The sequence below is a fragment of the Lytechinus pictus genome, chromosome 6 (assembly GCF_037042905.1).
Source record: "Lytechinus pictus isolate F3 Inbred chromosome 6, Lp3.0, whole genome shotgun sequence".
Classification (NCBI taxonomy): Eukaryota; Metazoa; Echinodermata; class Echinoidea; order Temnopleuroida; family Toxopneustidae; genus Lytechinus; species Lytechinus pictus.
In genome coordinates, this window is record NC_087250.1 from 24,892,469 (window position 1) to 24,964,557 (window position 72,089).

Consider the following 72,089-nt stretch of genomic DNA (forward strand, 5'->3'; position numbering starts at 1 on the left):
GCCATCCTTTTTATCGTTTTCGTCTGTTACAAGTTCTTTTCTGTCTCTTCTTTTTATTTCCCCAATCTATCATCCCCTATCCCCCTGTCACTTCTTCCTACCTTTTAGCTCGAATCAGTTCGAAATAATGGGTAAATACTAAACTGAAAATAATTTCCTTTTGTGGGCCATATATGGGCCTGCCGCACCGGAAGGGTTGGTCACATTTTCTTTCGTCACGCCAAAGAGCAGTCCCAGCTTTCATAAATGGGGGGGGGGGGCGAAAATATTTTCATCTGCATTTCCACGTCGCGGCCGCCTTTTTTCAAGGGTTAGTCCTGACTAAATGTTCATTCTTAGAAGCAAGATAAGGTATTTTATGTGACCTGGATATAAGTTGCCATTTGCGCGAGCTAAAATTTTTGGACATTTTATATATTTAGACATTAAAATTAAACATTGTGACCACTTTTGTTATCTTAAATTGGAGGGGTATCTAGCTAAACGATCCATGTGAGCGCAAATTGCGAGCTGAAATTTTTAATAAAATTACATTGGCCAGCAAAAGATTAGTTGAAGACTGTTCTCAGTGAACCGTGAAATAATAAAATTTTCACCAATCCAAAAATGCAAGCGCGAAGTGCTAGCTGAAAATGTCATATTTTTACCTGAAAACTCGATTGTAACCATGAAGAGGATAGATACATTAACCGAACAATCATTCCGAGCGCGAAGCGCGAGCTGAAAATTGTGATTCCAACCAGAAAACCGTACATTCTAAGCACTTTTTGTAAGAGTAGGCTAATGTGTATATAATTAGACAATTCATGCTAGCGCGAGCTAAAACTTTTAATTAAGCGTTCTGAAAAGGACATGTTGATTAACTGTTTGCATTGACTCATTAATTGAATACTTTTCTTACTAATCAAATAGAGCGAGCGAAAAGTGCGAGCTGAAAATTTTGATTTCCGACCAAAAAACTTGACATTCTAAGCACTTTTTGCATGAACGGTATGTGTATTATTACAATCCATGTGATCGTTATCCGATACCCTTAAATAACTGTTCTGGAAAAAGACATATTAATTAACCGAAATTGCAGTGACCGTAATAGAATACATATCTCACCAATCAAATAGAGCGAGGGCGAACTAAAAAATTTGGATATTATAAATTGAAAACTAAATATTTTCCCACGTTTTTACATTAAAACAAAACTTAGTTTCTGCATCTGTGATTGAACAAGCTGTGTAAAAAAAACATATAATGCGAGCGCAAAGCGCAAGCTGAAATTTTTGATTTCCGACCAGAAAATTGGACATTCTAAGTACTTTTGCACGAATAATATGTGTACAACAATTTATGCAAGCGCGAGCTGATATTTTTAATTAACTGTTCTGAAAAAGGACATGTTTATTAAATGTTTGCAGCCATGATACATTTTTCACTAATCAAAAGGAGCGAGCGCGAAGCGCGAGCTGAAAATTTTGGATATTTTAACTTGACTGAAAACGAATTTTTTTTACACGTTTTCACATTTCAACAAACATAGTATCTGCATCTGTAATTGAACAACCCGTGTACCTTAAAAAAACATAATGCAAGTGTAAAGCGCGAGTTGAAATTATCGGTATAGTACTGACCCGAAAGTGAAATTTTGAGCACTGTCCAACATGAACGAAAATTGTGGGGAAAATATTGATCTCACTGAATATATGATAAGAGCGCGAAGTGCAAGCTGACAATTTTTGAGACTTAGACTTTAAACCGGGCCATTTTTATCACTGTCGGTGAAGCGCGAGCTGACATCTTTTGACATTTTGACTTTGAAAAATTAACATTTTGACTTAAAACTCAATGGTTTTACACCTTTTTTTACAAAAAGAACAAGCTGAAGAGCGGCATTTGCAATTTAACTATCTGTGTATCTTAATGCGAAGCGCGAGCGGAAATTTTCGATATTCTGAGGGAGAATTTAAGCTCTGTCGAACATGAAGGAAAAATGTGGAGAGGAAATTTAGATCTCACTTTGCGAGCGCGAAGCGCCAGCTTAGCTTTCAATGTAGATTTAGACCTAAAAAACGAGACGTATGAAGCGATACCGCAATGAAAAAGGGATTAGTAAGCCAAATAAAAGACGTTGAATATCCAATGAAACAATGCGAGCTGAATTTTTTTTACATTAAGACCTGATAATTGGACATTCTGAGAAGGATGTTTTTTCAATGAAGATCAAGATATAGCTATATGTAGGCATATTTAAAATGATAAACAGTTATTACGAGCGCACAGCGCAAGCTGATTTTTTTTTCTAGACTTTAAAAAGGCAACACTCTTTTTGCACTTCTTGAAAAATTATGAAAACGAAGGGCATCATGCTCAACAAATTTTGATATTCAGACTTGATCAAAACTGGACGTTTGAAACATTTTTTAATATGTCTAAAGAACAAACTTTTATCTCAATAGATAATGTGAGCGCATAGCGCGAGCTGATGTTCATACTGACCCTCTAGGGGACCTTTTAAGTGTTGTCCAAGACGTAAGAATATTGTGAAGATGATATGGATCTCAATAAAATGAATGATGCGAAGTGCGAGCCGAATTTCTTTTTTTGCGGTTTAGAACTACAACCGGGCCATTTTAATCACTGTCGGTAAAAGCACGCGTGACTTTCAGGCGATGTATACTATAAATTCTGGAATCCAATCACTGTCGGTAGATGAAGCCCCTGTGTGTTAACAGCCCTGGATGAACCGACATTTACATTCTAATCACTGTCGGTACATGAGGCAGTTGGAAAATTCCAGCTTGAATCGACAGTTTATCATTTTTCTGACAGGCTTCGATCTCACTAAATGAATAATGCAAGCGCGAAGCGCGAGCTGAAAATTTTGGGTGATTTAGACCTAATAGTAAGATCGGGACATTCTAATCACTGTCGGTAGATGAAGCCATAAGAACAGCCCTGGGTGACCCGACATTTACGTTTTAATCACTGTCTGTACATGAGGCAGTTGGAAAATTCCAGTGTGACCCGACAGTTTATCATTTTTTCTGACGAGCGCGAAGCGCGAGCAGAACTTTTTTGGCGATCTAGACCTACAACTGGGCCATTTTGATTACTGTCGTTACCTAGTGCGTGTTCACTTTTTAGGCGATTAAGACTGAAAATCGGTAAATTTTAATCACTGTAGGTAGATGAAGCCGCTGGAACAGCCATAGGTGATCTGACAGTGTATCATTTTTCGACAGGCGACGGTCCAACAGCCCCTGCTTTTTTCTCTCTATCCTTCTTTCTCTTTCCCTTTTTTTCTTTTTTTTTCTCTCCTTTCTTTTTTTCGTTCTTTTTCCCTTCCTCCTTTTTTACCCTCTCTCCTTTCATTTTTTCCCGACGGGCGTGGAGATTTCCCGACGATATCCATAGTAGGGGGGGGGGGGTCGGGTATGGGGGTGCGACATCTGCTCATGTATGTATCAGTGAATTTGAAAACCACCTTGATTGTTGCATTCTTATCTTATTTTATTATTTTACTGTTCATGCGCATGAGCTAACTGTGAACTGGTTTATTACATCTAATTATATAATAAAAATAAAAAACCTTTCTTACATTAATATTAAAAATGTTTGAAATCTTACCTAGATCATCGTGTGTATCATCATTGTCAGCATCAACTAGTCTCAAATCGATCATCAATGGTGCGACGATGAGAAACAGAAATATTACAAAGCGATGCATTGTGGAAAATCTACAAGGCATGAGAAAGGGGAAAATAATGGTTAAAGGAAATCTAGGTACCTGGTGTCAGGCTCTCACAGTGTGTGGACTGGTTACACTTCGTAATTCCGAAGGTTCTTTATTCCGAAGGTTCGTAATTCCGAAACACGCAAATTGCCTATACCTCGATGTTCGTTAATCCGAAAACGTAAAAGGGTTCGTTAATCCGAACATTTGTGGCGTTATTCCGAAGGTTCGTTATTCCGAAGGTTCGATTATCCGAAAACGAAATAAGGTTCGATGTTCCGAAGGTTCGATAATCCGAAAACGAAATAAGGTTCGATGTTCTGAAGGTTCGTTGATCCGAAAACGAAATAAGGTTCATTGTTCCGAAGGTTCGTTAGTCCGAAAACGAAATAAGGTTAGTTAATCATTTAGTTTTCGGACAAACGAACCTTCGGAATTACGAACCTCATTTCTTTTTCGGATTAACGAACCTTCGGAATTACGAACCTCACTTTGTTTTCGGACTAACGAACCTTCGGAATTACGAACCTCATTTCGTTTTCGGACTAACGAACCTTCGGGATTACGAACCTTCGGAAATATGAACCTTCGGAATAACGAACCTTCGGAATATCCGAACCTTCGGAATTACGAATGTATGCGGTGTGGACTTGGGGTGGTTTCCTGAATGGCCCCAGAATGCTGTTCTGGAATGGTTGGCCTATCTCATTCTTTGTCATGATTGATTCTTTAAAGGAGTCATGTAAATCAGGTTGATTCAAGACTCTAAGTGCTGAATTTGTAATTGAATTTATTATCAAATACTCGCTGATCTTGACTTGCCTTATAGTGTAAGACCAACAGGTCTAAAAAAATAATAGTTTCATACACCTTACGACTGTTCGCGATCCGATTTTGGAAGAAATCGCATTTTGCTCATTTTCTAAAAATGTGAATGGAACATATCATTTTATTTGAGGTTAAAATTAATTGAAAGAATGCTAACATAATCATTTCGAAAGATTGCAAGCATTTATTTTGGAGTAAAGGCCTAATTATTCTCAAATCGTAGCCAATCGTATGACTGCTATGACGTCATTACGACTAGATATTAAATTTGCTTTTATTCTAAGAAGTATGATAGCATAGTCACAGATTTGAATATAGGTATTCGTACGATGATTTTGAACATTACACAGTAAGATATTCCAAGTCTCAATACTAGCATCAAATTTTACTACGTTTTATTCCAAAATTGAGTCGCAGACCAATCTTAAGGTGTGCGGTCGCCTTAACTTGCAATAGCGATTTGAGAGTATATACTATTATGTAATTATTTCCAGTATGATGGCTCGGGGGTCTTGTGTAATGGATAGTGTTATATCCATTTGGCGAGTCGAGCACAGAGTTCATTATTTAGGTCCTCTATGCAAGTCAAGATCAGTGAGTATTTGATAATAATTTCAATTACAAATTCAGCACTTAGAAAAAAGTACACACGGACACAAATATCATGTGATCATTGTGATAATCCCATATTGCAATCTGGTTACAACAAATATTTTAATTTTATATGGCACCTAGATAGATCCTTGTGATTTGATTGGTTGTTTGATATCGTTTATTCAGCCCATTTTGCAATGACGTCATTAACCGCGTGCAATTTTGGATCCATTCATCGTGCAACTTTGGATCCATACGATTTTGTTCGTTATGAACTTCGATGTATCCACCAATATGGCTTGTTTGTCTTGGTCTTCATAACCAAGCAAGAAATAGGATGGGATTGAGGACTAGGGTGATGGGGGGGGGGGTAAACACTGCTGCATGCTCTTCGAACCCCCAAAGTAATCAAGTAGAAATCAAAATGAATGTATCAATACAAGAAAACTAAGTCCAACAATAAGGCTGCCAAAAACACAGGGAACTCTCCGTGACACCTCATTGAGACACACACTATGCGCATATTTTTTTTTTTGGGGGGGGGGGGTTGAGGCACGGTACCTGGGTAGTCGAAAAAGGAGGCAATATATGAAAATAAAAGGGAGAGAAAAAAACGTAGGAAGAGATCGCAAAAAATGGGGAAAGTATATAAGAAAAAAGGAAGAGGGAATAAAGGGGGTGGGGGAATGAAGGGGGAAAAGAGGGGGAGATGAAATAAGAATAATAATAAAAGAGCGTGCATGGGCGCGTGCGCCCGCAATTTGACCTAATAGCGAGGAGCAGAAATGATGCTCGACCTTTGGGGTGCTAATTTGATGTTTGACCGGGAGCGCATGTGTCACATGGGGGAGGGGTTGGGCAAATTGAACTTAAACTTAGGGGGCATGAACTTGACCCGTTATGAGGGGGCACCAAACTGACCTTAAGCTCGAGGGAGGGGGTGCTTTGGTGCGGATCCGGGGGGGGGGGGCACACCGGCTCATGCCTCCCCCCTTTTGAGAGCCACAAAAAAGTGGTCGAAAGTACCGTATATGTGCAAGTGCTAACCCTTTTTTAAATTTTTGCCTGTCAAATTTTTCTGGACAAAAGTGCCCCCCCCCCCTGGAAATTCCTGGATCCGCTCCTGGCTGGCATTTAATAACACACATATAGGCCCTATATTTTTTTTTTTTTATTTAGAAGTGAATGAATGACTCAAAATTGGTCGTATAGCTTCTCATTGGCGGCGGAAGCCAAAAAAATAGGGGGGGGGGTCGACCTGGAATTTATGGTTGGACACAGGAAAAAATTTGACAAGCAAAAAAAAAAGGTGAACAAACAAAATTTTAGGGGGGACCATAACGATTAAATTAAACAATTTTTAGGGCGGCCCACCTGAATTTAGGGGGGACGCAGGAAACAAAATTGACAAGCAAAAAAAAAAAAAAAAAAAAAAACCCTCAAATTTAGGGGGACAGGACCCGCGCCCCCCTCCCCCTGCTTCCGTCGCCTATCATAAGCGGCCTATGTAGCTTCTTAATATCATCTTAATTGCACCAAGCTTTCGATCAAAGCTTGGCACAAGAAAGAAGCTACAATATTTGTATTGTCATTTATAGAATATATTTACTACATTCGAACCTTCTGACAAAGACGGAACCAAACGACGGCTCTCCTATCGTTTCGGCAAAATTTTGAACCAGTCATTTGGATCCGGGGGGCCCGATCGACTAGCCGTTTTGTACTGGCGGTATTAATCAACTAGCCGTTTTGGACCGCCGGTACCCGGGCCAAATATTCTATGACACCGGCTGCATGCAGCTCATGCACCAGCAGCAGTGCGCATGTTGTAACGACGAAACAATCAACAGACCGAACTCGCACTGCATCGGAGCATGTTTTGCATCGAAATTCATATGAAAAAAAAATTAGGTGTCATATAAACCAAATAATGAATTTTCGTGCAATGGACAGAATACTTCATGAGGTGAAAGATGAAATGATCCATTCAACGAGGATGGATCATTATTGCATCTTTCACCGAATGAATTATTTGTATATTCATCGTAATTATCATCGTAATTATTATTTTTTTTACTTTGTGACTTCTTAGACGAGAGTCTCCTACATGTAAATTCCACGAATTTTTTTTTTTTTTTTAAATTGAAAGTGATTTTATTCGTGTCATTATTATATGTTTGATCGACGCCTTCAAATAATCAGTAAAAACGCTGTTTAAGATTTTATACAACGTTGTTTACTATATGAACCTTACAGTATTTGTTTAACCGTTTAAACAATCATGTTTAATTTGTTGAAAATTAGATATTGAAAATTAAACTTTGTTGCTTAAGATTTAAACAGTTGTTTAAACTATTAAATAAATTAAATAATATTGTGATTTGCCATTAGCATGGTTTGATTCATATTTAAATATAAGAGAAGCTAATTTGTTGCAATATAGAAAAGTACTTGCTGGATTTACCACGCTCAGAAATACCTAACCATCATTGATGAAGCATAAATGAGGTTAATCAAACATAAATTGAATACTGTCGTGAAATTAAGGGGGGTAAAATGTTTGTCAAATCGAAAAGTTGACTATTAATATTGCAAAAGAGGACAGAAAGACCTATTTAAACTGTAATATATAAATTCTGTACAGTATATATCTTATCTATAATGAATGAAGCTCAATGTATTAAAGAATTACCTGACTGTTTAATGTTTTTAAAGATCTTAACATAAATTCTCGAATAGTGCTCATCATAATTTTTAGGCATAAATGCCAAAACAGACTATTGTAAGTGTGCTTTTAATATGATCATGATGATGGTTGCCATCAAATCTCAATATTAAGAATGTTGAAAACCCTAAATAATTAAAACTCTCACAGGTAAAGAGATATTGTCTCAAAATTTTTTTGGTCGATCAACTGCATGGGACAAATACCGATTCCCCTTTCAGGACTGGTACATTAAATTACTGTCTCTACTTTTCTTTCTCTTTATATTGTTAAATCAATTTTCGATGTGTTAATTTATGTAATTTGATATGTATCTTAACAAAATATCTTATAACCTGATCATACTGTTGAGTGTTTATGTATTATCCTCATCCATTACTTTCAGTTGTAGAAAGTTGTGTTGTTTGTCATCCCGAGTCTCGTGGAAGATCAGCTTTTGATGATTGAGCTTATCTAGTGAAATATGAATAAATCATGAAGTAAAGAAAGAAATATTAAGCATATTTGCCTGCCTTCACTTTTGGTCTCAACGGTATCAGTCACCAGGGTGCAACCAAAATCAAAGGCAGGTTTCATTCCGAATCACGCATGGTAGAAGCTCTCTCTACCAACAAATGTCATGCTATATAGTTGTCGATTATCATCTATTACAAAAGTGAACTGTTAGCTCCTGTGGCTCTCGTTAAAATGTTTTATTTCATAATATTGATTTCAGTCGACCTATTCACTCTCATGAATCTTCAGTTCCATAACTTTATTATATACTTATAGTTTGCAAATGGAGCACTTGGTCGCCATGCTAAGCAAAAGCTTATAAGCTTGAAAATCATAACGATCAAATATAACATCTTGAGCAATAATAAGCTTGGTATTTAAGCAATTAGATCTACATCTGTTGCATCAAATACATGTTTGGCCAAAGCTCTTGCTTGCGTCCATTAATACAATCAAAGTTTGCAAGCAATATGTTTGTGCATCCTCTCCAATGACTTTTGTATTATTATTTTAAGACTTTCTAGCTTTCATATCATAATTGATGAAAAGAAAAAATACCCCAGAAGGGTAAGAATTAAGGAAGAAATATTTTACCTGTCTATAGAATAGATAAACGACGGCTAAACTGACCCGGATGTTTTACGCCCTGACAGCTGGATATTCTGCTTCTTGTTTGAAGCTTAAACATATGTGCATCATCAATGTTGCATCTTCATAATTTCGGAGTGCTGCAGTCCGTTGATCAAGTTCTAATCAATCGAAATGAAATGATATCCTTTTCAAATCATTCTAACAGATGAACGGTCCTTGTATAGAGCAATATGAAGGTGCTAACACCGTGTATAGCATAAGCCATAATATCTTTGGGGTATTTGTTTTGTATGATATGGTGAAAACTTGTGATGTCTTCTCCTATGGAGTATGTTGATAGGTATATACCGGTAATTATGTCAGGAGCAGGGCTCTAGTCATGTTACCGACGTGATCAGGCGATGGCAAAGTAGCGACTCGTCGAGTTGACGACAGACAGATCATGTCTCTTAAATAACAATGAATTGTAATATTTTGCAAGATGACAGCCAATCACCGATGGGATGCTATTAAACCTCGGGGCATGCCGGTGTGTATCGCCTTTGTATACATTATCTGTCATAATTATTTTCTTGGAATATTATCTGCCTTCCGCGTTTTTGTTATTCCCTGTTGACTAAACTTGTTTTTCTCCTCTCTCTCCCACCCCCCCCCCTCTCTCTCTCCCTCTCTCTCTCTCTCTCTCTCTTCCATCATCTTCTTTTTCCTCTTCTTTCTTCTTAACTCTTCTTCCTTCTCATCCCCTTTCTCTCTCTTTCTCTCTCTCTCTCTCTCTCTCTCTCTCGTCTTCCCCCTTGTTCTGGGGGGGGGGGGTGCTGTTGCCCCCTCAGCCGAGGGGAAAAAAGAATAAAATGAAAAAGAAAAATGATTACACGAAATTAGTTTTTTTTATAATATTCAAATCAACAGGATTTTATTCATTGACTATTATAATTATCAATATTATCATCATCATCATTATCATCATCATCATCATTATTGTTATTATTATTTATGGATATTTAGAGACGCCAAAACAAAAAGTACCATAAGCATAGGCGGATCCAGGGGCGGGGGGCTCGCCCCCCCCCCCCCTATTGGCGGGGCAAAAAAAAGGGGGAAGAAAGAAAAAAAAAGAAAAATAAGGGAAAAGAGAAAAAAGAAGGAAAAAGAGAGGGGAAACATAAAAAGAGGAAAAGGAGTGAATAAAAAAATCTTTCATATCACTATAAAAAAATTGCGCTCGCATTGCCTGTTAGGTGATTTACATATCTTGAATAATATGAAGCTCAAAATATCATATTTTAAAGTCAACATACCAAAAAATATTTTAGCTCGCAAACCGGACTTTCATTATTTTGCTCGATTTACAAATTGATTTTTAAAAAGTTCTCTGTAAAATATTATGTTTTATGATCTGAATATTAACATTTCGGCTCGCGATTTGCGCTCGCGTTGATTGTTGAAAATACATGCATATTAACTCATGCGTCTAAACTGCTTTAAATGTCCAGTTTTCAGGCCATAATATTTACAGATTTCGTATTCTGATATTACGTATATGAGATTAATAAACAAGATATTAATTTAATAATCAAATTATCCTTTTTTCAGAATTGACTATCGACAAGTTTCATCTCGCGCTTAGGAAGAGAAATGGGAAGACATAGTCATCATTTTCATATGTTCTTAGAATATCCTGGTCCTAATGTCAAAACTCAATGCAATAATAATGAAACACATAAGGTCTTTTTTTTAATGTGATCCATATTCACCTAAAAATTTTCCTACAAAGTGCTTGAAATACAGAGCTTAAATTGACCCTTCTCAGATCGGAATATCAAATATTTTAAACTTACGCTCCGCGCTCACTTTATTGATTTTCATAGTAAAAAAGGGGCATTTAGAATGCCCACTCAGATTTTATGTCGAAATCTGAGACATGCGCGCATGTTTATTCAGATATGCAGCTTGTTCCCTACTTAAATCATTATCTAGTTTCATATCACAATATTTTAAAAAATCTGCTCGTACTTTGCGCTCGCAATATTAGTGTAGGAAGATTTCCAATTACTCATCCTTTTCACGATTTACAAATCATGAATAGAATCTCGAATTTTTCCGCTCGCGCTCGCATTAATTGTTTAGTAACATACTTATCCTTTTCATGATTACAAAAAGTGCTTAGAATTTCCATTCTTCAGGTTGAAGTTACCAAATTTTCATTATTTATTTGATTGTTAAAATATGTAACGTCTTCAAGGCTAACTGCAAGCAACCGTTACTAGATCCATTTTTGATCAGGTAAAAACGTGTATAAAAAAATTCTGCTTGCGCTTTGGGATAGCTGTAATTATGTAGCTGGATACACATCTCGTTTAGGATCACAAACATTGCCCAGAATGTTTAAATTTTAGGACAAATTACATGAAATAAAAAAAGATAGCTCGCGCTTCGCGCTCGCACTATTTAGATAAGGCTTATGAGATTTTTATATATTTATGTTGAATCACATGAACAAAGCTTAGAAGTGACCCCTTTAAAGAAACAAACAAAAATCAACATCGAGCGACCAATCGGGGAAAATGTGGCTGAAAACAAAAATCCGCCCCCCCCCCCCTATTGGCGAAGGCTGGATCCGCCCCTGTGTTTCTATATAAGATTTTTGCTCGTGCTTTGCGCTCACACTGTTAGGTGATTTACATAACTTGTTCAATATGGAGCTTAAATATCAAGTTTGAAAGTCAATATATACAAAACATAATTAGTTCACCTCGGAAATTAAACTTTCATTATTTTGTGTGATTTACTAATTGATTTACTTATTGATTTTAATAAAGTGCTCTGTAAAAATGTCAGTTTTGTGGTCTGAATATTAACATTTTCTGCTCGCGCTGCGCGCTTGAAAATTTGATTTATCAGGTACTTATTATTTTTGTGTATTCCATAAAGTTTTCAAAATATCTCTTTTCAGGTCTGATTATCAAAACGTATCAGCTAGCTCTGCACGCTCACATTTTGATTGGCGAGTTATGTATGTGTCAATATTGATTACACAACAAACTACTTAAAATCCTTTCTTCATGACAGTTTATCAAAAATTTCTGCTCGCGATTTGCACTCGCATTTATTCCGCGCCCTCGATTATGCATTAACAAATAAGATATCAATTTAATAATTAGATTGTGCCTGTTGTTTCATCTCGCGCTGAGCAAGAGGAAAAGAAAGATAGTCATCATTTTCATATGATGGCATGTCCTAAGGATGTCCCGGTCCTATATGTCAAAACTCAAAGTAATAATAATGAAAAATATCAGCTCATTATTAAGTGTGATCCAGATATCCACCTCACAATTTTTCTACAAATTGCTTGAAATATAGAGCTGAAAGTTACTCTCAAGTTTTAGATCGGAATACCAAATCATTTCTTGATTGTTGAAATATTTAATGTCTTCCTGGCTAAGTGCAAGCAGTCCAGACAGGTAGGGCCTGCCTTTTCGATTAGTTCAAAACGTATATAAAATTTTCTGCTCGCGCTTTGCGCTCGCATTATTGATGTAAGGAAGATCCCAAATTACTCATCCTTTTTCAAAAAATGAATAGAGTGTGTCGTTTTTAGGTCTAAATCTCGAAATTTGCGGCTCGCGCTTCGCGCTCGCATCTATTGTTAAGTTATATACCAATTACTCATCCTTTTCATTATTTCCAAAAAGTGCATAGAATTTCCAATCTTTAGGTTAAAGTGTCAAAAATTTTCAGCTCGCGCCTGGCGCTCGCATTATTTGATTGTTGAAATATGTATTGTCTTCATGGCTAACTGCAAGCAGTAGGTAGCCTGCCTTTTCGATCAGTTCAAAACGTGTATCAAACAATTCTGTTCGCGCTTCGCGTTCGTAGTATAGTTGCATACACATATTTTTCAGGATAACAAACATTGCCTAGAATGTCCAAATTTTAGGAAAAATATACATAAAATTTATGTAAATAAGGATTATGATATCATATATTGTTATATATAAGAATAATTGTAAAAGTAATTACATTCATTTATTTTAATAGTTATGTTCTCTTTAAGGATATTCATGGCATAGAATGATAAAGAACATTCAACAATGTATTTGTAAAAGCTTTTGTTATTCAGGCCTCTCGCCTGCATAAAGGCCAATGATTTTTGTTATTTCTGAATAGAGATTGCTTTACAATAGACTTGTATTGGTATTGGAAATGAACAATAGGCTTATCTATTTTGTTGACACTGTTGATTTCAATTAGGTCATTCAACATGTTCAAGAGTGTTAATGTAGACTGCTCTAGAAATGGGCAGAATGTTCTTTTTGTAGACAATACTAAAAAAAATCCAGAATAGTGAATACGAGAAGTTTCTAGAATAGTGAATAATTTGTATATAAGCTGGCAGTATCATATCAGATCATATCACATCAGATCTCACGCCAGAATTTAGTGTCGTGTTGGGATCGGTACTTTTAGAAGGGAAGCGCAATGAAGAAACTTTGGAGAAAGTTCTACAGTTCAAATCACTGGGTATTTAATCATCATTTACAGTTTACAGTTCGAAGTACATGAAGATTCAGATATATTAGGAGACGATTAATATAAAATAATTTAGAAGTATCAGCCTGAGATTCGGAGTTAAGTTAAAATTAATACTGGATGGACATCTAAGTCTTGAAGTCAGTCAGTCAGGATTAGTGTGGGTCTAGTATTCTATCGTTGGTATTCTCTTCTATTCTCTAATAATCAAGAAGTCTTATTTATATCATTAGTTCTGGGGTGTAACAATTTAAGGTGGGAGTGATCTAAACTTGATCTGATTGGTCTACAGGTAACTGTCTATCAAACTTTATCTGGTATAAGGGGTGTGGTGATGCTCTGTGCAAGTGACTGGGGCTGGGAGTGTGAGTCATACTTCTTCCATGAAGTAAGCTGACGTCACTGAGGGTTGGTCTTTTTATGGTCAAGGTTTAGGAGTTAAATGGTATGGGGGTTTTGGGATTCTTAGATGACATTAGGGGAGTTTAACAAGTGAAGGTGAATGACTGAAAGGATAACAGGAAGTTAAATACATACTACATAATATTAAGTCAGCGCAGACTTTATTTCCACCTGGAATATTTATCTTCTGTGGAATTACTTGCACGCCATCAATGAACTGTTTGCAGTTATTTTGACAGAGGAATTTTCAGTTCTCATCGAGATCATCTAACTGTTTAATGAACACTCTTCAACCAATGGATTGCTGAAATTTACTGTTAATCATCATCAACATCGTCTTCGCGGACATTTCAACTCATTACAGTGACTCTTGTTATTCATCGTGTTTCAACATCAGTTACATCATCGCCATCATCGTGAACTTTAATTTAAGGAATCTTTGCCATCCAACTTGGATTTTACTCTGGATTATTATCACAATTTCAAGAGACGTAAGATTAATATTTATTTTTGTTTTGTTTATGACTGTCATTTCCTGTAATAAAAAAAAAGGAAATCAAGTTTAAATTCTAAAATTTGTCATTGTTATTTGTTGCAGTATCGTAACAATATTTATGCTAAGGAGCTAAGAAGTAACCATTATGACTACCCCTTCAGAGAAACTGAAACAAAAGTCATGTTCAAGCGGCCAATCGGGGAAAATATGGCTGATAACAAATCCGGGCCCCCCTAGTGGCGAAGGCTGGATCCGCCCTTGATAGGGCGTACAATATATGAATGATAATGTAACAGTTGCAATAATAACCACAATCAGTCATTCGAGATAAAAAGGGAATTTAATTATTTAGGAAAAGGATATGTCTTAAGGGAAAATTTGAAGCCAAGAATACTGGAAGCATTTCTTATTGGAAGAGGGATCTCATTCCAAGTCTTGGCAGCTGCTACAGCAAAACGTTTTTCGGCAGAATTATAGCGATGATTTAGAATCCCTCCTGTAGACTATACTTCACACACTTTTGTTTTATTCGTCATGGATACGAGAGCCCACCAGCATAAGTCTGTATCCGATCAGTTTAGTAATGTTCAGACTTAGGGGGCGTTGGAAGAAAGTATTTGCGATCAATTGCCAATTTGTCTACTGCAAACTCGTCCACCCACCACATGGTCTACTTTCATTTAGTCTAATGCCATTCCCTCCATCAACATTTCGTCTAACATCCATTTGGTCCAAATTAACCATTTGGTCCAATCATCACTTCGTGTATGACCATTTGTCTCATAACCAGTTAGTCGAATATCCATTTCATTCTCTTTCATTCTGCAAAATTTGATGTTTAGTCAAATTTTTAGGGACCGAAATAGACATGCAAATGATAAAGTTTCTTGCAACGCCCCGTTAAACTAGGCCAACTATTGATTTATACGCAGAAAAAATAGTAATTTTTTCCGTTCATCATTTTCATTTATTATTCAATTCACTTCAATCGAATCTTTATATCACAAATAAGATTAAAACGTACAAGGGCTGGCTGCATTAAACAAGTGTTAAAGTGTTTTGCTTTCTACCAGGTTATAAAAAACATACTGAATCATAACATTCATTTACTAAACTTTTTCATTAAACTGGATTCGTGTCAGTTACACGTAATATTCATTTCAGTTTTATACGGCATTAGAGGTTCTTTGCTAAGGATATACATAATCAAGTGAAGACAAATCTATATTCTTTTGAATTAGCGCTGGAATAACATGGTAGCATGCAATATTCAATTTCAGTTTTTTCATAGTACTGTATTAGAAGTTATACAAGATCAGCTGCATTAAGTGGGGTTATTTTTACCCAACTATTATAGATCTCCGAACCTACTTTCCTTTAAACTTACAAGCGGAATTAAATCCCCTATATAAAAAAGGAATAGGCATATGACATATAAAAACTTTCATTGTTTTCTACAGCATTGTGATTAACACATACCTACCTCCAATAAAGTTCCGAAGCAATGACGTCAGTTGCCATTGTGCCATGGCGGTCTCGTTATAAACAAATGAACCGGACGAATGAAAGCGTGTGCTTCTTATATTAGAAAATGGTTGCTACGGAAATTTGATCGCTTGCAACCATTTCTTCAGACGAGCCAAAGTCATACAAAATGTACAGACAATCGTCAGCTGCGAATCTGTTTAGAACCAGCACGACATTACACCATGGCAACTAACGTCACACTTCGGAACTCTATAAACCAACTGGTTTTCAAGTTTCGGTTCAAAATAAAAAGTTACTTTCTTTACTTTTGTCACCGTGGCAGATTTTGTTCAAAATATAGTGGAAACAACAAAAGTCTAGTACGCAAAGAAGAATTCACACATTGGTCTTGACTATTATCATAATAAATCCTGTAATTCATAATGATATCCCACAAAACCAATACGATTTGATTATTAAGTCTATGATACATTACAACTTAAGTGAAATAATGTATATCCACATCAAACCTTGAAGAAATTCTCTTGACAGATAACGCACAAAGCTCTACCTAAAATGCTGTTGCAATATAGTTGCATTTTACTCTAAAAACCTACATAGAATATACTTACTGTACAAAATGTATCTAATAGTTTCAAAATGTTATGATAATGTGCTACATTAATGTAGCTTTTATTTCACTCATTTTATTTCTCACAAGCCCCCCCCCCCCTCCCCCCCCCCCAAAAAAAAAAAAAAAAAAAAAAAAAAACACCCAAAAAACACAAAAAAAAACCATGTAAACAATCATCAAATACCATGAGACCATATGGTGAGTCTGTTGAAACCCTATGTAGGCCTACGGTTTTTTATGGGGTTTTTTGGTACACATTTCCACGAGATGAACATTTTTTTTCATTGAAGTTTTAGTTTACAGCCAAATATTAATAACAATGTGACAATAAAGTTTAATGCAACATTTGAAATGCATGGAAGTGTAAGAACGAAATATACGTTTTCTTAAAACGTTAAACACTTTGAACAATAAAAAAGATGGAAATGATGACATTCGGAACGGTTTTACTCAAGTAGCATCACGTTCAAGCCTTGTCAATATTTGGTAACATACAATTATAATAAAAAGAAGAATATGAAGCAGATACTAAATGTACACAGGCCTAATGTCTGTGTGGTAACAAACGGCTACGCTTAGAATATTACAAAATGGTTCCTTAACAGTTCATAGAACAACACCACTTCATCACTTCATTAGGCAAACCCAAAAGGTATACTAAATACGTTACAGTCAGTGTTCTTTCAGAGAAGATCAGCGGCCATCCGTATTCATCCAGCTACTACGGAAATATGTTTATAGAAAAACAAAATATTATCTGAATTTCGATGAATACCATAACTGCTATTCACATTTATACTAATGATCTTGGGCACATAAGAAAAGGAATAAAAAGCAAAAAGGGAAAAGACAAAAAAAAAAGCTGGAAAGATTTATGTTATCATAACAATCATTGAAAACAAACTCTTTATACAATATTCTTTTGCATGCCGTGCAACTGTCATGGCTGAAAATTTTGTGATAAGCCACAACTGCATAGGACAATAGGCCTCGCTCCCGTTAATAAACCTCATTGTTATTTCGATTTTTTACACCTAAATACTGGAATTCTGTTTAATTTTTCAAGTAAATAAAATGTCTTTGGATAATAATTGCCATACATTATGTTATCGACAAACATGCAATTACAATGTATACAATGGTTGATGAAACGCCTTAAAATAATCGTGAAAGATTGATTATTCATTATGAATCGCTTTCATTTTGATTCATATTTCTCTTTCTGTATCAAGCCTTTTTTAAATAAAAATCTTTCTCGATTTTTACATGTACATAACATTCATCTGTTACCGAGATACATTCATACAATATACATGACATAGAACACAAAAATACCTAATATACAAAATATATAGAGAAAGTAAATCAAGATATTGATTAAATTGGTTTTGTTCGCTGTAAACACGTATAAATAGGCCTATTATAAGAGGTCATGTACAGTGCCGGCCGCGGGAAACGTCACAGTGCCCCCTAGGGCGAACGCGGTAGCCCGTAGCGGACATTTGAGGGGAGCGGACGCGGGAAGACCCCCGCGTTCGCTCCCCTAGGGCATGAGTGCCCTAGGGGAGCGCCCGAGGGTAGCGCCCGCGACTATCCTAGGGTGTTTCCCTAGGATGTTCGGCCGTGCATTCTTGTTCGAAAGAAGAGGTCTGATTTGACAGCTTTGCAGATAAAAGGGAGAAGAAGAAAGCAAAAAATGAAAGAAAAAGGCGAAAAGGAAGGGATGGATTGAAGACGAGAAGAAAGGATATAAGAGAAATAGAAAAAGTGCGATCTGTGGACATCATTTTCATAATGCACCTCTCATCATCAAATTTATTTTCAATTTATCGTTTAGTTCTTTCTCAATCCCTCTCTCAAACTATATTCTTTCTCTCTTCCCAACATATAATGCTATGTTAAATTAAGCTACTTATACATTTCCATAGAATACATGAAACTGTTGTTGTTTCACAATATAACGGAGGGGATATTACAAAAGAAGGGGAAGGGAAAGCAAGAGAAAGTAGAGGGGAGAAACAAATCACGGAGTGAAAGGGGACACAGAAAAGGAAGAGGGGAAAAGGAAAAGAGAAGTGATAAAGGAAAAGGAAAAAGGAAAAAATATATAGAGGGAAAGCCGAAGGAGGGAAAGAGAGAAGAAAGGGAAGGGGAGAAAGAAGGAAAAGAGTGAATAAGAGGGGGGAAATAAAAAGGAGGAGAAAAGGAGAGAAAGAGAAAATATAGCGGGGGATATCGAAGGAGAGAAGAGATTTCAAGAAATAAGAAAGAAGGGGCAAGAGAAGGGATAAGGGGTGAGAAATTAAAAAGGAAGGGACATTGAGAAAGATTAAATAGAGGGGATAAAAGTTACTGAAGGGGAGAAAGAGAGAAGAAAGGGAAAGAAAAGGATATTACTATTCTCATCAAAATACAAGAACCCCTCTCTAATTTTCCTCATCTTTTTATTCCCTTCCTCCTTTCCATTTATCTATATCAACCACTAGCTCTCATCTCTTCCCGATGTTTATCTGTGGACATCATTTTCAAAATGCACCTCTCATCATCAAATTTATTTTCAATTTATCGTTTAGTTCTTTCTCAATCCCTCTCTCAAACTGTATTCTCTCCCTCTTCCCAACATATAATGCTATGTTAAATTAAGCTACTTATACATTTCCATAGAATACAAAAACTGTTGTTTCACAATATAACGGAGGGGATATTACAAAAGAAGGGGAAGGGAAAGCAAGAGAAAGTAGAGGGGAGAAACAAATCACGGAGTGAAAGGGGACACAGAAAAGGAAGAGGGGAAAAGGAAAAGAGAAGTGATAAAGGAAAGGGAAAAAAGGAAAAAGGAAAAAATATATAGAGGGAAAGCCGAAGGAGGGAAAGAGAGAAGAAAGGGAAGGGGAGAAAGAAGGAAAAGAGTGAATAAGGGGGGGGGGAATAAAAAGGAGGGGAAAAGGAGAGAAAGAGAAAATATAGCGGGGGTATCGAAGGAGGCAAGAAGAGAAGAGATTAAATGAAATAAGAAGAAAAGAAAGGAGGAGAAAAGGGATCTTTATTAGTGTCCGTCAATTACTCGTTTACTCTCTCTCCCAATCCCTCTCTCAAACTATTATGTCTATATGCTTTTCATTCTTCCCTTATCAACATACATCGCCATGTATAGCCATATGAAACTATATTTTAGATATGTTCGTATAATACAAGAATTGGTTATTATTTCATTGTAATATATATGTATAGTTCTGCAGTACTTAGTTATGAAACTTGTTTTACTCAGTAATGCTCACGCGTGATGATTAAAGGGATTTTCGATTATATTATATAGAAGTGAACCGGGACGGGCTTTTATTCTCCAACTTGGCTTGAATAACTCCTTTGTTCCCCGAAAAGAATATAGTTAGGTTCGATAGTTAGCGTTTGCGTGAGCACCCTCCAAAACTCTTAACAAAAGAAAAGAATGGTTTGTATAGCTCCATTCTTGCTTTGTCGGCAAGTGATAATTAACTCGTTAAGTACAAATTCTTTTATCATTTCCAATACATATAACAAAATATATTTCGAAGGAAAATCTTGTTTTACTGAAATAAAATAACTGAAAAAATGTCTAGAACGTTAATTGATGTCCAACTAATCTATCAATATAAAACCGCAGTTCGTAAAATTGATAGGTTAATCTTTACTTCGACGTCAATTATTCGTGTTATTATCATCATGTAAGTGTATCAAGGATGTTAATATTCGTTTTAAACCCATCTATAATTTTGTACAAAATTGCGCGTAATATATGCGTTGTACAAGTAATCTTTACTTCGATTATGTTCATTATTATTATTCGCATCATGGAGCTGGAACCCCTTTTCATTTTTCTCATCCTCCTCTTCCTACTTCCCCTGTATTATTTTCCATCGCTTTCATATCTTCCCAATCCAAATATCTACCAATGTTAATTAAACACCGCAATCGAGAGCAGATAATGTAATCAGATGTTTTAGCAAAAAGACAAATCTGTTACATCTGTTACATTGAGGTAAATTTATACTTTTTATAGGGTGGGGGTTTTAGAGACCCGATTTGAACCGAATTGAAAAGAATATCCTTATTCATTGTTGTTGACGCATCAACAAATTAATCCCCCCCCCCCCCATTTCTTAGAACATCCTGGCATAAATTGGGAAGCGGATGTGATCAAAGGAGAGGGTCGGTGTGGACGGGAGCAAGACTCTCCCAGACTGTCGACAATAACAAAAGAACCAAAAAAAAAAAAATCGATGAGCACAACCAGTTTTACTGGTGTTCGTTTTTTGCACGTCTATGATGTGAGAAAGAACACTTTTCCCCGATATACAAATGCATTAGCATGATGAGAGAAATAAATTAAAATGATTAAAGGCAAAGAAAAGCGGGAAATGAAGGTAGAATGGTATGAGCCAAACTCTAAATTGGAAAATAAAGAAAGGGACAAGATAATGTCGTATGAAAGTCTATCATAAACTTGCTAAATCTCCAAAGATGCTGCGACTCTGTCCAAAAGAGAGAGTAGGGTAAATTACGATATTTTTAATTATGTCAAAATCTATAAAAAAAAATTTGATTTTTGCAATAACTCTGTCAAAATTTTTGCTCGCTCGCTGGCATTTATATGCATTTTTTGGCCCGATACACCATACCGCCCCCCCCCCCCCCCCATTTTTTCCCCCTATGATGCCATTTCCTGTTCCGGGATATGAGGGGGATTTTTTTTTGCTCTTGCCCCCCCCCCCCCCCCGGCCCCCTACCCCGCTTATTATGATAAAGGTTTATAAAATATCATTACCGAAATGAGATAAAATGACAATAAGTGGGGCTCTTGCCTTCCCTGCATGATCCGATGTCGAAAGAACACACCAACGTCGGATCGTAATCGAAAAACCACCTTCAAAGAAATCAAAGAAAGATCGTGGCACAAAAAGGAGGCGGTGAATTATCATGAGTCGACCTCGTGCATGATCGATGTCATGAACACGTAGCGGCGTCGTATGGTAATCAATGATCATTGTGCCTATTTCCAGCGAAGGGAAATGATAAATGAGCACTGGAAAAAATGTCAATGACTCGGGGAAGGCCTTCGTCCGAGAGTACATGTATCTATATGTCGAAATGTTTAGATTCATTGCGGTAAACGAAAAATAATAGGTTCGACGTTCCAGCCAGGGTGACCAGATTTTACAAAATTAAAAACGGGACAATCGGCAAAGCACAACATGTATGTACCATAGGATCGAAAGAGCCAGGCCAAAAAATCAACAAAAGAGGCCACACAATGTTAGACTTGTTAACAAAATATATGAAGAAAGGGAAGGGAGGGTTAGCGGAAGAAAGATATGAGGAAGCAAGAATTGATTTGAGAGGAAAGACAGAAAAAAAATAAGGAAAAATTAAAAGGAAAAAAGTTTGATTAAAAGGTTGAAAGAATGAATAAAAGACAGATAACGGTTTCCATCATTACTTGAAATGAATAAGAAAAGAAAGAATTAAAATAAAGGAAGGGAAGATGAATGTGTGAAAGAGAACAATATAAGGAGAGAAAAGTAAGAAAAAATGAGGAAAAGAGAAAGAAAGAAGGAAAGAACGAAAGAAAAATAATTCCTTCATCATTTGAAAGAAACAAAGACAGAAGAAAAACGGGAAGGAAACATTGAAGAAAGGGAAAGAAATACTAAGGGAAAAGAATTAAAAGGGAAAACAGAAATTAAAGAATATAAGAAAGGATGAAAGAAAAGAAAGCAAATAACATCTAAATCAAAATTTAATCTACAATAGATTCCGATCACGCTAGTTTAAAAACATAATGGTCTATCACAAGATAACCGAAGTACATGCACATGCAAACATAATGCAATGTACGTACCCTAGGGCACCCGAGGATAAGTGCGGGCACGGCCAATATTATATAGCACGCAGGAAACTGCGGGCCCGGGAAAACGCCCTCGTCTGCTCCCCTTGAATACCCTCGGTTAGACGCAAAAGCCCCCTAGGGTGTTTGCGTGCTCGGGCGTGACGTTTCCTGCGGCCGGCACTGTGCCGGCCGCGGGAAACGTCACAGTGCCCCCTAGGGCGAACGCGGTAGCCCGTAGCGGACATTTGAGGGGAGCGGACGAGGGAAGACGCCCGCGTCCGCTCCCCTAGGACATGAGTGCCCTAGGGGACTACCCCGCGTCTATCCTAGGGTGTTTCTGTTGGATGTTCGGCCGTGCATTCTTGGTCGAAAGAAGAGGACTGATTTGACACATTCAAGACTGCATGTGATTTTTATCTCATATCAAGCATAAGTTTTCGAATATTTATCGTGGATAAAATCTGTTATGAAAATTACAAAGTTTTGGGTTGATAACTGGGATTTTAGGCTTTTTCACCGAATTACTTATTGTGTTCGATTACACACTGGGACCAGCATAGAGGGTCCTTTCCTATATATTGATATTCTTTCCGTGGTGTCCGTTATTTCATTCACTCACATGGTTAGTCGTGATTGTAAATGAGTTTCTGACAAAGGAGCAGGTATTTGTCGATGTTGACCCTACATTCCGGAGGTCGTCCTATAACTATTTACTCTATTGTTTCCCTGCATGGTCATCCTTTTTATATACCCTGACATGCCTTTCAGGCGCGGATCTACGAGATTCAGATAAAAGGGAGAAGAAGAAAAAACCAAAAATGAAAGAAAAGGCGAATATGAAGGGATGGATTGAAGACGATAAGGAAAGAAATAAGAGAAATAGAAAAAAGTGAGAGAAGGGGAAAGGGGAGAAAGAGAAAATAGGGGGGGGGGGGCGAAGAAGAGAAAGAGGGAGAGGGGGTAAAGAAAAGAAATAAGGAAAAGGTGAAAATCGAGAAGAAAACAGAGGGGATATCAAAATGCAAGGTTAGACAGAAAGAAAATAGCGAAAAGGAAAATAGATTGAAAATCAAAGGGGAGAAGAGTCAAAGGAAGAAAAGGAAGGACAGAATGATAAGGAGGGGGATATTAAATGAGAGGAAGAAGGGAGACATAATAAAATCGTCCAGTTTTTCATATCAGAAAATACGTTAGTAACTCGCATCTGCCCATTTTTACGCTGATGACAAGTATTAAACATTCTTGCGCTCAATCTTGTAATTATTTTCTCTCACCTTGCTCACAATTTCCTGCTCTCGTTGCATCAATTAAAAACTTGTCCCGAATTAACATCCGCTCATTCAAGAAAGAAAAATTAAAGAAAAAGGCAAATAGGAAGGGATGGAGGGAAAATGAGAAGGAAAATAGAAAAAGTGAGAGAAGCAGAAGGGAGCGAAGAAAAGAAGGGGAAAGGGGAGAAAGAGAAAATAGAGGGGGCTTATTGGTTCATGGTAATATGGATACCATATAGTTCTGCGGTACTTAGTTATGAAACTTGTTTTACTCAGTAATGCTCACACGTGATGATTAAAAGGATTTTCGACTATATAGAGGTGAACCGGGACGGGGCTTTCATTCTTTAACTTGGCTTGACTAATTCCGTTGTTCCCCCGAAAAGAATTGTTAGATTTGATAGTTAGCGTTTGCGTGAGCACCCACCAAAACTCTTAACAAAAGAATGGTTTGTATAGCTCCATTCTTGCTTTGTCGGCAAGTGATAATTAACTCGTTAAGTACCCATTCCACACACTACGTCATAGTAGCTTTCGAAAACATACATGTACTTTTACTTGGGTATGTGTTTAAACATTGAAGCTAAATGTGCTATAATTTTTTTAAATAGTTACATTATGTAAATAGCTTTTGCTGCTTTGCTCTGGAGCGCATTGAGCATCCAATCAAGATGGAAAGTGCGCTTTGCAAATGTCATGTATTATTATTTTTAGCTACCATATAACACTGAATTCTGTATTATACCAAGTTGATACTTGGTTTTATCATTTCCAATTCATATAACAAAATATATTTCGAAGGAAAATCTTGCTTTACTTAAATAAAATTAATAAACAATGTTTATAACTTTAATTGATGTCCGACAAATCTAACAATATAAAACCGCAGTTCGTAAATATGATAGTTTAATCTTTACTTCGACGTCAATTATTCGTGTTATTATCATCATGTAGGTGTATCAGGGATATTAATATTCGTTTTAATCCCATCTATACTTTTATATAAAATTGCGCGAAATATATGTGGTTGTTCTCACTATGAAGCTGCAACCCCTCTTCATTTTTCTCATCCTCCACTTCTTTCTTCTCCTTTATTATTTCCACCACTTTCATCTCTTCCCAATTCGAATATCTACCAATGTAACTTAAAAACCACAATAGAGAGCAGGTAATGTAATCAGATGTTTTAGCAAAAAGATAAATCTGTTACATCTATTGCATTTAGGTAAATTTATATTTTTTATTGGGTGAGGGTTTTAGAGACCCGATTTGAACCGAAATGAAAAGAACATCCTCATTTATTGTTGTTAGCGTATCAACAAATTAATCCCCCTCCTCATTTCTATGAACATCCTGTCATAAATTGGGAAGCGGATGTGATCAAAGGAGATCAAATGTGTGGGCGGGGAGCAAGACTCTACCAGACTGTTGACAATAACAAAAGAACCAAATAAAAAATCGATGAGCACAACCAGTTTTGCTGGTGTTTGCTTTTTGCACGTCTACTTTGTATGATCTTGGTCATACTAGTATTCGTTTTCACCTTTCATTCCCTTTATTAGGGTTGTATCAACCATGTCAACGAATTGACGATCCCAATATTGACCGCACGTTTGTTTTAACATAATGAGAATTCGCAAATGCCCTTGATATTCATAATTCTGTTTTATTTCAAGTTTGTCATTAATGTTTGTTAACATTCACTCTGTTAATAACTTGTCAATTTTGATTTACAAAAAAATCAAGTCTGCTTATTAATGCCTTTTATCTATTTTAATTATTTTTTTTGTTGATATCCCTTTATTTCTTCTTTCCGGATTCCACCCTGTGCACCCCGTTAAACTCAGGGAAGAATGTTTCAAATGTTTTCTAGTTCTTACACTGTTCACAATAAGGAGATGTGATTAGGTGTATTGTTTACGCTGAAGGGAGAGGAATGGGTGCGTATGGAAAAAATATCCCAAAAGATAGAGAATTGATCTCCATGACATTAACTCACAATTGTGTCCTATTTTTTAAAAACAAGTTTGTATGATACACGTATGCCTCCCACGTAAGGCGTAAGGAAAAAAGTTTACCTAATGCATCAAATTAGATTGATTGATTAGATTCATTGCGGTAAATGAAATACAATAAATTCGATGTTCCAGCCAGATGACCAGATTTCACAAAATTAAATACGGGACAATCGACAAAGCACTATGTACCATCGGATCGACCGAGCCAGGCCAAAAAATCAACAAAAAGGCTACACAATGTTAGACTTGTTAACAAAATATAATTAAGAAAGGGGAAGGGAGTGTGAGCGGAAGAAAGAAAAGAGAAAATAATGAGGAAACAAGAAATGAATTGAGACGAAAGAAAAAAATAAGGAAAAATTAAAAGGAAAAAAGTTTGAATAAAAGAGAGAACGGTTTCCGTCATTACTTGTAATGAATAAAGAAAGAAAGAATTAAAATAAAGGAAGGGAAGATGAATAAATGTGTGAAAGAAAAAACATAAGGAGAGAAAAGAGAAAAGTAAGAAAAATGGAGGAAAAGAGAAAGAAATAAAAAGAATTCCTTCATTATTTGAAAGAAACAAAGACAGAATAAAACATGAAGGAAGAAAGGGAAAGAGGGAATAAGGGAAAACAGAATAAAAAAAAATAAAAAAATAACATCTACAAAAAAATAATCTACAATAGATTCCGATCACGCTAGTTTAAAAACATAATGGTCTATCACAAGATCACCAAAGTACATGCACATGTAAACATAATGCAATGTACGTACCCTAGGGCACCCGAGGATAAGTGCGGGCACGGCCAATATTATATAGCACGCAGGAAACTGCGGGCCCGGGAAAACGCCCTCGTCTGCTCCCCTTGAATACCCTCGGTTAGACGCAAAAGCCCCCTAGGGTGTTTGCGTGCTCGGGCGTGACGTTTCCTGCGGCCGGCACTGTATTCATAAGGCGAAACGCTTAGGCCAGTGGAGTGATATGATTAAAAATAAGTACTGTAGGCCTATAATACTCATTAAATATTTACATTGGCTCACATTAAAAATGAATATGCATTTCAGGCATAGCAGCTTCACCACGTTCAACGTTGATATTTTGCTGTAACTTGTAAGTATTGTAAGTGACTTTAAAAAAAAATAACTATGCGAATATTGACAGACTTTGACTATGAAATATTCAAAGCCATATTAACAACGAAAATATAGAGTAAAGTATTTATGAATGCATGTTATGACTATTGATTCACGTATGGCTGTTTTACTCAGGGGCCATCCGAATTCATCAACCTTCTACGAAAATATGTGTAATGAGAAAACAAAGCATTTAAATCTGAATAACTGCTGTACACATAAATGCTCTCACGAGCTCCAAAGAAAAGGCATAAAAAGCAACAATAAAGCTGGAAAGATTTATGTCATAATAATATTGAAATCAAACGCTTTATACAATATTCGTTTGCATGCCCTGCGACTCTCATGACTGAAAGTTTTGTGAGAGGTCACAATTGCATAGGGATATAGGCCTCGTTCATGTTAACAAACCTTATTGTTATTTCGATTTTTTTTTACATCTAAATACTCCAATTATGTTTAACTTTTCAAGTAAATAAAATGTTTTTGCATAATAATTGTCATACATTATGTTATCTACAAACATGTACTTACAATGTATACCATGGTTGATAAAACGTCTTAAAATATAATCATGAAAGATTAATTATTCATTGTGACTCGCTTTCATTATGATTTTTATTTCTCTTTCTGTATCAAGCCTTTTTTAAATAAAAATGTTTCTAGATTTATACATGTACAAAACATTCATCTGTTGCCGAGAAACATTCATACAACATACATGACATAGAACACAAGAATACTTAATATACAAAATCTATAGAGAAAGTAAATCAAGATATTGATTAAATTAGTTTTGTTCGCTAAAATAATTAAGCGTAAAAGTCTGCTTAAATTCTGGATTTGAAATACTGACTTTCTTGCATCGAAGTTACTGCATATATCTTATTCATCATGTTCATGTTAACAGGACCATGCTGAAAACACGTATGAATAGAATTATTATGAGAGGCCATGTATTCACAAGGTGAAACATTTAGGCCAGTGTAATGATATCATACAAATAAAAGCACTGTTGGCCCATATATCAAATATTTACATTTTCACACATTAAAATGAATATGCATTTCAGGCTTATCAGCTTCATCACGTTCAACGTGGATATTTTTTTGTAAGTATTGCAAGTGACTTTTTTTCAAAATGTTTAAACTTTGCGAGTATATATTGACAGACTTTGACTCCAAAGATATCCAGAGCCATTAACAACGGAAATTTAAAGTATTGTCATTATGAATATTGACTCAAGTATGGCTTTTTTACTCAGTGGCCAAGCGAATTCATCCACCTTCTACGAAAAATATGTGTAACGAGAAAACAAAACATTCAAATCTGAATAACTGCTGTACATATTAATGCTCTTATGAGCTCAAAAGAAAAGGCATAAAAAGCAACAACAAAAAAAGCTGGAAAGGTTTATGTCATAATAATATTGAAATCAAACGCTTTATACAATATTCGTTTGCATGCCGTGCGACTCTCATGACTGAAAGTTTTGCGATAAGTCACAATTGCATATGGATATAGGCCTCGTTCCTGTTAACAAACCTTATTGTTATCGTGGAGCGTTGTGGCCCAGTGGATTGGTCTCCGGACTCTGAAACAGAGGGTCATGGGTTTGAATCCCAACCATGGCGTAATTTCCCTCGGCAAGGAATTTATCCACATTGTGCTGCTTCGACCCAGGTGAGGTGAATTGGTACCCGGTAGGATTTATTCCTTGAACGCTTTATAGCGCATATTAATATGGCGGCTTAGCTACAGCCGGGGTAATAATATGATACCAAGTATCAAAGCGCAGTTGAGTATATACACATATTAAACTGCGCTATATAAATGGACATATTATTATTATAACTATTATTTCGATTTTTTACACCTAAATACTGGAATTCTGTTCATTTTTGAAGTAAATAAAATGTCTATGAATAATAATTGCCATACATTATGTTATCGACAAACATGTTATTGCAATGTATACCATGGTTGATGAAACGTCTTAAAATATAATCATGAAAGATTATATTATTCATTATGACTCGCTTTCATTATGATTCTTATTTCTCTTTCTGTATCAAGCCTTTTATCAATAAAAATGTTTCTAGATTTATACATGTACAAAACATTCATCTGTTGCCGAGATACATTCATACGACATACATGACATAGGAAACATGAATACCTAATATACAAAATATATAGAGAAAGTAAATCAAGATATTGATTAAAGTAGTTTTGTTCGCTAAGATACTTAAGCCTATACATGTATTACTGTTTATAATGTTTTCTGTCTAAAGGATTGAAAATTATTTTATTTCATAGCATCTAAGTTACTGCATAATATATATAATGTCAACAGAACCATGTTGAAATCGTATCTAATCTGAATGTTATGACGCCTAAATGTATTCCTAATAAAAAGATAAATAGATAATGTTACATCCGGGTAGTATTCACAGCATTGTACACAAATCGGAGCTCATGGTCCATGACTTGTCAATCAAAATATGAGAAGGAAAATATAGCCTATATGTTGTTTTCTTTCCTTTCAACATTTTATTTACTCAACATTAAAAACAAAACCACAACCAAGAAATACATAAACATGTAGGTGACTTTGCTATCATGTATCATTCATATGGGAGCAAAATGATGGTATACCTTTTTTTGTAAAAATTAATATACATTTACATTAAAAGGAATATAGTACCGACATTTATACATGTACATGTGTTACATAAAAAAAGTTAAAATGCAAACTTATATGAACCAGTGATGAATTGATATAATTTGCAGTATAAGAGCCTACACATAATTCATTCATCGGAAACAATGAGGAAAGTTAATTTAATAGGGTCTATAAATAATACATACATGGCAGTTCTAACATTGCAAACATATCTAAGTTCAAGGGTCCCGATTTTCAACACAACTCTCCGTCGGCCCTACTCGAATCACTCAATACTAACACACAAGTAAATGTAGTTCTTTTTCTATACAAGTGTATGCTATAAACACTTAGGCCTATCAAAACAGCTGGATTTTAATGGTTAAAATGATAGTCATAATAAATAAAGGTATTTATATGGCGATGTCTATACTATCTACAAACAATATTATTCAGAGGAACATTGCCATGACAATTATAACATAGTGCTCGTATACAGAACTAAACTTATGAAATTTTCAATATATGGATATAAGATTTAATAAATTGAATCTTATTTTGGTAATATTGATTGTCGAATCTCGATTATTTGTTTCCATAAAATAGATGATATAAATATGTTTTTAAAATCGAATATCATAGAACATAGTCTACATTTTGATTTTGTATGAGGTTAAACGTCCAAGCGACAACTATTAACCTTTGGAAAAGAAAATGAACTCTCTATAACTTTGCAAGGAGATCCAATAATAAATATATGAACAGATCGTGCCGATCGATACATGAATATATAACAAAACGCGAATGTAATACATTTGTCCAGTGAGCTGTTTTATCATAGATTTTCTTAAAATGAATAAGTGTACAGTGATTGTTTAATTTACGCTTAAGAAAAATATGGTGTTAAAATATAACAGCCAAAAATGTAGATATAAAATAGATAGACACGTCACACAACAAGGAGAGAATTTAAAATGTTTAATTCAAATCCAATTGTAATTCTTAACTTATATACAATAAATGCCTATATACTATAATCAAAGAGTCTATATTGATATAGAGCTAATGCGGTACATTTTGGTGATACAGACCTATTAAAAAAATGTTTCTTCGTCGACGACAAGATGTGAGAAAAGGGCCTGAGACTAACTTTTGACAAAGAGAATTTCAGCTTCATGTCTTAACCGTGCAGCCTCAAGTGCAAATTGGAGTTTCTCAACCTGCTCACTGGGTCGGACACGCCGTCTCCATTCTTCAATCATCTCCCTAAGACCTGATCTTGAGACAGTCCTGGCCGAAGAGTCAGCTCTGACCAAGTATTTCTCCACCGTTGAATAGGAGAAACCGAGTTTGTAACCAAGCTTACTTGCTTCATTTATTCCACAAACTATATCAGTCAGTACCTGTATCATGCTGTTTGAAACGAACTTCATTCGGCCTCCACTGAAATAAGGAGTAATGAAAGTGAATTGAAGAAATTAATTAGAAAAAAAAATACAGTCTGAGTTGAGCCAAGCAAAAGTAGATGCATCAAAATACTGATTTCATTTCAAGAAAAAAAAATCCTTTACATTCAACGTAAATTTTCACCATTATCATCTGATATCCTGATCTAATAGGCCCCACGTTAAAAATATGTAAATATCATAACATCCAAATAAAAAAACGAATACTCTGAGAATTAGATAGAACGAAAGGAAAATGTGTCAAATTTGGGACCATGTTATGTTGTTTTATTGTTCTAAATTTGTTAAACGGTGGGCAATTAAGCATTTTGTACCAGAATCCTTTTGCAGATAAAGTTTTTTTTTTATACCGGTGGTCTATTAATTGAATTTATTGAAACTCATTGTAGTCTTCACAACTGGAATTTATTTTTGAACCATGCGATCTGCTCCTCAGGTAAAATAAGCCCAACCACACAATTTTGAAGCAGCACAAAATTGAAATGCTGGGGATATTTACCATTCAGTTCTATAAATAAAAAAAGTAATCATAAAATCAATGAAATAAAATAACAATCGATCATTTTGTGTATATATTTTCACCTCAGGTTGTCATTTAATTGCATTAAAATGTCATATTTTAAAAACTGAATTTACGTTTTTTTTTCATCACGATGCATTATTTAAAAATCTTTTTAAAAGATAATTCATAAGTTTATGTCTGAATCGGGTTTTTAGATTTCCCTATATTTGTTTAAATGTTTGCATTTGTAACAATATTTAAAAAATGACTTGATAAAATCATAGGCGGCGGAAGCGGGGGGGGGGGGGACAGGTCCCCCTAAAATTGAGGTGGGGGACGTTCCCCCCTAAATTTTTTGTTGATAACCTTTTTTTTTTTTGTCAATTTTTTTTTTTACCTGTGTCCATCCAAAAAAATTCAGGTGGACCCCTCTAAATTTTGTGGCTTCCGCCGCCAGTGGATAAAGTTATCTTTTGTTATGTTGAAATTTTTATATTCTCATACCTTTGAGCTTTGTCGTAGTCAGGTTCCACTGTTTAAAAAAAAAAAAAAAAAAAACATATTATGTCATTTGAGTACTTTTGAACTTTTGAACGCACTGAAATATTTATTCTTTTATCAAAATATGTATTCCAAAGATGATTCGAGTTTTTTTCCGTTAAATCAAGAGCATGTCGTAAGATATATTATAAGCATCCTTTTTATACGTGATATCATGTATAATATAGAATGGAAATCAATGTGAATGTTTGGTTAATCTCATATTCAAACTATGATTGCAACTACTTCTTGCTTGTGAATTTATAAAATTGGTGTATTCGTTGGGGGTTTTTTATTCAAAGATATTCTGATCGTGTTTTTTTTCCACAAACCTTCTTTGGAGATTTCAATCTCTTGTTCTGCAAGTACGGATGGGCCTTGCTCAATGCAAACACGAACACGCTTATCATCGTTTGAGGGCGGCAGACTTATGTCTATAGTATTCCAACCTCCAGATAGTAGGCAATGCACATGAACCTTTATGAAGAAATAGGAGATAGACAATGGATTTGAGTAATTTTCATGAACTGCTTTCGATGCAACCTATTTGTAACATCTGTCATCTTCGTCGAACATATTTTGGTGCGTGATGATTTTTTTTTGTCAGCATCATTCTGAATAGATATTAAAACAAGCGATTCTAAGCTGGATGGTAAGGGCATTTTATTACCTTCTGAAAATGTATTTGGTAAATTTGGGTCACAATTATTTTCAATAAAGTATAGAAATGCGACATGACATCAAAGAGCCTGGATGACATTAAGAACAGTTCTTCAGATCCTTACAGTTTCTTGAGTCTTCTCCGAGCCAGTGAGACACGAAAGCTTGATGTTATCTTCAGCAGATTCCAGACAAAATTTGAATACAGTCGTGACTTCGTAGAATGGTTCCGACAAGCTGTAATTCTGTCCTTTCACACCCTGGAAAGAAACGTTGGTAAATATCTAGATGTCATGTGAATCACTATTTGGATAGAATGTCTGCATTTTCTTTCTAAAGTAAGACGCATTTATTGCATGAATCAATATGTAAACACACGCACAAACACACCCTTGAGAAGAAAATCTGATTTTGTAATAATATTTAAGAAGGAAAACTTCTCAAAGACGCTCTGAAGTACCTCAAAATTTGACTACGTAGCAGTAAATATATATATATATATATATATATATATATATTTATATATATATCTATACCAATATATATATATATATATATATATATATATATATATATATATATATATATATATATACTTCGGGAATACTATCATTGTATAGAGTGCTCAATGTCCTTCACAGGAAGAGCTTTGAATAATAAACACAAGTTCACAAGGTTGACTGGAGGTTCATCAAATTTAATTGCAACTCTGAGTTTCACGCAACCTACGTGAGGTGCGATCGTCAGGCAAGTTGCCTGACGATCGCACCTCACGTAGGTTGCGTGAAACTCAGAGTTGCAATTAAATTTGATGAACCTCCAGTCAACCTTGTGAACTTGTGTTTATTATATATATATATATATATATATATATACATCTTGGTTTTCCACGTATTGGCAATAATAATAATAAGACATCAGAAATGCGAAACAAATTCACGAGTAATGCAGTTTTTGCAGTGCCAACAATTAAGTTCTTTTATTCACTCTCCAAATTTTTGGTAGACATCTACCTTCTTCAGGGAAGATTCGTGAATTGTGACAACTTTGAATGACAGTTGTTTTTATTAAAGCGTGCGCGATCTCAGCGGGACAAGGGTAACCACTGCTAGGTGCGCAAAATGCTGTTATGAATGTATAGTGCGCGCTTTTGGGTAATAGACCATTAATGACGTAAGTTACGTAATAATAAAAGAGAAAGTCAAGAAGGGGCCTAAGCTTTCGATCCTAGCAGAATCTTCATCGGAGGCAAAATGATAAAAGATAAAAATAATAAAAGAGTATGATTTAGGTTTCGTAACAATAAAAAGATTTCGTAATAAAAAGAGTGTCTAGCTGAGACCGCGCACGCTGCACATTGCACAGAGAGATAATAATAAACAAGATAGCAGAATTAAGGAAATTAAGGCAAAGAGGAGAAAGATATGATTATCTATAGAATGTGAATGCGTTGAGCCAAGACAGATCTTTGTTGAGGCCACTTTCAAACGTGCGGCTTTTGACGATATGTCTCAGCTCAGCCCATTTCCGTTCCTCTGCCGATCTGTATCCTCCGCCGAAGATGCAGACTTTGATATCTTTGACAGAGTGATTAGGGAGGTTGATGTGAGAAAGAACAAATCATTCCAAAATACTATGCTAGCGTGATTGGTAAGAAAGGGAAATAAACAACAAAGATGACAAAATAGCAAACAACAGCGGGAAATTAAGGTAGAATGGAATGAGTCAAAAGTTCTATTGGAAAATTAAGAAAACGGACAAGAAAAAAACAGAGAACTATAAACACAACCGGGCTTTTATTTCGTTTTATTTTTTTATTTTGAATTTATTATTATGTTTTTTTCTCTTTTTAGGGGGGTTCTCTCTCCTCCAAATTTAATCATTCAATCTTACAAAGACTTGTTGCACAAGGCATTTGCATGTTCTAATTCTTTATCTGTTACTGTGTTAGAATAAAATATTGCTGTGCTTGATATCGATCCGAATCAGCATTCATGTTGGAGGTGCCGTGACCGAGTGGTCTAAGGTGCCTGGCTATACATGGAGAGTCCGGGATCGATCCCCGCGGCTACGACACCTTTGCTCTTATATCCTTCATTCAGATAAATGGAAATGCTTTACGCATTATTTGTAAGTAGGTGTGCACTTGTTTGTTTAAAAAAATAAAAAGCGTATCTCCCCTAATCTATCCTCTGTTGGAAATAATTATAACGGGACTTTACTCAGGGTACCTCCTCGCTCTTTTTGTTGTAGAATTAAGACGTTTATGTCAAGGTTTTTTTTCTGCACCACTTTTAGAATCATTATAAACCTTTTTCTATTGCCTTTTTTCATTAATATACCTTTATGTATTTTGTACTAATTTCAAATCATTCCAATGCTGTAAATTATACCCCCCCCCCAATGATCGGTAATAGACGATATTGAACAAATTATTCGCGTTTTTGTTCTCACTGTCTCAATCTAACATAAGCATTAATAAAACATGAGCACACAAGCCATTAGTAAAGGTGAGGTACAAATTATTTTGAAGGCCCATCTTACCATTATTCTTACAAGGGATAGTTTTTTTTTTTAACATGCGGTTAAAGTTAAGGTCATAATGACTCGCTTGATAGATTACATGTCAAGAGTCCGGGTGAGAGTAAACGCCATCGACATTCAAGCAAGCCGATGGCACAATTGGAATACTCCCTCCTCCGTGGTTTTAGGTCCAACCTTTTATATCATGACATTCTTTTTCTTTCACGAAGATTATTATAAAACCCCGGTTTAACCACTGATGTGTAGAAGATAATTGATTGACATGGAACGTTGTTTCGTCTTGCAGTCGCGCGTGACTTGCAAGTTGACTATTGTTCTCAAAGCAGCCTCCTCATTGGTTAATCATTTCGCCTTTTTTGGCAAGCGGTTATTAGGGCATTTCGGTTAGCTCGGCGGTGGCAAAATAGATTTTTTTCATGGAGCAGGGTCAAAACGGAAGTCAAACTTCGAAGGCGTTTTTCTCTTGATTTTTATTTTCAAGAGCCCAATTCTTCTTGCATTCTAAGGCTAATATCTCTACTAATATTTACTTTTAAGGGTCGAGTGATATATCAAATTAAAGGTAAAGAAACGGGGTATAATAATCACTAAAAAAATTGGATTTGGAACATTCCGACTTGTCTCTCATTTCGGTATGTCGAGTCACATATATATATATATATATATATTGTAACGAAATGAAAGGTTTATTTGATTATCAGTATTGTTTTGGAACGGCAAAGTCTGTAGAATAATTTTTAATCCATATGCATAGTTGTATAGCGAAATTCATTAATCGCTTGTAATCGATTATGTAGTGATTTCCTGTAAAAAATGTAATTATGCCTTTTTGCTGAGAAATATCGAAGTTTACAACTGTATAATTGTTTTAGCTAATTATCTTTAATAATTTTACACTGTTTGGATATACAAAAGAAGTGACAATCACCATTGTCTTAGCTGAAAAGATTTATTCTATGACTTTACCTATTTTCAAAAAGTGATAAAATTTTAGTGCCTGACAAGCTCCCTCTGGAATCGATTAGTTAGATCGATACAGGTCATAAAAATGTATACTAATAACACTAGAGGGCGTACTTCGTCAAATCTCTGTGATTACGCGGAGACCGGCCGCCATTACTCGATAGGTTTTCGCAGCCTGCCATGCGCGTACATTACCTATGGGGCATGTACAGTGATAGCACAGAAACGGAACAAAATGATGACATACGAGCTTGAAAGCAAATGGAAAAGCAAAATATTGTAAATCGCACTGGATTAAAGTTCAAATTAACAAAGAATCTATCAAAACTAAGGACAAAACTGCCTATATCGACCTATCTATAGGGCATAATATATCCTACAAATAATACAGTCCTACGATAATATGATCCCCAATCGTTTTTGCTTTGGTCATAACATTTCGATGTATCATATATATGACTTCTTTTTTTCTGATGATTTGGAAGGGATGAATATTAAAAATAACATGCAGCTCGGCCTAGGCATATCGTTCAAGGTCCTGCAAATTTAATATGATCTGGTGTTCAAGTTGACCTCAGAAATTTCATAGGCCCTTTCACAGTGTCTGATGCATCCGAGACACAAGCTATCGAAAATAACACGATTGCATTTTTTTTTCAAGCATAGTTTCCTAATTACTATGATGCTGATTGCTGATAATTTATTTCTTTACTTATGATAATTTTTACAATTCATTTTCCATATAGATATACACATAGAAATCATATATAGAATATAGAGCCTATAACTCCTTTCCCCATGGTTTTAAACGTCGATGTAACCAACATCACAATAACTCGTGAGTCATAAAATGACTTTTATTGATAATATTTGAAAATGATTTATGCATTGGTCCAGTTAATTGATAAGTTAATGATTTAAATTTCCAATGCTGTCAACCATCCGGTCATATTGATTACTTATATAATTACGCGCGAGCAATTAAGAAATGTTTGTTGACAGCAAAATTTGCATATCAAATGCACGCATGCAGTATAGTACAATTTTGCAATGTACAGGAGGCCATGGGGTAAAGTGTAGGATGTTTACCGTGTGTTATTGACTTGCAAACATTTCAATATTTCGGAGAGTAAACAAATTACAATGCGTGTTTAACGCAACATAGAACAATTTCACTTTGATTTTCTGGAAAGTCTTTGATTCACTCCGGCTGAAATGCTATGCAGATCGGCAAACCGGCTGAAATATTCTGTTGATATAATTATGGCCGGAGTTTGTGATCCTATAATGATTGGACCAATATTATGTGAACAAATCAAGGATAGAATAATAAGAAGGAGAGGAATAAGGAGGAGAAGAGAAGAAAAATGGCGGGAAGATATTTGTATTATAATACAAAGATTGTTATTACTAAAACTAAGTGTAAAAAACCAGTTGATAACAATATCATGAAAGAGATTCATAAATGCAAACTTAATAAACTTATATAAAAACGGTTGCAAAATTGTGAGTACTAAAACCAAACATAATATTATTTGAATATTGCAAAACTGAAAATACTTGGAATAAGATGTTATACAAACTGTCAGCTGTTGAGTGATCATCATAATTACCTGTCTTGAAATTGTGTTAATTAACTGTGTCTGTGTTAAATTTATGGCAAAGATTTCCAAACACTGGCACCGGCCTATGTCATAAACCGGTAGACATGCGTTTTGCATATTCAGTTTTGTTTGTCACTTTAAAAATATATCTAATTTGATCTTCTAATTTTATTCTTTTAATTTCATTGGCTAGCCTATGGACCTGAGTCTGATTATTCAGGTTTGTTTTATAATAAGGTTTTCATGGATGAACAAAATTATAATATCATTTACATACGGGGCCGCAGAATGATTTTGAAACAGGGGGTGCATAAAATCACAATCATTTATTATGTCATGTTCATTTTCACTTTAGGGAGGGATCCATGCAGTCGTGCCCCTATTTTATTTTTATCATAGTGTGTCAAAGTAATTTTGATTGGGTGCGTATGACACTTTAATTACACCCACCCCTTAAAAAGCGAATAAAAAATCGATTCTAGAATGTACACTGGTGTAACGCCAAGAAAAGTAATGAGATACCCTTTATACTACTTGCTATTATAATAGCGCATAATCAAAGATCAAAACACTAACTTATACAAATTATTGTTAATGATATATTTCTTACAAATTAAAGCAAGTTACATATAGTAGGCCTATATAGAAATTAAAATATTATATCCAACAGGAACAAATTGGTCATAAGAACATCAAGTAACGTGAATTAAGGAAATGTGGATAAGGACGATGCATAGGTAGGGATATCCAGCGGAGAAGATGGGCTAATTCACTGTCTTTTGAATTAATTGTCAATTTTTCCATTAATGTACGTTTATATTTTTATTTTTATCTGATATGATAAATATTATTATCTATTATCATCTAAAATAGGCCTTTAAACAGAGAGGTAAATGCAAAAATTATAAGAGAATTTCATCCCGAGAAGTCAGGTATAAATGCCAAATTCACAGCATAATCCCCATGTAATCACACTAATGATTAATTGAGATGCAATTTGTCATTAATATTTTCGATCGTAATGAGGTTGGATTCTTTTCTTCAAGAAAAAAGGCCGGAGACGGCATTCCTTTTTCACAGCGTTACAACGCACGAGCTATGTGTACATCCGGGTACTTCTGTAAATCAAGACCTATCGAGCAATGGCCGACCACGCTCCGCGCAATCACAGACGTTAAGTACGCGCGCCTATGGCGACTCCGCACTCTAGCGTAATTAGTATACATCTCTATGATACAGGTCTACTTTCTGCTCGATTACAAACCAGGCTACTATGCCGACAAGTAGTATTTCCTACCATAAACTCTGCTCAAGTTCTACTTAATCCTGCTGCGACAGGGTGAGCATGTATTCTAGTAAAGTTTGAAGAAAGAAATTCTTAGTACTCATGCTTGTCGTTATGTTGAGTACAGAGCTACAGAATGCATGGTCTGAAAGCAGAAGCACGAAAGTGTTGGAAGTACTGACTGGAAAAAGTGAGAAGTACGGAAAATACTGACTTTACCGAAGTACGGAAAATACTGACTTTTCCGAAGTACGGAATATACTGACTTTACTGAAGTACGGAAAATACCGACTTTCCTGAGATACTGAAAATACTGACTCGAGAGAAGATACGGAAAGTACTGAGACGAGAGAAGAGACGGGAAATACTGACCTTACCGAGATTCCGAGATGAGTGAGGATGCTTGAAAGTTCTGATATTACCGAGATACTGAAATTACGGAAATACTGAATGCTGGGTATTCGGTCTTCAACATGGTTGTGCGGTTCCACGAGATATGATATAAGATATTGTGAAGGAGTAAAGAGTCAGAAGTGAAGAAAGACGGACTTTACATCAACTGGTTGTATATTGCAGCTGAAACGAACCAGCTCGTCAGGAAAGAAAGTCGATTCGGCTACAATATAAATATATATACTGCTACGTAATCAAATTTTGAGGTACTTCAGAGCGTCTTTGAGAAGTTTTCCTTCTTAAATATTATTACAAAATCAGATTTTCTTCTCATTTAACCCTTGCTCAGGCATGGAATGCGATTCTTGAAAATCAACATAGGGCCTAAACATACTGCATAGTCTTTGTTGTAAGGATGTGCAATGTAGATTCGTAGAGCGGGCTGTGTGGGGTTTCTCATGAACAGAGGCTGTGATACTTCACATATGAACTGAACTCCATGAATATCGCTTGAAGACAGAGCAAAGTACTGAAGATGACGCGTTGAGAAGGTAACCCTGCCTTCGGAGGTTTCGACAGATTTAGGAAGCAATGTCCTGTACCCGAATTCTCCTAGAATATGCAAAAGACAAGAAAATATTTAGTGTTAAAAATAAATTATCGTGTTGAGTCCAAATGTGACTGCATATCAATATGAAGAGTTTCATATTAACACCCCCAAAGCAGACAAAAAATCAAACAAGAGAATTAATTCATATTAGAAACGTATACTAACTAAATTTGATATTACCTGGACCTATTTTGCTGTAAAGCTTTACACTCAAGTCTTTCTTCTTTTGCTTGTCTTGGTCTGGTGTGATGCAATGAGGAAGCACTGTAGTTGCCGATTTGAGAAGGTCATGGTTGAAGGAACACTGGATGATCGGTGTTATGAGAACCTCGCCAGCATCCAGGGGTAACTTGGATGAACTTCCTTTTAGGACAGTGAGAGTAACAAGTGATCTCATTCCTTTGGGAATCGCTCCTGAAGGAATGGACACTCTGATGCCAATGTCATCTAGCTTCAGCTCTCCACCATCGTGATCAATGATGCCATGTGTAAACGGAATAAAGAAACCCGGGTGATGTTGCATGGCTGTTATTGGGAAGTATAAAACATGGGGTCAGCAAATAGATATCATGGATATTGTGGCCTTTTCAAGAGAAGATCTTTCAATATCATACTTGTACATTCAATGATTTAAACTTGAAATGGAGTGATTAAAATAAGATGAAACATCAATAAATATTCTATTGAAATACGATAGATGAAGAATAACCTGTAGCACATTTCCTAACACTGATACGTACATTCTAGAAATGAATGAACACACATTGAATTCGCCTCCAAGTTCTATTGATTGCACAATGATACGCTGAAGAATGAAGCAGAATCACTATTGATGGGTTAGAGCTACAAGGGTCGGCAAATAGCTATTGTTGGGTTCTTTAAGTGATGATCTTTCAGTGAATAAAACTAGAACTGGCATGATTATTATATGAGTAAGCATCCATCAACATGTCTCTTTCAATGAATTACAATAGTTGAAGATTAGCTATGGTAAATTTCCTAACCTCGAAACGTGCATTCAATAAATATCACGAATGAACACACATCCTGAATTCGGTTAAACTAACAAAAGCTTTATACGCCTTTCCTACAAGAATTTATATATTATTTACTTTTAAAACAATTTTAACTTTGATATTTTCGTACATGGCTGCAAGTGCCTACCTGTAGCTATGTGTTCTGCAGCATCAGTGAAATTAAAAGCTTGAGTAATTTCAAGCAACATCAGCCTTGTTCCTCCTTGTTTGACCCATCTATGAAGCATTTGGAGAATCACCCGACGTATCAAGGCAGGTTCAAAGGTCAAATACGATGACATCACCTGAATAATTTCAGAAGCTGGTAGAACCAGCCGTTGGGTGAGGTCGATGAAGTCTGGAGTTGTACGAATCTTGGCAGAGATTTCACCAATACCTTTTTCATAGGGGAACATAATCACATAATAACCTAATGTTGAATGAGGACTCATGTTTCCCATATGCCAAAATATATACTAAAACATTTTTTTAATATTTTTTGTTAATCATTTTGACCAGTTTCCATTCCAACGACATTATCTACAAAAAGCGTGTTAAAATTAATACCAGTAAAGGAGAATTATTACTAAAATGTAATTCGTTATCCAACCTGTGTAAGTATCTCCGATGCTGTATCCTTGAAGAAGCGCAGCCATCTTCTCTCCCTTCTCTTGTCTTCCTAAACGTCTACACCATTGATGAAGGAGTTTCCATGCTAGTCTCTCCATTAATGCAGGGTCGCGAGGAGCAATAAGACTTATGATGTCATTAACGTCCAAACGAAGAGCTTTAGCTACTTGTAAGGCCACCGTGACATTCGCTACTGGACGAACAACTGCACAAAGTTCTGAATTACCAGGTGAACCTCCATACTCGTCGAAGTCTCCAACAATTTCATCTTTGTCTACGATTTAATAAGAAATGTTGGCTTAACGTTTTAATAAAGATAACCTGTTACACCCTGCGTACACATAATTGATAACAACTTCATCTGAATTTTGTCTTCAGCATAAATGTTGCCGATAATTCAGGGTTTTAAGCTTCAGATATGTGCATCTTTATTGTTACTATGACTCTTTTATTTTCCTACTAAGCCCCCCCCCCCACCCCCCCCCCTCTCCATCCCTCACACCCCGATCAGTTTATACACCCATAAGCGATCATTATTTTATCTATAACCCCCCCCCCCTGCGCTTTAGAAAAGTTCGCTAGGTAGATGGCGCATAATAAATACTGTATCTATAATTATTTATTAATCACACCCTCTCTCTCCATCCATACCCTGCTTCATTCGTACCTGACCCTAAGTATTCGATGATCTTCCAATCGTCATTGTCTTCCTCTTCATCTTGTGCTGGTTCTTGTTGTGGTGATGGGTCAGCATTTACTTCCGGGTCGAGAGCAATCTCACCATCATCTTCATCTCTATTCTCATCATCTGCATAATATGGTATATATTGAGAGGGTTTAATGCATATGGGAATCTTACTTGATAATAAACCTTTGAAACTCATCGTATTGTGCCGTACAAATCAGTGGTTTGCTGTTTACCAGCGATCCCCCCCCCTAAAGAAATAAATATAAATCACAGGAAAATATTGACCGTGTTTTGGAGTTAATGGCGTTTTCTTTTAATTATTTACTCGCCATATTTTGACGAGGCAAGTGCTATCCACTTCTATTTGTACGGTCGACCGTTTCTGTGAAAAAAAAAAAATGTTTTGACAACTATAGTGAAGCCCGGCATAAATGCTTGTTCGCGCTTGCTGTTTCAATTATCATTTGTAAATTTGTACTTTTTTTCTTCAAAGAACCATACAAAATTTTAAGGTATAGGTGGATATATGATTTCTTTCATTATGCATTATGCTGTGAAATAAAAAGGACCATTGCAATAAATTTTGACAAGTTATATAAATTACTGAAATCGAACACCACTATACTAAAACAACTTAATATCATTTTTTTTTCATTAATTTTGCATGTTCTTTTCTTAACATGATGTCGAGTACCATTCATGTCCGTAGCTTTTGAGGCCTCTTTCAACGATTTCCAGACGGTCCTAAGTTTCTCATCCGGTTTATCTGATGATATCTGAGATGCTTTCCACATCGAGAGCATTTGGATGTTAGCATCTTTCCTATTGTACAGGGATCGATGCTCGATGTGGTGTAATTCTATCTCGTCAAATCCAAGTTGAACCCCGATTTCATAGAACTTCTCTTTGCTGATATGACGGGCAACTTGTAACAGCGTTGTATCAGGAATCTCTCTGTATCATTGGATTGAAATCATGAATTCACTATTGGTAATTTAAGCCATTATAATACATATCAACTTGAAACAAATCAAGTAACAACATTGATATTTTTTCATCATTAATGTAATTCAGAAGACATATTCAATATTCAAATGATTTACGTCCAATTTCCAATGTTTTGAATAGAGTAGAAAATATTTTCCCTTACACATTATTTTCATATATTGCTGGCTTTTTTTTCCATTTGTCTATGATAACACGTAAACTATACATACTAAAGAAACTTACTCGGTCGGGTCAATGTCTTGATGGGAGTAGACGATTCCGAGGTGAGAGCAATGTAAAGAAATGATCATGACAAAATAGATTTGTAGTAGAGAGAGAAAAAAAAAATCAATGATAAACTTCATGATCACTGAACGATTGCTATACATAATAATGCATGTTGATCCTCCAACAAACCTAAATGATCTTAAAATACAAACGAGAAAGTGGAGAATCATGCAACTCAATTTACATGCAATATACAAGAGTTATGTAGTGCCCTTTTAGAAATTGCCAAATACCCAAACTGTCAATTTTTCAGTTAATTTACAAAACAAAGATGAAACCATTATTTATTTTAAATTAGTAACAAGATGAAAAACAAGACTAAAACCATTTTTAAATCCACAAACAAAAATGAAATTCACTATTCTTTTTTTGTGTGATAAAGGACTACAGAGATCAGCTACAAACTGATAAGAAATTGTCATATATCTGTACTGTCCATTTTCAAGCAATATTTGTGATTTTACAAACGAAGATACAACTACGTCATAAATCTGGAAGAATTCATTCTGAAACTAGTAACAAAAATAATTCTTATCCATCTTTGAACATACAACAGGTTACATATTTACAACAAACGCGAAACTCAAACCTGGAAAGGTTGTATCATTTGATGATGAGTTGCATGATTCCATAAATGTGATGAGAGTATTCTTTGCTGATAGGGTAGATGATTGTCTCCCCCTCCATACCACCAACATGTCATAGGCGGCTTGCTGCCTGTCTCTGAATCTCCTGTACTCTACCCGATCTAACTCAGCTACGGTGAAACCAAGAGCTATGCCCAAATCATAGAATTGATTTACGTCCATTGTCTGGGCTATTGTCAGGATGTCTATGTCCGATTGTAGGTCACTGTTCTTCACTTTTTCTATTGTCCTAGAAGATAGATTGAAATAATAAATGCGTAGTGTTAAAATATCACAAAATTACTGTTCAACGATTAATGAATTTAAATTACATACTATTTAATATATATATATATTAAATAGTATGTAATTTAAATTCATTAATCATTGAACAGTAATTTTGTGATAAAGTATACAGAGCACGTGCATTAGGGTATAACATTGGGTTGCCAGAGCATGTATAGTTGAATGGGGTTACTGAAGGGGTACATGTGTATTGTTTACATAAGGGGTACTTAGTGGTCATTACTACATGGTTACAAGTGAGTAATATATATATATATATATATATATATATATATATATATATATATATATATATATATATATATATATACAGTGTGTATCAAAAAAAGTTTACACTTTGAAAAAGGCCTGGGAATTAAAAAATATACAACATGCGGGTAATTTTTTTCACATATATTCTTGGGATTGGGTCTCATCTATCCAATGAAAGTAAACATTTTGACAGAATGTTACACTTGAATTAGCACTGTCCATTTTTGTAAAGCTCGCAGAAATCTGTTTGCGCAGAAATGCTTGTTTTCACGCTGTATCAAGGGGAAAAGGCGAAATCTAACTTACCCTGCGAAACATTTCTCATACATTTTCCTTGCACTTTCAGTCAATTGAAGTAAAACGGATACATGCACGAATTTTGTAACAATTTTGTCACAAAAATTAACACTTAGTAAGCACAACCTTTACCTATTTTGTGCCAGCTTGATCTGAGGACATAACTAAATCTAAAGAAAAGCTGATATCAGACATCTCCAACATTTTTTCACTAAGTTTGTATCATTTAAAGTGGGTTTACATTTCATTTTTCATTTAATACTTATTTCTCCACACTTTTCCCAAGCTTGACAAATGACAATGATTACCAAAATGAAAATCAAGCCTAACCCATTTCATGAAAATCACAGCTCAGTGTAAAGCAAATATCGTCATGATGGCCTCAGGGTATGGGGGAGTGGGGCGGGGCGCAATGCACACTTCGAAGTGTTTTGGGCAAGGAAACAAGTTAAAAAAGGTAAAAGATATCTTCAAATCTATGTCACTAGCTAAATTCCATGTGTTCCTCATGATTAAGGTTTACTTTTATTCGCATAACTATTTCAAAGTTCTGCGCAAATCATTTTTCACAAACTTTTCAAAAGTAAGTGGTGCTTACTCAAGCAGAAATATTTTTCGACAGTTATATCGTATTTCCTTTAATGGATCTGTACTGGTCAATGTTAAAATGTCTAAAAATCTTCAGGATATTACAAATGTATAATTCTACATGACTTTTTCTAAGTGTAAACTTTTTTTGATACGCACCGTATATACATATATATATATATATATATATATATATATATATATATATATATATGTGTGTGTGTGTGTGTGTGTGTGTGTGTACATAATTTTGAGAAGTTGATTGAAAATGATGTCGTCACACGTCCAACCGAGTCAAAAAGGATATTAAATGAAAAAAATTAGATATCTATTTTTAAGGAACACAATGAGCCCCCTTGAACGAAAAAAAAATCTAACCGTGTTAACCGATAGAAATTTACCTAATGAAGTATGCCTCTTCAGAGAGAGTTGGGCTTTCCGGTCCATCTAAAACCAAGAGAAAATGACGAGAGAGTTTGACATAAAACGAACATTCCTCTGTTTTCTGTTTACAATGAGAATACACTTTTACTTTATCATTTGAAAATAATCATCGGCATTAACAGATCATGAAGTGTATATTTAATGCCAACGATAGTGTCAAAGAATGTGTAATGTACATGATGTGCACTATGTTATAGTGGTATATTGAATACCGTTCATCTTAGTGCATGGAAATAAATGACATCTCAAAGTAAAACGGTGGTTTCGGATAGGTAATTACAACGGCAATACGTTTATCCATTTTTTCAGTGATTGAAATAAGAAACATAACATTTTGTTTTAATATCATTTGAAATATAAAACCTGAAATTCTACCTGAATATTTAATGACAAAGGCAATAGATCGTGATATCCCAAGCTTCCCAGCCTGTGTTATCGTTATGGTTATCACTGCAAAGTTTACATCGTCTTCAATGGACGGTACGTAAAGCGATATACATTGGCTCATCTGTGCTTGAAGATCCCTAAGAGAAACAATCTGTTTGGGGAAAAAGAACGGCACCAGAATAGTGAAATGCATAAACTGCCAAGATCCCCCCCCCCCTCAAAAAAGGCATTCTTTAACTTGCTTCAGAATTAGTTTTTTGCTAACAAACAGTCGGATTGCAAAGAAAACCCATAAAAGATGTTATAAAGCTCGATTACCTGGCATTCAACTTCTACACCCTCACGATGGCATGTGATTGTGACGTCACCAGACCTTGTTTCAAAGCTGAATGGAACCGGGCGATGGCATCTATGGCACGACTGTTGCCTCGACTCCTCTTGTATAACCTACAAGGATTGTAATATTCTATTTTTATTTATATCATTTTGTCCGCCAATATACAGTTACAGATCTGAAAAGTCTTTATTTCATGCAATCTTTCGACAAATTTATATAAGTATTTCAGTGATGCAATTTTTCTAATCAATATAATCAATTGAAATCCAAGAAATACTGTTCTGCCTGCAAATATTCGTATCATAAATAAATAAATAATAATGTCATACCAAATGTGAACTTGAACCACAGATTGGTAAAAGAATCATAACGTTTTCAAAGCAGCTGTGAAATGGTAAACATGGTAAATGACCGAGAAGTATTCTGGAGCGATGTTGTTTATACGTACCGCTTCGTTTCCAGGAACGCCGTTATACAACTGAAGATTAACTGCAAACTCTTGTCCTCTTTCGATCCTATATGGGATGTATGGAGAACACATAACTTGCTGTCTGATCACCTGTTGTTCAAGAGGAATCAGAATCCACCACTCCGCACAGCGATCAATGTACAGCTCAAGGTATTTCTTATACAGTCTGCAGTACGGTGGCTTCTCTGGTGAGATGGATGAATGCTTCCTGGAAGTTCTTGGTAGATCTTGTTTTACCAGTACCCAGAATAGAAAGATCAGTTAAAATGGAATGAATTATGTCAGAACATTCAAGATCGTAAACATTGTCAGAAAAAAGTTATAAAAGAAAAGGTATCAGTAAACACACTCAGTAATGTTAACGAGACAATAGCTGCTGTACTGATAGCATGCATGATTGCAATGCTTGTAGTAATGCTTCTGCTTGTAATGATGATCGAAGAATGTGAAATAAGACATTTCTTATACATTACAGCTTAGCGCCAAAGTCATTTCAAGAAGTAAAAAACACAATCATGTATAATTTGTACGTGTATACTGTTTGACTCCCATTCTTTATGGACTTACCCTTATTTGAGTCCCACACTCGGCAAACGATGTCTGGTTTCACTTGCTCTGGATTGACGACCAAGGAAGAGTGTGGTATAGTGATCTTAACAGGTTGGTTGAAGATCAAGGTTTGAGGGTCACATCTGATTCCATAGCAAGCCATTGATTCACTTTCTGAGCTATCAACACCCGGATTGTCTCTTATGATGGTTAGTATGATCTGACAAAAGTCAGCATGTAAAATGGCTCCTGTGGGAATGTACATCAATATCCCATGGTCTTCTAACTTGATTTCCTGACTGGTATTACTTTTGACTTCTGCAGAAACCTTGACAGGCGTGGATGGCCTAATAATGATTTCTGAAGGGACATAAGGTGAATTTCTCCATGATACATACAATGCATTGAATGAAACATGAATCATGCAATTTCACTACATGTATCAAAAATTGGATTATACCTACTTTGTGATCTTGGTTAAAGAGAAGCCTACGTGTGAGTAGGAACAGTGGTCATTGGTGGCAACTACCAAACCATTGCTGGAAGGATATTTTTTTCTTAATTACCCTGATTGTAAGTTACGTTCCAATTAACATGATTAAAAGTTAAGAATTCTAAATAAATGATAATTTGTTTTCAGAAGTGACAATAAGGTGAACGATTCATGTTATGTTTCTTACCTCTATTAGACAGTACATCATCCAATGAAGGTGATCTGGAAGTAATCACAAAGCAAATTAACTATATTTGAAGTCCTTTTTTAGTAATATATATGCCATCTTTTCTGTACCAGGTATGAAATGAAAACATTGGTATATCTACTGTGTCTCGGAGGTGAAGTAGAAATGACTGTTCTTGTTTGCACACTGAACTGCTCATTTGCACTCTAATAATAATGATAATAATAATAATATACAGTTCTTGTATAGCGCATATCACATTATGAATAATGTCTCTATGGCAGCGCTTCCAAAGGACTTGGATATTATTACCACAGCTGTAGCTTGGCGGCCGTAAGTACTCAGATTACAGCGCACACGCATTTCAAGGAATAAATTCCTGCCATGTACACATTCACCTCACCTGGGTTGAGTGCAGCACAATGTGGATGAATTACTTGCTGAAGGAAACTACACCATGGCTGGGATTTGAACCCACGATCCTCTGTTTCAAAGTCCGGAGACTAATCCACTGGGCCACACCGCTCCACTAACCACCCTAAATGATGCAAGGTGCACTTCCCCAAAAGAATGTAATTCTTCTCCCACTAATTTTACCATTGATAGTGCATAAATTAGCAGCAACCTCGAGCGTTGGTAACTTTACCCCTTGTCAGTTTCTTAGTTAGTGCACAGCATGGTAAATATTTTGTTTAGTACTGTCCATCAAGCTTATTCCCAACTTTTTCATTTACCAACAGTAGTTGAAACAATCACCTTGACAATATCATCTGCCTAACTAGTTCATCCTTGGCATAGTGGATCGGGAGGTTGCCTGTCTCGTCCTTTACATCTAGCTTGGCGCCATTCTCAAGTAGATAAAACACCAACGACTCATTTGGAGATAACCCGCCATTGTAGTACTCGTCGGAAATCTGAAACAGAGAACAGCTTTCATTATTTACTTGAAAAGTACAACCTACTTTTACATGGGAATATTTTGTTTCAATAAATGATTACGCTAGCCAATACGAATACATTTGTAGTGTCCCCTACAATCACTCAATTGGTTAGCTACATATACATATTATAATAATGTTAATATTCTGGGTCGTAAGTCTATAGACGCCCGTCGCTGTAATGAAATGATAAAATGTTTCAAAGCAATTAGTTTGTTCCATGGAAATGCATATATTAACGTTAATGAAGGGATATTTTTCAGCAGAATGATCTTCTATCATTAAGAGAATTTAATTCAAAGCTACATGGTGAGTTGTAACCTTTGATATCTGGATTAAGAAGAGCTTTAGCCAGTTTTACAACCTATATTTTGATCATTTATGATGTCTTCTAGAACACTTGTATAAGTCCTATCATATTGCTAACAATGTTATGGAGCCCCGTTCCTTTGAATAAATCACCTCTCTGAGTGTATCAGTGTTTTGAACTATCACGTTGTTCTTGTAGCATAATCTGATAGCTTTATGAAGACAGGTCTGGCCGTCAGAAGACTGCAAATTGAGATCACATCCATTGGATATTAACTTTTCGATGATAGCTGTATGGCCGTGTATTATAGCAAGATGGATGGGTGCTGTATCGTCCTGGATGGAAAGACAAATAATCTCCGTATAACTAAAGCAAAAATATTTTTGCGGGCTAATTTTCCATTGTCACTGCCCTGCCTACAGCTTTAACATTAATAAGCGTTAACATAGTGATGAATGGGCATTTCCAGTGCTCCATTTTTAGTTTACATGGCATTTCTGATCATTTTGAAGGCTAAATACTAAGATAATCGTGTCTAGCCCATGTGTTATTTGTCCCGGCTCCTTTTGAAACTTAGCATCTTTGTCTTAAATGATGGTGGGTAAGTTATAATCTACAAAATAAAAAACACAATCCTTTATCGAATGTACATTACAGAAATAGTCCGAATATAAATATAGAAATAGAACAATAAAGGAAAATTAAAGTACAGTTCCTTCCAAGAAAATTAAGTACCTTGGTATTCAACTTGTTTCGTGTTGCCTTATTCACCTCAGCTCCATCGCTGAGCAGATAGTCGGTGATATCAAGATGACCATGCATAACCGCAATGTGTAATGCAGTTGAACCAGTACCATCTCCTTTATTCACCTCAGCTCCTTTGCTAATCAGGTATTTAGTGATGTCAAGATGACTATTCTGTACAGCATTGTGTAATAGAGTCAGACCATCTTCTCTCGCTGCGTTCACTTCAGTGCCTTGACTAATGAAGTATGAAATGATATCAAGATGACCCTTCTCTGCAGCGCTGTGACATACAATATTAACGTCAGCTCCATTGCTGATCAGATACTCCGTAACATCATAATGATGATGTTTAACTGCACAGTGCAAGGCGGTTAGTCCACCTATCCCAAACTTGTTCACCTCAGCGCCTTTACTTATAAGATGTTTAGTAACATCAAGATGGCCACCCTCAGCAGCGATGTGTAAAGCTGTCCATCCACCATCATTTCCCTTATTGACCTGAGCTCCTTCATTTATTAGATATTTGGTGATATCGAGATGGCAATCCTTAGAAGCAAGGTGTAGTGCAGTTGAGCCATTATTAGTGTTATTATTCACCTCAGCTCCTTGACTAATCAAATATTTAGTGATGCCGAGATGACCATTCTGTACAGCACTGTGTAATAGAGTCCGACCATCTTCTCTTGCTGTGTTCACTTCAGCTCCTTGACTAATGAAGTAAGTAATGACATCAAGATGTCCCTTCTCAGCAGCAGTGTGACATACAATATTAATGTCAGCTCCTTGACTCATCAGATACTTGAGTACATCAACGTGACGATTGTTAGCAGCAATGTGTAATGCAATCAAACCATCATTATCTCTTTTATTTACCTCAGCCCCTTGACTGATCAGATACTTGATGACGTCGACGTGACCATTTCTAGCAGCACTGTGTAATGCAATCAAACCATCATTATCTCTTTTATTTACCTCAGCCCCTTGACTGATCAGATACTCGCTGACGTCGACGTGACCATTTTTAGCAGCACTGTGTAATGCAGTCCGACCATCTTCTCTTGCTGAATTTACTTCAGCTCCTTGACTTATGAAGTAAGTAATGACATCAAGATGGCCCTTCTCTGCAGCAGTATGACAAACATAATTAACGTCAGCTCCTTTGCTGATCAGATACCCCGCGGTATCTTGATGATGATATTTAGCTGCACAGTGTAAGGCGGTGAGCCCGTCTATTCCAAACCTGTTCACCTCTGCTCCTTTGCTGATCAGGTATTTAGTAATATCAAGATGACCATTCTGTACAGCGGTGTGTAATACAGTCCGACCATCATTATCACCTTTATTAACCTCAGCTCCATGACTGATCAGATATTTGATGACGTCAATAAGACCTTTGTCAACAGCTCTGTGTAATGCTGTAATTCCCTCATTATCCTCCTTATTTACCTCAGCCCCTTCACTGATCAGATACTTGGCGACGTCAACATGACCTTTGTAAGCAGCACTGTGTAATGCAGTCCAACCATCATCTCTTCCCTTATTAACCTCAGCCCCTTGACTGATCAGATACTTGATGACGTCAACATGACCATTGTAAGCAGCACTGTGTAATGCAGTCCAACCATCATCTCTTCCCTTATTAACCTCAGCCCCTTGACTGATCAGATACTTGATGACGTCAACATGACCATTGTAAGCAGCACTGTGTAATGCAGTCCAACCATCATCTCTTCCCTTATTAACCTCAGCTCCTTGACTGATCAGATACTTGATGACGTCAACATGACCATTGTCAGCAGCACTGTGTAATGCAGTCCAACCATTATTAGCTCCCTTTTTAACCTCAGCCCCTTGACTGATCAGATACTTGATGACGTCAACATGACCATTGTAAGCAGCATTGTACAATGCAGTCTGACCATCATTAGCTCCCTTATTAACCTCAGCTCCTTGACTGATCAGATACTTGATGACGTCAACATGACCTTTGTAAGCAGCACTGTGTAATGCAGTCCAACCATCATCTTTTCCCTTATTAACCTCAGCTCCTTGACTGATCAGATACTTGATGACGTCAACATGACCATTGTCAGCAGCACTGTGTAATGCAGTCCAACCATCATCTTTTCCCTTATTAGCCTCAGCTCCTTGACTGATCAGATACTTGATGACGTCAACATGACCATTGTCAGCAGCACTGTGTAATGCAGTCCAACCATTATTAGCTCCCTTTTTAACCTCAGCCCCTTGACTGATCAGATACTTGATGACGTCAACATGACCATTGTAAGCAGCATTGTACAATGCAGTCTGACCATCATTAGCTCCCTTATTAACCTCAGCTCCTTGACTGATCAGATACTTGATGACGTCAACATGACCTTTGTAAGCAGCACTGTGTAATGCAGTCCAACCATCATCTTTTCCCTTATTAACCTCAGCTCCTTGACTGATCAGATACTTGATGACGTCAACATGACCTTTGTAAGCAGCACTGTGTAATGCAGTCCAACCATTATTAGCTCCCTTATTAACCTCAGCCCCTTGACTGATCAGATACTTGATGACGTCAACATGACCATTGTCAGCAGCACTGTGTAATGCAGTCCAACCATTATTAGCTCCCTTATTAACCTCAGCTCCTTGACTGATCAGATACTTGATGACGTCAACATGACCTTTGTAAGCAGCACTGTGTAATGCAGTCCAACCATCATCTTTTCCCTTATTAACCTCAGCTCCTTGACTGATCAGATACTTGATGACGTCAACATGACCATTGTAAGCAGCATTGTGTAATGCAGTCCAACCATTATTATCTCTCTTATTTACCTCAGCTCCTTGACTGATCAGATATTTGGTGACGTCAACATGACCATTCTTAGCAGCACTGTGTAATGCAGTCCAACCATTATTATATCCCTTATTAACCTCAGCTCCTTGACTGATCAGATACTTGATGACGTCAACATAACCATTCTTAGCAGCACTGTGTAATGCAGTCCAACCATTATTATCTCCCTTATTAACCTCAGCTCCTTGACTGATCAGATACTTGATGACGTCAACATGACCATTGTCAGCAGCACTGTGTAATGCAGTCCAACCATTATTAGCTCCCTTATTAACCTCAGCCCCTTGACTGATCAGATACTTGATGACGTCAACATGACCATTGTCAGCAGCACTGTGTAATGCAGTCCAACCATTATTAGCTCCCTTATTAACCTCAGCTCCTTGACTGATCAGATACTTGATGACGTCAACATGACCTTTGTAAGCAGCACTGTGTAATGCAGTCCAACCATCATCTTTTCCCTTATTAACCTCAGCTCCTTGACTGATCAGATACTTGATGACGTCAACATGACCATTGTCAGCAGCACTGTGTAATGCAGTCCAACCATCATCTTTTCCCTTATTAACCTCAGCTCCTTGACTGATCAGATACTTGATGACGTCAACATGACCATTGTCAGCAGCACTGTGTAATGCAGTCCAACCATTATTAGCTCCCTTTTTAACCTCAGCCCCTTGACTGATCAGATACTTGATGACGTCAACATGACCATTGTAAGCAGCATTGTACAATGCAGTCTGACCATCATTAGCTCCCTTATTAACCTCAGCTCCTTGACTGATCAGATACTTGATGACGTCAACATGACCTTTGTAAGCAGCACTGTGTAATGCAGTCCAACCATCATCTTTTCCCTTATTAACCTCAGCTCCTTGACTGATCAGATACTTGATGACGTCAACATGACCTTTGTAAGCAGCACTGTGTAATGCAGTCCAACCATTATTAGCTCCCTTATTAACCTCAGCCCCTTGACTGATCAGATACTTGATGACGTCAACATGACCATTGTCAGCAGCACTGTGTAATGCAGTCCAACCATTATTAGCTCCCTTATTAACCTCTGCTCCTTGACTGATCAGATACTTGATGACGTCAACATGACCTTTGTAAGCAGCACTGTGTAATGCAGTCCAACCATCATCTTTTCCCTTATTAACCTCAGCTCCTTGACTGATCAGATACTTGATGACGTCAACATGACCATTGTAAGCAGCATTGTGTAATGCAGTCCAACCATTATTATCTCTCTTATTTACCTCAGCTCCTTGACTGATCAGATATTTGGTGACGTCAACATGACCATTCTTAGCAGCACTGTGTAATGCAGTCCAACCATTATTATATCCCTTATTAACCTCAGCTCCTTGACTGATCAGATACTTGATGACGTCAACATTACCATTCTTAGCAGCACTGTGTAATGCAGTCCAACCATTATTATCTCCCTTATTAACCTCAGCTCCTTGACTGATCAGATACTTGATGACGTCAACATGACCATTGCCAGCAGCACTGTGTAATGCAGTCTCACCATCATCTCTTCCCTTATTAACCTCAGCTCCTTGACTGATCAGATACTTGATGACGTCAACATTACCATTCTTAGCAGCACTGTGTAATGCAGTCCAACCATCATTATCTCCCTTATTAACCTCAGCTCCTTGACTGATCAGATATTTGATGACGTCAACATGACCATTCTTAGCAGCACTGTGTAATGCAGTCCAACCATTATTATCTCCCTTATTAACCTCAGCTCCTTGACTGATCAGATACTTGATGACGTCAACATGACCATTCTTAGCAGCACTGTGTAATGCAGTCTCACCATCATTATCTCTCTCATTTACCACAGCTCCTTGACTGATCAGATACTTGATGACGTCAACATGACCATTGTCAGCAGCACTGTGTAATGCAGTCCAACCATCATCTCTTCCCTTATTAACCTCAGCTCCTTGACTGATCAGATACTTGATGACGTCAACATGACCATTGTCAGCAGCACTGTGTAATGCAGTCTCACCATCATTATCTCTCTCATTAACCTCAGCTCCTTGACTGATCAGATACTTGATGACGTCAACATGACCATTCTTAGCAGCACTGTGTAATGCAGTCCAACCATCATTATCTTCCTTATTAACCTCAGCTCCTTGACTGATCAGATACTTGATGACGTCAACATGACCATTGTAAGCAGCAATGTGTAATGCAGTCCAACCATCATCTCTTCCCTTATTGACCTCAGCCCCTTGACTGATCAGATACTTGATGACGTCAACATGACCATTGTCAGCAGCACTGTGTAATGCAGTCCAACCATCATCTCTACCCTTATTAACCTCAGCTCCTTGACTGATCAGATACTTGATGACGTCAACATGACCATTCTTAGCAGCACTGTGTAATGCAGTCCAACCATCATTATCTTCCTTATTAACCTCAGCTCCTTGACTGATCAGATACTTGATGACGTCAACATGACCATTGTCAGCAGCAATGTGTAATGCAGTCCAACCATCATCTCTTCCCTTATTAACCTCAGCTCCTTGACTGATCAGATACTTGATGACGTCAACATGACCATTGTCAGCAGCACTGTGTAATGCAGTCTCACCATCATTATCTCTCTCATTTACCTCAGCTCCTTGACTGATCAGATACTTGATGACGTCAACATGACCATCGTAAGCAGCACTGTGTAATGCGGTCCAACCATCATTATCTCCCTTATTAACCTCAGCCCCTTGACTGATCAGATACTTGATGACGTCAACATGACCATTGTAAGCAGCAATGTGTAATGCAGTCCAACCATCATCTCTTCCCTTATTAACCTCAGCTCCTTGACTGATCAGATACTTGATGACGTCAACATGACCATCGTAAGCAGCACTGTGTAATGCGGTCCAACCATCATTATCTCCCTTATTAACCTCAGCCCCTTGACTGATCAGATACTTGATGACGTCAACATGACCATTGTAAGCAGCACTGTGTAATGCAGTCCAACCATCATTATCCTCCTTATTTACCTCAGCCCCTTGACTGATCAGATACTTGATGACGTCAACATGACCATTCTTAGCAGCACTGTGTAATGCAGTCCAACCATCATTATCTTCCTTATTAACCTCAGCTCCTTGACTGATCAGATACTTGATGACGTCAACATGACCATTGTAAGCAGCAATGTGTAATGCAGTCCAACCATCATCTCTTCCCTTATTGACCTCAGCCCCTTGACTGATCAGATACTTGATGACGTCAACATGACCATTGTCAGCAGCACTGTGTAATGCAGTCCAACCATCATCTCTACCCTTATTGACCTCAGCCCCTTGACTGATCAGATACTTGATGACGTCAACATGACCATTGTCAGCAGCACTGTGTAATGCAGTCCAACCATCATCTCTACCCTTATTAACCTCAGCTCCTTGACTGATCAGATACTTGGTAACATCAACATGACCATTCTTAGCAGCACTGTGTAATGCAGTCCAACCATCATTATCTCCCTTTTTAACCTCAGCTCCTTGACTGATCAGATACTTGATGACGTCAACATGACCATTGCCAGCAGCACTGTGTAATGCAGTCTCACCATCATCTCTTCCCTTATTAACCTCAGCTCCTTGACTGATCAGATACTTGATGACGTCAACATGACCATTGCCAGCAGCACTGTGTAATGCAGTCTCACCATCATTATTTCTCTCATTTACCTCAGCTCCTTGACTGATCAGATACTTGGTGACGTCAACATGACCATTGTAAGCAGCACTGTGTAATGCAGTCTCACCATCATTATCTCTCTCATTTACCTCAGCCCCTTGACTGATCAGATACTTGATGACGTCAACATGACCATTGTAAGCAGCAATGTGTAATGCAGTCCAACCATCATCTCTTCCCTTATTGACCTCAGCCCCTTGACTGATCAGATACTTGATGACGTCAACATGACCATTGCCAGCAGCACTGTGTAATGCAGTCCAACCATCATCTCTACCCTTATTAACCTCAGCTCCTTGACTGATCAGATACTTGGTAACATCAACATGACCCTTCTTAGCAGCACTGTGTAATGCAGTCCAACCATAATTATCTCCCTTTTTAACCTCAGCTCCTTGACTGATCAGATACTTGATGACGTCAACATGACCATTGCCAGCAGCACTGTGTAATGCAGTCTCACCATCATCTCTTCCCTTATTAACCTCAGCTCCTTGACTGATCAGATACTTGATGACGTCAACATGACCATTGCCAGCAGCACTGTGTAATGCAGTCTCACCATCATTATCTCTCTCATTTACCTCAGCTCCTTGACTGATCAGATACTTGATGACGTCAACATGACCATTCTTAGCAGCACTGTGTAATGCAGTCCAACCATCATTATCTCCCTTTTTAACCTCAGCTCCTTGACTGATCAGATACTTGATGACGTCAACATGACCATTGCCAGCAGCACTGTGTAATGCAGTCTCACCATCATTATCTCTCTCATTTACCTCAGCTCCTTGACTGATCAGATACTTGATGACGTCAACATGACCATTGACAGCAGCACTGTGTAATGCAGTCTCACCATCATTATCTCTCTCATTTACCTCAGCTCCTTGACTGATCAGATACTTGATGACGTCAACATGACCATCGTAAGCAGCACTGTGTAATGCGGTCCAACCATCATTATCTCCCTTATTAACCTCAGCCCCTTGACTGATCAGATACTTGATGACGTCAACATGACCATTGTAAGCAGCACTGTGTAATGCAGTCCAACCATCATTATCCTCCTTATTTACCTCAGCCCCTTGACTGATCAGATACTTGATGACGTCAACTTGACCATTCTTAGCAGCACTGTGTAATGCAGTCCAACCATCATTATCTTCCTTATTAACCTCAGCTCCTTGACTGATCAGATACTTGATGACGTCAACATGACCATTGTAAGCAGCAATGTGTAATGCAGTCCAACCATCATCTCTTCCCTTATTGACCTCAGCCCCTTGACTGATCAGATACTTGATGACGTCAACATGACCATTGTCAGCAGCACTGTGTAATGCAGTCCAACCATCATCTCTACCCTTATTGACCTCAGCCCCTTGACTGATCAGATACTTGATGACGTCAACATGACCATTGTCAGCAGCACTGTGTAATGCAGTCCAACCATCATCTCTACCCTTATTAACCTCAGCTCCTTGACTGATCAGATACTTGGTAACATCAACATGACCATTCTTAGCAGCACTGTGTAATGCAGTCCAACCATCATTATCTCCCTTTTTAACCTCAGCTCCTTGACTGATCAGATACTTGATGACGTCAACATGACCATTGCCAGCAGCACTGTGTAATGCAGTCTCACCATCATCTCTTCCCTTATTAACCTCAGCTCCTTGACTGATCAGATACTTGATGACGTCAACATGACCATTGCCAGCAGCACTGTGTAATGCAGTCTCACCATCATTATTTCTCTCATTTACCTCAGCTCCTTGACTGATCAGATACTTGGTGACGTCAACATGACCATTGTAAGCAGCACTGTGTAATGCAGTCTCACCATCATTATCTCTCTCATTTACCTCAGCCCCTTGACTGATCAGATACTTGATGACGTCAACATGACCATTGTAAGCAGCAATGTGTAATGCAGTCCAACCATCATCTCTTCCCTTATTGACCTCAGCCCCTTGACTGATCAGATACTTGATGACGTCAACATGACCATTGTCAGCAGCACTGTGTAATGCAGTCCAACCATCATCTCTACCCTTATTAACCTCAGCTCCTTGACTGATCAGATACTTGGTAACATCAACATGACCCTTCTTAGCAGCACTGTGTAATGCAGTCCAACCATAATTATCTCCCTTTTTAACCTCAGCTCCTTGACTGATCAGATACTTGATGACGTCAACATGACCATTGCCAGCAGCACTGTGTAATGCAGTCTCACCATCATCTCTTCCCTTATTAACCTCAGCTCCTTGACTGATCAGATACTTGATGACGTCAACATGACCATTGCCAGCAGCACTGTGTAATGCAGTCTCACCATCATTATCTCTCTCATTTACCTCAGCTCCTTGACTGATCAGATACTTGATGACGTCAACATGACCATTCTTAGCAGCACTGTGTAATGCAGTCCAACCATCATTATCTCCCTTTTTAACCTCAGCTCCTTGACTGATCAGATACTTGATGACGTCAACATGACCATTGCCAGCAGCACTGTGTAATGCAGTCTCACCATCATTATCTCTCTCATTTACCTCAGCTCCTTGACTGATCAGATACTTGATGACGTCAACAGGACCATTGTCAGCAGCACTGTGTAATGCAGTCACACCATCATTATCTCTCTCATTTACCTCAGCTCCTTGACTGATCAGATACTTGATGACGTCAACATGACCATCGTAAGCAGCACTGTGTAATGCAGTCCAACCATCATTATCTCCCTTTTTAACCTCAGCTCCTTGACTGATCAGATACTTGATGACGTCAACATGACCATTGCCAGCAGCACTGTGTAATGCAGTCTCACCATCATCTCTTCCCTTATTAACCTCAGCTCCTTGACTGATCAGATACTTGGTGACGTCAACATGACCATTGTAAGCAGCACTGTGTAATGCAGTCTCACCATCATTATCTCTCTCATTTACCTCAGCTCCTTGACTGATCAGATACCTGATGACGTCAACATGACCATTGTAAGCAGCACTGTGTAATGCAGTCCAACCATTATTAGCTCCCTTATTAACCTCAGCCCCTTGACTGATCAGATACTTGATGACGTCAACATGACCATTGTAAGCAGCATTGTACAATGCAGTCCAACCATTATTATCTCCCTTATTAACCTCAGCTCCTTCACTGATCAGATACTTGATGACGTCAACATGACCATTGTAAGCAGCACTGTGTAATGCAGTCCAACCATCATCTCTTCCCTTATTAACCTCAGCTCCTTGACTGATCAGATACTTGGTGACGTCAACATGACCATTGTTAGCAGCACTATGTAATGCAGTCCAGCCATCATCTCTTCCCTTATTAACCTCAGCCCCTTGACTGATCAGACACTTGATGATGTCAACATGACCATTCGTAGCAGCATTTAACAACGCATTACTCTCCTCAATATCTGTACTAGCACTGCTGACATTTCCTGATATATTTTCCTGAGTGTTTCCCAATACATTTTGTGCAGATGTGTTTTCCATTCTGATTTCTGACTTTTGATACTGCTTCAGCAACATGATAATCCCTCACCACACCTCTAACTCTCGTCTGGATCCATTTTCCAAATGTAATTCACAATTTCTAAAAGCACCATTACTTTATAAAAATACCAGAAAAATCCTATCACCATGCAGCCACACAGAGATGCCGATATTCCTCCTTTCTGCTTACCTGCAGGCCAACTTGCTCGTTTAGAACGCGATGTTGTAATTTATTCACAATTGAGCTTTAGAATCATAAAGTAAATTTACATTGCAGATATCACAAATCTCATCCATGGTGAGATCTTTATGTAAACAAGGTTTTAACCGCTGTCATAGATAGTGGACTAGGGGTTGAACCCCACCCCTATTTTCCCAAAAAAGAGGAAGGGCTGAGGAGAAGAGGAAGATAAAAGATAGGAGGAACAAATTTGGATAAAAGCAGAGGGGATTGAAATGCTTACAAAGTAAATAATAATAATGATAAATCAGGTCAAATAAAACAAGAAATTTGCAGTTTTCATGGCCCTGGGAAGTGGGGAGTATTCCAAAAGATGTTATACACCATAGAAAACACCCCTTGGAAATCAAGTTGGTAGGTTAACACGTAAAATTTTGACGAATATAATATTCAAATCACCATTTAAATAATCTTTTTTTATTCATCTATTATTGTTGATTAATTGTTTATTACCTTCATTTTGGTTTGGAGAAATATTCCTTGTTTTCTTTCTTTTTCTTATCATTTTTTCCAAACCAGCACCCCCTCTTCGAAAATCAGCCTTGAGTGAGATCACTCGAGTAGGGATCGGGCCATCGGGGGGGGGGAGCTTGAATAAATTCAATAATATTTATTTCTTCATTCATTTTTATTCGTAGTTTTAATAGCGGTGCAAGATTTAAAAAGTGTCTTATTTCTTGAAATATTTTGCATGACGTCAGAGGCGATAATTGAGTTTAGCATTATTTATTTCGGTCGATAGACGGCCTTGAAAATTTACTATGCCAAGATCGACAAAAAATTAAAGGGGTAATCCAGTCTGAAGTAAATATGATTTGAACAGATAAAGAAAAATCAGACAAACAAAACACTGAACATTTGGTTAAAATCGGACAAAGAATAACCATCAACTTATGACGTTTCAAAGATTTGCATTTTCCGGTGAAACAATTCTAGGCATGTCTTCATGAATATTCAATTGGCAAATTGATGATGTTATATCCCCATTTGTTCTTTTGATACGAAATTAGCTTAATTCAAGTTTTTTCCTCTAAGAACTAAAAATTTGGATTGAAAACTGATTTAGTGCATTAAATATTCATTGCTGCAACTTATAGCATAAGGGAGATATATTATTCACACATGTATGAAATGATGAAAAAAATAGAGCTTCTTAGACCTTCGTTACATACTTGTAACCATTAACGTTAAATCTATCACATGCAACAAGTTTGTTTATAAAATGTTTTAAAACAAATGATCAAAATTGGACAAGGAGTAAAAATGTTATAAAAATATAGAGATATATTATTTCGGTGAAACAGTTCTAGCTCTAGACTTATGCATGCCTTTATGAATTTAATTAGCAAACTAATGCAAAGATGTCTCAACTTGTTATTTTGTATTTTATTACATGAAATTATGTTTGTTCTATTTTTCCTCCAAGACTATATTTATTGATACAAAAAGGGTGACATATCATTCACACATGTAGGGAAAAAATGAAATAAGTATGATTTCTTGTTTTAACTTAAGAAAAGTTAAAGGGGGATGTGACATTATAAGCCCATCTAATGAATATTATTCAAATGTGCATATAACTGTTTTTTTTTACAAAATATTGCTAACCCCCCCCCCCCTGTTATCAGATTTTGATGAAATTTTAAGAATTAGCTCGTTGTATTTTAATCTATTTAATGAGAATATTTTCAGCTCGGAGTGCCTATTTAAATTGGTTAATTATGGAAATTGTTTAAATCCCCCTCCAAACAAATGCTCATTTTGTCGGTCTTCTTATTTTAATTTTGATTTTTCGGAACTGTGCAAATGATATTGAAATTATAACTAGAAATGTATACTTTTTTTTTAATTCAGAATATTTTTTTGCTGGGGGGGTTAATTTCTTCTTTTTTCTACCATCTGGTAGAGCTACATTACATGAGGTTCCCCAACTTTTTACACAAAATCATTCAATCTTGAAATAAAAATGGGCACTTTGTTGATTTATTTATATTTTAGAAAAAAAGATAGTATAAAAAATTATTATTTAATAGTTGTAAATGTTTTTTTATTAAAGTTTTTTTCTTACGTATTTTTTTTTCTTCAAATAATCTTTAACCATGAAGATTTGTTTACTAATTGGTCTCGTTCTATTTCGTTGTGTTAAAGGCACATCATGGATCCACAGAGCAACTGTATTAGCATGATTATAGTGCAGTGAGGACAAGACATCTCAGAACAACATAAACATGGTATAGACAGCAGCTCTTCAAGTAGTATTTCAAGACTCTGATATGGGTTTCACCAATACCACCGCTTCAGGTAACTTTCCATTTTGTATCTATATATATATATATATATTCTATATGGAAAGAGTGTGCCAGTTTTTACCCTGTCATGTCAATTGTTACCGATTTCTCCACGAAGGCAGTTAATTGCCGTTTTGTAAGATATTGTTTTATAATAAATTCTAAATGAAATCTAGACTCATGGAAATTGTAAAATAGAACAAATATAAAATGATGATGAACACCATAAAAATAAAAAAAATACAGAATTTGGACTAAGGATCAGAGAAAGCTATTTACAAGCGATTTTTAAAAATTAAACATTTGAATATGAACATCTTGTGATTTTTTGCGGGATTTTTGTTTAATCCAGCAATAATCATATTTATTTTTAATAGAAACATATGAAATCAGGGAGTACTTCCAACTTTATAATAAATCAAGTAACATTTACACAAATCAAAAAATTGAAAAGTTAATGTATGATAAATATCTTGTTGTTGATAATGTTTATGATTCGTGAAGAAATGAGAAAGTAATGTGACTGTTTTTTTTATAAAACAGTAATATCGGTGAAATTTTCATTTGCATTCATCAATCATGCAGATTCGAGTCATCGGAACGTGGCATTTTTTAGAATGGACATGAAGAAAGCAAACAAAGCAGAGGAAGAAAAATTTCCCCTATTGGTGAACTCTGCTGACATACTCTCTCAGATGCTCCCAGTTAAGCTATCAACTGGACTTTCCAAGGAGAAGGAAGAGGACATATGGAAAGATCTTAGATGAGTACAAGGCAGATCTCTTGGCACATCAGCCTCCCTGGTGGGGGAGGAAATTGAACGATAAATACATGTTTCTCTTTGAATGAACAAACTCTATGAGTTTTTCGATAAAAAAAACTTTAACTTAATTTGTACCGTTTGCTGATCCATTAGAAGGATGTCATTGTAGAAAGTTGAAATGTGGTAAGTTTGCTGCTGTATCAAGAAGTGTGTGATAATGTTAAAGGACAAGTTCACTCCAAAAAAAAACTTGATTTCAATAAGAGAAAAATTCAACAAGCATAACACTCAAAATTTCATCAAAATCGGATGTAAAATAAGAAAGTTATGACATTTTAAAGTTTCGCTTCATTTCACAAAACAGTGTTATGCACATCTCGGTCGGTATGCAAATGAGGGAACTGATGACATCACTCACTCACTATTTCTTTTGTATTTTATTATATGAAATATGAAATATTTTGATTTTCTCGTCATTGTCATGTGAAATGAAGTTTCATTCCTAATTGAACACGTGGAATTCCATTATTTTAACATTTTGTGCTTCAGGCAAGGAGGTCCTAATCATCAAATTCGTAAAAATTGAAATATTGTATAATTCAAACAATAAAAAACAAAAGAAATAGTGAGTGAGTGATATCATCGACTCTCTCATTTGGATGAAACTGGATCGTTCATATAACTATTTTGTTAAAAATAAGCGAAACTTTGAAATGTCATAACTTTCTTATTTTACACCCGATTTTGATGAAATTTTCAGCATTGTGCTTGTCTGATTTTTCTCACACATTTTTCTGAGGTGGACTTGACCTTTAAAGGCACACACTATAGGAGTGATTATCGTGTTTTATATCAATTTTAGTGCAATTTCGACAGTGGAGAGCGATGCACATCTCTGATCTTTGCAAATACTGGTGCTTAGATATGTAGTCTCTTCCATATCACGAATTAAACTGATATTATTTTACTGAAGCATAATATGTTTACAACGCATTTCCACTACACACGTGTACACAGTGTAGCAGGGAAAATAAAATTGTAAAAAGTAAGATCAGATACCTGTGTAATTGTGAGTATTTGTTAGTTATAATGCCTGTCGTTTTGATATGTGGAAACAAGTCTGAGGCACATACTTTTTTATTCTTTTTAAACGAAGTCACACACACAAAAAAAAAACATTATCCTTCAGTGATTCAGATAATTTGGCAGTAATTGGTGAAATATATTCCATGACTACCCAATTCCTAAAAAAACCAAAAGGGGCCCATTTCATAAAATGTTGATACGGCTTGCTGCCATGACAACAGTGAAACTTCTGCTTCCTGATTCGTTCGTTCAATGAAAGTTTATATTTCATCAAGAGTTGCTCTTTTAGTAACTTTTTAATGAAATGTAGCCCGCATCAGCTTTTCACTAATGTTTATTGCCACAGAAAAAACTTGGTTTGGAACAATTGAATTTTTGTTTGTGTCTATTATTTTTCAAGCATGATTTTTTTTAATATAATTTACTTTGCGAGAAAGTCAAGAATTGATAAAGAGCTAAGTGGTGTCTCTCTTTTTTCCTTTATTTTTTTTTTTTTGGGGTGGGGTTATGGGCAGGGATAATTCTAGGATTTAAGTGGACAGGGGCTTTGGCCCCCACTTTTTTCAAAAAACACATAAGCACAAGTATAAACATTACAAAATTGCCATTTGCTGTGATTTTTTTTTGCATGGATAGCCCCCTCCCATTTTCGAAAATGTTCTGCGGCGCGTGTAAGGGTGAGCACCCCCCCAAAAAAAATGATAAGCTTTCCCCCCCCCCCCCCGAAAAAAATATAAGTAATTCTCCCCAACCTGCCCCTGGTCAATGGATCTGGTAACCTCCCATGTTCAAACTGCGCGCTATGACAAACTATATATAGTATGACAAATGGTCTCCATAAGTTTGTTTTGCATGTAATCTGAGTGTGTGGGTGTGGTTGAATATTTTGAATATTTTTTTGGTATTCGCCTTGATGTATGAAATTATGTCTGCACTACACCATGCTACACGAGATTAGTTCGCCTATGTGTGACACATTGTACATGTGTCCAGGTACCAGGAAACATTTTTAAAAAAAATCCAAAATTTCACCTATAATACCCATTTTCCCAGGATGGGCCACATTTAATAAACACGGTGGATACTGCATTTTATCGCCAAATTGATAAAATACGTTGAAATATCTAATTGAGTTTTATATCATGTATAATAATTTTATGTTGATAGTTCCATCAAAATATTTATTTTAATAGGTTATAACCACGCAAGTATTGATTATTTTCGATAATAAATGGTTCAAATGACAGCATTACCAGTTCGTCTATAACCATTTCTTTAGTCTAATACCCACTAACTTATCATTCATTTCGCCCAATTAGACTAAATAGTGGACTTAACTGGTTATGAGACGAAATGGTGAGTGGACGAATTTGTGATTAGACCATGTGGATAGTGTACGAACTGATGGTAGACCAAATGATAGTAGACGAGTGGGTGATTGGACGAAATGGCATAATACCAATTGAAAATAAACCATGATCATTTATTATAATGCCATTCCGTCCATCAACATGTCGTCTATAAACTATTTGGTCCAATCATCACTTCATCTAATCACCAGGGGACCGTAACACAATTAAGCAATGATCGTAGAACATTTTTCTACGATTGATTCCATTGACAAAATGTACAATCAATCGTGAAAATCAAGTGTACGACCAATCGTTAACCTTTGTGTAACGGAACCCAGGTCGTTATGACTATTTCGTCTCATAACCAATTGACCTAATACCCAATTGCTTTACATTAATTTGCCAATTATTATTGTACCAAAATTTAATGGAATATAAACTAAATGGTCAACTGGTTATTAAACAAAATGGGGAGTGGACCATATGGATAGTGCATGAACTGATGTCAGACCAAATGAGAGTAGATGAGTTGATACTTGGACGAATCCGCATTAGAACAATTGAATGATTACAGACTTAGAGCCGCCAGCAAAGGCATATTCATTATTACATGTATTTGGAAGAAAAATCTAGCAAACTGCCTGCAACTTCATTGTCAAGGTCAATTTCATTGTTCATGGTCACGATACTGAACCAACCACGATGGCAGCTGTTTCCTACCAGGTGGGGTACTTGGTTTGGACGGGGTGTGCGGCTGAAGGTTTAAAACCCATACCCATATACGGGTCAATTGGCTAAAAAGGTATCCATTATTAAGGATTTTTTAAAAATTGACAAGCCAAAAAAAAGTAAATAAAAATTCAAAAAAAAGTTATCACCAAAAATTGGAGGAGAATACGGACCCATGTTAAAGGCCAGTATCTAAAAATTGGGGCCATATTTAGGGATTTTCCAGCATAAAGCCGTACTCCATGTTAAGCGATTTCTTCCAAAAAGCGACCCATTCCAGCGGCACATCCCCGTATGCCTCATGTCGTGAATACCACCATCCCCAGGGTTTCCTACCGGTATCCAATTAGTACCTGAGAGTGAATAGCATTGGGGATAAGTTTCTTGCCAGAAGAAATTAGTCTCGCGACTAGAATCGAACCCATAACCCTGTGATTCTCAGTCTGAGAACTTGACCACTAGACCACTACTCAAACATAATAATTCAGACAATAGTATTGTATCTAATTACCACAGGCGGAAATCTCTCCCAAAAGGTATATGGGGGACAAAGGACTGGAAAAATTGACAAGCAAAAAAAAGGGTTATCACCCAAAATATAAGGTCGTTCTCGACCAAAACCAATTTGACAAGCAAAAAAAAGGTTATCACCCCTAAATTAAAGTTATCTCGTCCAAAATACATGTTTTATTTCCATTTTGAATGATGTATTTCTTTTCATCACAAAAGACCAAAAATAGTAGGGGGGCATTTGATATTGTCCCCCTGGGATTTCTGCCCATGCTAATTACTGTTATTGAGGGGGCAAGATATGAAGTATCGGGCGAAAATTCTTAAAAGTAGCGAGTGAAGATCGATAGCGAGCGAGCAAAATTTTCACCTTTTTATCAGAAAATCGTATAGATTTTGACATTTACATTCATATGATTTTAAATAATTTTCTCCCTTTTTTTTTCTTGATCTTGAAGATTTCGGATGTCCATGGCCACCACCCCCCCCCCCTCAGTAGGCCAGGGGCGCACCCAGGATTTTCCAAAGGGGGGGTGCTAAGTTTTTGGAGGATATTTCGAATTTGACAAGCAAAAAAAAGGTCTTCAACCGCAAGGACGTACATTTCGTACAAGAAAAAAACTCGTCAGGGGGGGGGGGGGCAGGGGTACGTTCCCTGCTTGAGTTGTGACTCGTCAGGGGGGCAGTCTGCCCCCCCCCCCCCGTAGGTTCGCTAGTGCAGTAGGCCCAACACAAAACCAATAATATAATAGTAGTTTAATCACTGTTAATTTTTTAAAGTAAATTTCTGGTCAATTCTTCAATTCTAGTATCAGTAAACATTTATAAGATTACCCTTTTTCATTACTATTTCTCAAGATCAAATTCTGATGTTTGATTTTTTCACAAGTGTTATCACGCATTTATGCTTAATTTCGTCAAGCCATGTTAATACTTTCCTTGTCTCTCTACAGCAACGAATATTGCTAATTACACTAATGTAGATGGAAGCCATCAATTATTTGTTTGTCTTAATGTAAAACAAATGAAGGAAACTAAAGAAGATGTTCAATTTCACTCTTGCCAAAGCAAAAACGAAAAATAAATAAAATGTTTCTTCTCTTTTTTTGCCAAAAAACACCCACAAGTTTGAGAAGTTTTTAAATTGTCTTTATGCACAGAAAAAGAAAAGATATTCTTGTCAGAAAATGGTATAGTGAACAAAAGAATTTGATTTTTAAATAATGTTTGATTTTACATAATTCTTTCCTTATCCAAAATGATAAACAAGAAATTTCTGTTTGAAATCACTAGAAAATTTACGAACCTCATTTCGTTTTCGGACTAGCAAAGCTTCGGAATTACGATTGATGCGGGGTTGCACACGTCAATACTTGTAAATGGGTGCATTTTCAGAATATGGAAAATACGTGTTTAGGGTGCTTTTCAAGACCCCGTGGTCGCGCATTGTATCCACTTGTCAATGGAAGTGGCCCCTCCAGGCAAAAAAGACTGCTTGAAGTACTCTTTCCTTCCAAGGATAATGCCAAGGAAATTAGCATGTTTAGATAATGTAAAAAAGGTGTCATTTATATTATATAGCATCTAAATAATATAAAATCAGTGGCGTACCGTGGGTCACGGCATTGGGGGGGCATCAGCAAAATTTTCGAGTCACTTAGGGAGCGCGCGAAGCGCGCTCAGTTGCCAGGTATACTGACCTAACAGAGACATTTTAAGGACATGCAGTGCCATTAAACGGATATGTATCTCACTGATTAAATAATGCGAGCGCGAAGGGACATTATAAGCACATTTTTTTCTAATCATGATACGTACCTGTCTCGCTAAACGAACAATGCGAGCACGAAGCGCGAGCTGAAATTCTTGTATACATTGACCCCAAACAGGGACATTTTAAGGACTATATTTTACGAATCCATTAAGAGAATACATATCTCAGCATAGTCATCTTATGCTAGTGCTATCCTTTGTTGATTTTGTTAAAATTACATCTAAACACATTAAGTACTTTTTGTAGTCATTGTAATCATGATAATCATACGCACCTCACTAATCAAATACTACGAGCGCGAAGTGCGAGCTGAAAATTTAGGAAATTCAGACCTGACGAGGGGCATTCTAAGGCTTGTTTGTAGGAATTCACTATAAGACCGTACGTATTTCACTAACCAAATGAGCTGATCGCAAAGCGCCAGCTGAATTTTTGGTATATATTGACCCCAAACAAGGATATTTTAAGGACTATCTTTTTTAGGAATCTATGAAGAGTATCTCACCATAGTCATCTATTGCGAGTGCCAAGCGCTTTCTGATTTTGTTAGAATTACATCTAAACACATGAAGCACATTTTGTTGTCATAGTCATACGCATCTCACTAATCAAATACTGCGAGCGCGAAGCGCGAGCTGAAAATTTAGGAAATTCAGACCTGAAGAGGGGCATTCTAAGGCTTGTTTGCAGGAATTCACTAAGACCGTACGTATTTCACTAACCAAATGATGTGAGCGCGAAGCGCGAGCTAAAAAAAATGTATATTGAGGTCAGAAAAATTCACATTTTAAGGACTGATTTTAGGAATTCATGAAGAACAGACATCTCACCAATCAACTAATGCGATCGTTAGCACGGACAGGAAATCTTTTATATTAAGATCTTAAAATAGGGCAATCACTTTAAGTGATCATGAAAAAGAAACAAAGTCACTACATAAAACAATAATAACTCGATTTGCGAGGAATTATATTCGGCGTACAGTATATTGATTTGAAAACGGGAGGTTTTAGTAAAACAGGATTATATATCTCGTTAAACAGTCTATGCGAGCACCAGGAACAATGAATACATAGACCCTGAGCAAATAATGTTTCATAAAGTGATGAAAAAATGCTTCTCATGTAATATAACATAATATAATATAACATTATAATGAAAAATAATTTCTTCTTTCCCCACTACGTTTCTCTTCCTTTCCCCCTCTTTTTCTCCATTTCTCAGTTTTTTGGCCAGCCGATGGGGGGGGGGTGACACGTGCCCCCCATGCCCCCGTAGTTACGCCACTGTGTAAAATGTTTTGTTTGGGGTAAAATACATACAGTTTGTCTTTTCACAATTTACAATGACTTCATTTGCTTTAAACCAGTCATTTATTTTTTGAAGTTCTCGGTTGGTGGTATCAATAATTAGATTGAGGAGATTGTACTCGGATGCAACACTGTAGTGTCATCGGCAAATAATACCGTTTCAAAAATTGATACATTGCATAAATCATTTTTATACTACATTGGAAAAATCAAAAGTTTTGTTATTCGAAGTAAATTCAAAGGAAATGAGAATGAAGATTGTTGACGGACGCAAGGTTACCATCTATACAATAAATATTCTTGTAATACATATCATTGTAACTTGCCCCGTCCCGTTGCATAAAAGTTGCTATTATATTGAGAAGGAATGTTTTCTTTAAATAATTTGATTATTTTCTTACTGTTGTAATGTTAAATTGGCTACCCCTATTGGGTTGCATCAGGCTATTTAAATTTGCTGTAGTTTGGTGAAAAATGGCTATTGTTCAAAGTGTATTCAGGTATGCATTTAAGCATCCCTGGATATACTTGGCTTGGTTGATCTCTTGACCAATCAAGAGTCAGCTGGGGGTAGCAATAATGTACCCCCAATAGGTATAGGAGGCTTTCTTTTCAAACCAGCTAGAGCACGAATTTGGCGGGAAGAGGGCAGAAGAGATTGAGCTTTTGAAGAAGAAGGTTTTCTTCCCCGTGTCAATTTGAGTCAAAGTACAACTCAACATATTTATATGCAATGATTAATTTACTAGAGGATGTTTGCATACACTGTAATTACCAAAGTAAATTAACCCAGAGATACTGAGAGCGAGGCTGTTTTTCTTGGAATAAAATACCTGTACCACCGCAAACCAGTCAGGACTTGGCTTCTTTCATTACTTTTAGGGGGACATTGGTGGAGGAACCAGTTTTGCCCCCCCCCCCCCCCCAAAAAAAAAAAATATATATATATATGTACATGTATATATATATATATATATATATATATATATATATATATATATATATATATATATATATATATATTGTTGCGCTTGCCAGAAGATCGCACCTCACGTAGGTTGCGTGAAACTCAGAGTTTCAATTAAATTTGATGAACCTCCATCAACCTTGTGAACTTGTGTTTATTATGTATACATGTATATACATTTAATGGGGGCAAAACGGGTCCCTATTTGTTTGTTTTAGTTGAAATTTTGGCAAGCACGATAGGGGAATGTAAACAAATCCATGTTTTAATACACAGTATACTGCATTTTATTGCCACATTGATTGATCCATGAAAAATGTGTCTTTTTTTCAATAACATTTATATCTACCTTTGACAATTTGCATCAAAACATCAAACATAATCAAATAATCAGTAGACCTACGGAAGACGAAACA

General features: G+C 36.5%; 2 protein-coding genes across 2 annotated transcripts; both read right to left on the reverse strand.

The window, feature by feature from the left end:
* Positions 1–27,359: 27,359 nt before the first annotated feature.
* On the reverse strand, positions 27,360–45,111 carry LOC129263972 (uncharacterized). Its single transcript, XM_064100498.1, has 12 exons — positions 45,089–45,111; positions 44,295–44,474; positions 43,018–43,277; positions 42,303–42,443; positions 41,616–41,909; positions 41,154–41,402; positions 40,170–40,514; positions 39,774–39,991; positions 32,716–32,850; positions 32,263–32,407; positions 31,895–31,922; positions 27,360–30,865 (listed from the first exon to the last, which is right to left on the reverse strand). Exons 1-12 carry the CDS (start codon positions 45,109–45,111, stop codon positions 30,568–30,570), a joined length of 2,316 nt encoding a protein of 771 aa, XP_063956568.1. The 3' UTR covers positions 27,360–30,567.
* Positions 45,112–49,285: 4,174 nt separating this feature from the next.
* LOC129263990 (uncharacterized) lies at positions 49,286–60,653 on the reverse strand. Its single transcript, XM_064100499.1, has 5 exons — positions 58,905–60,653; positions 57,123–58,829; positions 56,455–57,047; positions 50,517–56,388; positions 49,286–49,447 (listed from the first exon to the last, which is right to left on the reverse strand). Exons 1-5 carry the CDS (start codon positions 60,651–60,653, stop codon positions 49,286–49,288), a joined length of 10,083 nt encoding a protein of 3,360 aa, XP_063956569.1.
* Between the last annotated feature and the right edge of the window lie 11,436 nt (positions 60,654–72,089).

Bases quoted from the DNA above. Each gene is read 5' to 3' on its own strand.
- LOC129263972 (XM_064100498.1), bottom strand. From the start codon at position 45,111: ATGTATGAGAAATGTTTCGCAGG. The intron at 43,278-44,294 runs GTTGGTGGTATG...CCAATGATACAG, and splicing joins CAGCAAGCCGCCTATGACAT to AGAGATTCCTGATACAACGC. The intron at 32,851-39,773 runs GTATGTTTAGGC...GTTTCTTTCCAG, and splicing joins CTTACAACAAAGACTATGCA to GGTGTGAAAGGACAGAATTA.
- LOC129263990 (XM_064100499.1), bottom strand. From the start codon at position 60,653: ATGGAAAACACATCTGCACAAAATGTATTGGGAAACACTCAGGAAAAT. The intron at 57,048-57,122 runs GTAAATGAGAGA...GACGTCATCAAG, and splicing joins TGATCAGTCAAGGAGCTGAG to TATCTGATCAGTCAAGGAGC. The intron at 49,448-50,516 runs GTACTTAATTTT...TCTCTGTTTCAG, and splicing joins GAAACAAGTTGAATACCAAG to ATTTCCGACGAGTACTACAA.